The 72,089-nt window shown below is 35.3% G+C and overlaps 2 protein-coding genes across 2 annotated transcripts; both read right to left on the bottom strand.

Moving 5' to 3' along the window:
* Window positions 1-35,520: 35,520 nt before the first annotated feature.
* LOC114274220 (uncharacterized) lies at window positions 35,521-45,527 on the bottom strand. The gene is made up of 3 exons (XM_082879425.1): window positions 45,084-45,527; window positions 39,905-39,928; window positions 35,521-36,108 (listed from the first exon to the last, which is right to left on the bottom strand). Exons 1-3 carry the CDS (start codon window positions 45,295-45,297, stop codon window positions 35,762-35,764), a joined length of 585 nt encoding a protein of 194 aa, XP_082735551.1. The 5' UTR covers window positions 45,298-45,527; the 3' UTR covers window positions 35,521-35,761.
* A 4,826-nt stretch (window positions 45,528-50,353) lies between these two features.
* On the bottom strand, window positions 50,354-51,219 carry LOC145796116 (protein FAR1-RELATED SEQUENCE 5-like). Its single transcript, XM_082881129.1, has 2 exons — window positions 50,899-51,219; window positions 50,354-50,650 (listed from the first exon to the last, which is right to left on the bottom strand). The coding sequence occupies exons 1-2, from the start codon at window positions 51,217-51,219 to the stop codon at window positions 50,354-50,356; spliced, it is 618 nt and encodes a 205-aa protein (XP_082737255.1).
* Window positions 51,220-72,089: the final 20,870 nt, after the last annotated feature.

Here is a 72,089-nt window from a genome sequence, read left to right as displayed (position 1 = left end):
TCCAGATCTTACGCCGAAAGCGTATTTCTTTGGATTGAGCTTCATTTGATGCTTTCGTAGGGTGGTGAAGGTCTCTCGCAGGTCGGCCAGATGATCAATGGAGAGCTTTCTCTTGACTAGCATGTCGTCGACGTATACTTCCATGTTCCGGCCTATTTAGTGATAAAAACGACATTGACCAACCGTTGGTAAGTGGCTCCAGTATTTTTTAACCCAAATGGCATCACACGGTAATGGTAGGTGCCTCGGTCGGTGATGAAGGAGGTGTGTTCCTGGTCAGACGGGTGCATCAGAATTTGGTTGTATCCCGAGAAGGCATCCATGAAACTGAGCATTTGGTGGTTGGCCATGGCGTCAACCAGCAAATCTATACGAGGAAGAGGATAGCTGTCTTTGGGGCAAGCTCGGTTGAGGTCAGAGTAGTCGACATAGAGTCGCCATTTACCATTGTTTTTACGAACCAGAACCACATTCGACAGCCATCTGGGGTAGTCCACATTTGTGATAAACTGCGTCTCAAGCAGCTTATCTACTTCAGAAGTAATAAGGTTATTGCGTTCCGGGTGAAAAATGCGCTGCTTCTGGCCGATGGGTCGAAAATGGGATTCGATGCTGAGACGATGGGTGATGAAAGAGGGGTCAATACCCAGCATATCGGAGTGGGTCCAGGCAAATACATCGTTGTGCTCAATCAGGAGGGCAGTGGGGTCGGCCTTGGCCTGGAAGGATAGTTGGCTGCCGATCTTGGCAGTTTTTGCCGGTTGGTGGGATTGATGAGGACCTCGACAAGCTCTTCAACTAGTTCCCCCCTGACCAGCTCGTTCTCGTCTCTGATGTTGAGTCCTTCAATGATCATAGCTTCCTTGAGCTTGACTTCTTTAAGTGAGGCGACATAACATTCTCTAGCCACAGTCTGCTCTCCCCTCACCGTGCCGACCCCAAGATCAGTCGGAAACTTGATGGCAAGGTGGAAAGTGGATGTGATAGCTTGAAAGGCGTTTAGGGCGGTGCGGGCAAGGATGATGTTATAAGCAGAGGGGTAGTCGACAACAAGGAAGGTGAGCAACTTTGTGGTCTGCCGCGGGTATTCGCCGATTGTGATGGGAAGATTGATGGAGGTCACCTGGTCTCCAATAAAGCCGACTAATGGGGTTTGGAGAGGGGACAGACTTTATTTCCTGATTTTGAGCTAGCAGAAGCAATTTAGGAAAATGATGTCTGAAGAACTGCCGTTGTTGACGAGAACCCGTCTGACCTTGTAATTGAAGAGGAGGGTAGAAATGACGAGAGGGTCGTCATGGGGGTAACAGATGCCTGTGCAGTTGGCGTCCGTAAAGGTGATAGGCTCCGTCCACTGCTTGGGCTGTTTAGAGGGTCGGTCCAATGTGGCAATTCCTTTATCTGAGCCCTACTTGATTTTTCTGAGTTCTGCCCGCTGAGCCGAGCGGGATGGTCCTCCACAAGCAAGCCCGCCGGAAATAACTCTGATTTCTCCAACAGGTGGGGCGGGGTTACCTTATGCCCGAGGTTGCTATAGAGGGCAATCATGACCTTGGTTAGGTTGGGCTGGTTGTCGGGGAGGGGTGCGCCGACGGTTGTTCCTGGCGGGTTTAGTCCTCTGCCTCTGTTGAGGGCAGGTTTCCGTGAATCGGCTAAGACATCCCTGACATATCAAGCCCTCAACCTGATCTTTGAGGTTAACACACTCCTTGGTATTATGGTCGTGGTCCTAGTGAAAACGGCAGTATTTGGACTGGTCTCGCCGATTGGAAGGAGATCGTGATGGTTGGGGCCATTTGAGAGGGAAGCCTCATTAGATCTGATTGAGGACTTGTTCCATAGGGGAATTGAAGGGTGTGTACTGCTTGAACCGGCCAGGCGGTCGGGTTGGTGCCGACCGGTCGGCTCGGGGGGGTCGGTCGGTATACCGAGGTGTTTGGTTGTTGTACTGGGTGTTTCTGGTTTCTGAGTCCTTTCTCTTCTCTCTGGGGGTCGGGTTTTTGGCTGTAGGGTCTTGGCGAGCGGCTAGGGAATCTTCGGCGTTCATGTATGTTTGGGCTTTGGAGAGTAGGGTTGCCATGGAGGTCGAGGGGTTTTTAGAGAGGGAGAAGAGGAAGTCAGATGACCGTAGACCGACCATGTAAGCCGTAAGGATGACCTTGTCATCGTTTTTCGCTACCTGCAAGACTTCGGTGTTGAAGTGGGTAACGAAACTGCGCAGGGACTCTCCTTCGGTCTGGCGGATATTGAGGAGTTGGGTTGCCGGACGTCGCTGGCGCTGGGCTCCAATGAAATGGCTCAGGAAGGAGTCACTGAGGTGCTGAAAAATGGAGACAGAGTCTGCGGGTAGTTAACTAAACCAAAGTCAAGCCGACCCCTTAAGTGTGACGGGGAAAGCTTGACACATGATTTCATCAGGGAATATATGGAGGATCATGAGGATCCGGTAGGTCTCCAAGTGATCAACTGGGTCTGTTGTACCATCGAAAAAGTCGATGGTGGGCATTTTGAACTTAGGCGGTAGAGGTTTGTCACGAATGGAGGCAACGAATGGTGAGTTAGCTGTGGTGGATGGTTTATTTGGTATGTTCGGCATGACTCCTTGGAGCTGGAGCTTCATGGCTCGGAGTTCTGCATCCTAGAAAGGGACGTTGTCACCACCGGAAGGGAACGGGGGTTGGACGCTTCTAGCCACTCCCTCGGGGGCGGGTGCCTGGACCGATTGATGTGGGGCCCGGGGGGGTAGGTTCATATCTGGGGGAGGTGGTCGCAAACCCTCTAAGTTGGGCGGATGGGGCTGCTGGATAGTGTGGCTCGGGGCTCGTTCTTGGTTGGATGGGATATCTGGAGGTGGTGGAGGAGGCATAGGAAGGTTTCTTTGGAGTAGAGCATTAATCAGGGCTTGGTTTTGCTAGGCCAGGCGGTTAATGCTGTTGATGAGCTCGGTGAAATACTGTGGTGGGTTATTTGGATTGGTAGGGTCGGCTTGGTGGTCGGGAACATTGGGATGGGAAGCCATGGACCTAGTTGTGACCATCCACCTTCGCAGGTGGTAGGAAGGGGTTATTGGGAAAGGGCCTCCGGTGACAATGAGCACAACTAACGCGCGCAGTAAGAGAGTTCCCACAGACGGCACCAACTGATGATACAGTTTGTTCTAGGTGAAACGGGTCTGACTGATCCACACTTCCCAAACCGGTGTCCGAGTGACCAAGCCCACCAGAAGACCTGCACAAGAGTTCAACGGAGAACGGGGAGTCCCCCAGCGAACCCTCCGACGAGCAAGTTAGAGAGAGAAGTAGAATGTGGAAGTGAATTAGAGATAGAAAGCTTAACCTTCTTCTTGTCTTCGACGTTTGCTTATATTCTCTGGTAATCATTTCGTTGTCCCTTCCGACCTGTCACCTTGGCCGAAAGTCTGTGTTCTAGCTTACCTTGTTCATGGTGAAGACGTTCTGTCCCGACAGGGAGGGGTTATCGCAATAAATGCTGTAAGGGGCTTCATTAATGGCGATGTGGAGTGGCAATATCTTTGCAGATCTTTGTCTGCTTATGTGGCTTGCCCTTCTCTTGCCATGTGTCTTGATGTCATTGGTTCTTATTGCTACGTGGGGCTTCAGCAATGCTGGGCTTTAGTATTTGAGTTATGTATTGGGCCCTAAATGGTGGGTTATAATCTTTGTGGGCTTACCCATGTCAGATATAATGTGAGAGAATGAGAGAGGAGAGAGAAGAAAGAAAAAGTAATTGATTGATTTATTAATAATATAAAAATAAAAAAGAGGAAGAGAGGAGAGAAAAAAAAATTAAAGAATTTTAAAAATTATATCAAATATTTTTTAATTTTTAAATCTAATCATTAATTTAAAAATTAAACCAAACGATACCGTACTCTTTTAGTCAACAAAATAAGAGATTTGTGGGAATTTGGCTTATAATATTTAAATTGTTTTAAATTAGTTCTGAAACCTAATTTCATGTTCGACTGACTCTACTAAAAAAGTACTTTTTGCAACCGCTACAAGCTGTCGCAAATAATAAAAAGATAGTCGCAAAAGACCTTTTGTGACAGCAAATGGGAGTCTCGAATGTGGGGGTGGCAAATACTTTTTGTAACCACAAAACAACAGTCACAAACTATTTGCAACCGTTTAATCTACTTATGGCGACTAATGTTTTGCCATCGCAAAAAAATAAAATAAAAATGCCTACAATGTTTTAGCAACCTATATTCTCATATATATATATATATATATATTTGAATATATATATTCTCATATATATATTCAAATATTATATACAATTAATGTAAAGTGATATTTGCAAAAATTCTAATACTTATGTATTATTTTCCATCACTTCCCTTAACAGAATTATCTTTCTTAAAAAAAAAAAAAAAGTGTGCATACAAAATATAAACTTTTATACATGCAAAACAAATATCCATCAACCATCCTTAAAAGTATTTATACAAAACACTAATATATTCAAATACTCAAAAAAAAAAAAATCTTAGTTTAGCTCTCAATATCAGCCACTCAATCATATCAACTACTCCCACAACACTACCAGCAAAAATATACATCAATATATTAGTTGACTAACTTGGATGCCAAAACAAAAATGGATACAAAGAGCACATTAATTGACAAAATAATCAGCTCCAAGAATATGAAAAATTACTTGAACTCGATTATCTTCTAATTCAGCTGGACAAATCAGTGATGCTAGTTGTGTAAAGAACACCCTACAACAGAAATTTTAAGAATTTGAGTTAGGATCTCATGAACATGACAATAAAATAGTACACTTTGAAATTGGACAATAAAGTAAAAACCCAATAAAATTAGGTCCTAAAAATAGACAATGCAGGTAACTTGAATAAAAAAAAAAAAAAAAAAGCATACACAATTACAAATACATATAAAGCAGTACTTATACATAAATACTCTGATGAACATGTGTGTGTGGGCCAATAAACGTAGAAGGAAAAAAATCCAATTGAGAAAAAGCAATCTAGGATACTCAGGATCTCATGAATATGACAATAAAATAGTACAATTTGAAATTCGGCAAGAAAGTAAAAACCCAATAAAATTGGCTCATAAAAATTGGAAATGCAGGTAGGCAAGGATTCGCTTGAAATTGAATCTTAATGACAAACAAAGTATAATAATAAGGACCTACTTGTTGCCCACTAGATGCATCCAGCACCTACAATATGTTAGTATAATATGTTAATAATTTCCATATGCACATATATAAATTTGATAAAACATAAAATTCATCAATTTGTAACTATTGTACCTATCTTAAGCTCATACTTCTAGCCACACCCTGTGACTCTAAGAACAAAACATGTGCCGTCAAGTTCACGATCGTTGTAGTGAACCTAGACTCAACATCTTGTGTCACACGTCGTGTGATCTCATCTATAAAGAAGGGGTTGTTGATGATTGGGATGGGTCGCTGCCTCATGCATACATTGCACTCCAGGGCACTCCTCTCCCATAAGTCTTGCAATACCCATTTCCATCCTTCCAAACAATTTTATGGTAAATCCCATCGCAATACTCAATCGTATTTTGCTTCTTAGGAACTTTCCAAAGATGCGCATTGTATTCCTCCTACATTTTTAAAACATAAGGACAATGTTTGTAAAAAGAAAAATATGTGTAGAAACTTTTAAACCATAGACATACCACAATTGCCATCACATCGGGATCATTCAAGTCGTGTGCCCTCTTCCAAAGACTTATCTTATCTATCCACTCTCCTTTATGTGTCATCTGGAATTTTTTTCAAGTTAGGAGCTCAACTCTTCAAAACATAATAAGTCGTAAGTGCAGCACTAGATCAATACATTGAAACGAATATTTGAGAAAGATGCCCTTTCGGTTGTATGTGGAGGCCCACGAAATCCTCGATTAAAAGAATTCTTCTTAGCAATTGCCTATGACATTGGTTAGAACATCAAACATTAGTTATTTATTATTAAAACATTAATTAAAATTTTATAAAGAATACTTATACCTGTACTTTTTTACTGGCCCAATATTGCACAAGTTTCCTCCACTGGGTTGACACTATGTTAGTAGGTACTCTAGAAGCAATGTTTGGATCATTCTTGAATGAAACCCAATACTTGGACTTTGTCTTGCTTTGATGATTTTTCCACGATGTCCTACAAAGTCGCATACAAACCTCCTTGAATTCATTTAAACAATATACCAAGTTGTCCTAGAAAGCACAAATTAAAAAATTAAGCAATATAGATTGTAGAATAATATCCACAACTTAAAATTAGAGAAGGGGACATGTTGGAGGATCCATAGAAACCTAAGAAATGCCTGAAATTATAAGTTCCTAAAATTATAAAAGACATGCATGTTGGGGCTATCAATAAATTGAATTATTAGATATTTTAGAGTATCATACCTTTACCTCCTGCAAAATATTTTCCTTTATATCAACATGCATCACATTCCAACTGAGATATATAAGTGGGACTCTATGCCCGCTGTGCACGATCAACCCCAATTGTCACTTCAACTTTTTGACGTCATCCTTCACCGATTGAAACTCATCATCAAATTTCACTTGGATCTTAGTGCTTGTGCCCCATTCTTTTATCCCTTGGGCAAATCCTCGACCTTGTGGTGTACCTGAAAAATCTTAAACATAAATAAAAAAATACATTAATTAAAATAGAAAATAAAATGCAAACAAACCTAATGATGGTTGTGAGGAAGCTGCTGCAGAGGTAGCTAATCCTATATGTAGAGATGAAACGGATGAAGAAAATGCTCCATCCACAGTGCGAGTTAGCGAGGGACTTGCCCGCACACGTAAAGCCTCATCCATAGTGCAAGGGGCCTTAAAAGTCTTTTTCTTCCCCTTCTGAGTCATCCTAAAATGAAAGAAATATGAAAAAGTTAATACACAAGAAATATGGATATCAATTTACTTATAATATAACACAAGATATAAATATAAACAAATGATACAAATCAATTTCAGAACAAATAGAACTTTAGCAGTAAAGTTTACCTCGAGACATATGGAGAAGATGCTCCATCCATAATGTGAGGTAGCAAGGGACTTGCCCGCACACATAAAGCCTTATCCATAGTCTAAGTGGCTTTAAAGGTCTTTCTCTTCCTCTTATAAATTCTTCCTTTGGGTGATGTTGATTACTGTCAAGAGTGCAAGTTAAATTTAAAACAAATTTAATACACAAAAAATAGCATCAACTAAAAAGATAAATTCATAAAATACTCCTACAAATACTGACCTGAGAGGCAACATCAACTCCAATTTTGTCTAGGAACTGCCAAATAAATAAATAAACTACCAAAAGTCCTACCATGTCATGTGTACATTTTGAATGTGTAAAAATCTTCAGTAAATATTAAAGACCAATTTAAAGTCAAATTCCAACAACAAAAAAAGCCTAAACATACAAGCTTGTAATTGGACAAGTGTTGAAAAAATAAACCTGGTTGGTCAGCTCTTCAGTTTCCTCTTCAGTTTGCTTAACTGGGGACATTTGCTGCAAACAAGCTTGTAATTTTGCTATTTGTTGCCTATGCCTGATTAGTTGACATGCTGAAATTTTAGTTGTTGCTTGCAGAATGCAGATACAAATAAAAATAAGAAAATAAATCTAAATATAAAAATAAGAAAGAGAAATATGTCCCAGAATGTACCTCATTTCCTATTTTAGCAGTTCTCTTAGTCTTCGCAACAAGCTTCTTTTCCTATATCAACAAATAATTTATAATTAGATCAAACACTAAAAACTTGCAACATAAACATTACCTATAAACTCGTTAACATACTTCCAATTGCAAGGTGGTGATTTCCATCTCAATACCTGCAGCAAGATAAACGTCCAAACATTAATATGAATTCTTATGTATATAATAGTAATCAAATTAATTGATTCGAAGAGAAAAAAAAACTAATACAGGACATTAACATTTACCAATAGCGGCAGCTACATTTAATTACAAACAGATTAAAGAACGATACCTCTCACTGCATTGGTCATTTCACGCTTACTCTCTTAAAGCACCTTTGTAATCAAACAACACAGAAACTGAATAAATTTTTCTTAATTGAATTAATACATTCGCGTAATTGATATGAATTATAAATTAGGAAGAAGAAAACTAGGGCACAAACCTTTGGCTATGGGTTTCTTGGAAAAGATGTTCATGATTTCTAGAAAAAATGAAACAATTAGCAATCAAAAATAAAAATGAAGCAATGACAAACACACAAAGCAATGCACAATGACATATAATTGAATGGGAGTTCCATTTTTGTATATCCACATTCAAAAATACATATGATCATACTATAAATGACACACTCACACAATCATACTAAGTTGATGAACACTTGATAATAGAGCAACACAGAAACACATAAATTTCTCACAAATTTAGCAATTAGGCATGAAATAAACATGTGATTGTGCACCAAAAAAACCAAAGTTCAACCCTCTTCCTCAACATCAATTGTTGCTCCTTCTATTCCTTCTCTCACCCAACCAATTTCTTCATCACGAAGCACAGCGTTGTCTTCCAAATGTTGAGTCATATAGGGTTCAACTGGAGGGTCATCATTAGAATTCATATCAAAAAAACCTCTTTGAGACATCTTTACCACAACTTGCCAACCTAGTTCCAAGGGATCAGGAACATACCAAACTTGTTCGACTTGGGATGATAATATAAAAGGTTCATTGCTAACACAATCGGTTGGGTATAACAAACGATTGAAGTTGACTAATGTGAATTTGAAAGCATCTTCGATTTCCCCATAGTGTTATCAACCCAATCACACTTAAACAAAACATATGTAATATTGTCGGTGTATCAGATTTGAACAATATCTGTCAACTGTCCATAGTACTACACAGCACCGACGCGAGGTCTCTTGTCCTTCTGACTAGCATAACTCATTGTATCAACCTTTAAAGCTACACCACTATTTTGAGTCACCCGAATGTCATCCACAGCCTTCACACGAAAACGAAACCCATTGATAATGTAACCATTGAACTGCCTAGCCAAGGTATGAGGACCATCTACTAATCTATTGATTTCTTCAATAAATGTAACATTACTCATCCTTTGTAAGGTTTGAACCTATTAAAAGACAAATATAAATCAACTTCAACCTCAACTCAAAATTTATGTATATTTAGATATGTGAAATGAAATGTCTAAATACACACATGATCCTTAAACCAAGTATAAAATGTTTCGAAATGTTCAGATTGAATCTGATGATCGCTTGCATGAGGCATTTTTCTCTTAATGACTTCAAGGTATTTGCTGTGTAAATTAAAAGAGAATAGTAAATATCATACAAATTTCACTTTAGAATTTTACAATATTGGGGGAGTGATAAATTACTTTATGAATGGTGCAACTGAACTTGTGCTAAACAACATATACTGGTGACACTATTGTAATTCATTATCATTAAGATAAAATGTTGTACTTTCACCTACAGCTCGACCCATGTTGTCATCACTTTCATTGTTTCTCCTCGGTCGATTAGGTTTGGTTTCCACATCAAGGAGATATCGTGAACAAACGTTCATGCATTCTTCCATCAAATAACCCTTACCTATTGAGCCCTTCGGATGAGATCGACTACATACATATTGTTTCAATGAAAGAAGAAACCTCTTGATCGGGTACATCCATCGAAATTGTGTTGCTCCGGCGATCAATGCTTCATCAGCAAGATGTATAGGCAAGTGTTCCATTATGTTGAAGAAAATTGGTGGAAATTTTTTTTCAAGATGACAAAGAATTATAGCAATACGATCCTGAATATATTCCAAATCACTTGCACGATTTACTTTGGAGCACAATTGTCAAAAAAAAAGTGCTCAACTCAATTAATGGTTTAATCACATTTTTAGGCAAGGACCTGCGTATAGCTAAAGGAATAAGTTGTTGCATCAAAATATGACTATTATGGCTCTTAAGACCCTAAATACTTCTATCTTGTAAGCACACGTATTGGGAGATATTAGATGCATAAAGGTCTGGTATTCTTACTTGCTTGGGTATTTTGAGAAATATATCTTTTTCATCCTTACTCATTGTGAATTGTTCAGGAGGTACATAAACTTTATTGGACCCTCTTGACTGCAAGTGCAATGGTTTTCTAATATTCATTTCTTGTAGATCACGTTGAACATTCTCATTATCTTTGGATTTTCCTTCAACTCCTAGTATTGTCCACAATATATTATCGCAGATATTTTTCTCTATGTACATTACATCGAGATTGCGTCTTATTAAATTGTGCTCCCAATACGGCAATTCATAGAATATACTCTTGTTCTTCCAATTATGGCTTCTTGTTCCGTTATTTTCCCTCTCTTGTTGTCTCCTAAACATTTCCATAAAGCCATTCCTCTTGTACTGACTAAGGACACCTTTTGATTCCAACTGATGCAACGTCTCAGATCCAGATAACATTTGAGGTTTTAGTCTCCATTCTCAATTACCATCAAATGATACTTTATCCTTTTGAAATTTATGATTAACCAGTAAGAAACGACAATGACTCATGTATGAAAACTTCTTACAATGCTTCAACCAACATGATTGAGTTTGCACATTGCAACAAGGACAAGCATATTCACCTTTCGTACTCCATCCTGATAAGTTGGCATAGGCAGGAAAGTCACTGATTGTCCATAACAAAGCTGTATGCAATTGAAACATTTCATTGGTTGATGTATCAAATGTTTATTCACCTTCATCCCATAATTCTTTCAACTCCTCAATCAATGGTTGGAAATACACATCAATCTTATCGCCAGGTCCTTTTGGCCCATCAATCAACACAGATAAAATCAAATTTGGTTGTTTCATGCACATCCATGGTGGTGAATTATACGGAATCAACACAATTAACCAAGTGCTATGAACTATGTTCATCGATCTAAATGGGTTGAATCATTTGCAGCCAACCCAAGACGTACATTATGACTATTACTAGTGAAACACGTGTTTTGCCAATCAAAGTCCTTCTATGCAAGGGAGTCAGTAGGATGCCTTAACAAACCATCATCAACTCGTTCTTCTGCATGTCATCTCATGAGCTTTCCCGTTTTCAATGACATAAACAGCCTCTGCAACCTTCGCTTCAAAGGGAAAAATACCTCATTTGTTTTGCTGCTGCCCATTTACCAGATTCCCTTTCATCATTTCTAACACCATGTAGACACCCTATTTTTGACTACCCTTAAGACTTGGGCGCCACTGATTGATCACTCGATGATGAAAGTTGTGCTATGTAAATGTTCGATTTCTTCAGCAAAGAGAGCTCTAAATCCTAACCTTACACCCCATTTTGGACCAAAACTATTTTGACCAAAATTATTTTAGACCTTAAAACCCTCTCTTTCAAAATATTTTTGAAAATATTTCTACGATGTTCCGAAACTCGTATTTCGTTAAAAATTACGTTTTTCGGTAAACTGAGTAAGGACAAAATGGACATAAATGAAAGAGAGGTGAACTCTTAAAAAAATATTTTAAACATCTTATTTAGAGGTTTGAAGTTCAAGAAAATAAGAGTAGAGGGAAGAAACCTAGTTGGGGAAGAAGTTGGGCATGAACTGTTAAGAGAGAGTCGAGTAGCCCTCACTAAATCAGGACTATCCTTTTGTACACTTGGACTTTAGTTGTGAGGCTACCACCATTGGAAAGTAGACTTCTAGGGCTTCAATTTAGACTCAAGAATGACCTCAACCGAGTCCAGATGAGAGAGATATGCCTATTTGAAGTCGGGCCATCACTGATGACCGCAGGTGGCCGGCAGCCACCATTTGTGGCCGGCAAACCACCATTTCTTGCCTGATGGCCGGCCAGCCACCACTGCAAGCTTGCCGGCCATCAGTGCAAAAACTAGATATTTTTCCCCCAACTGTTCCACACTGCTCCAACTGTTCTTTTTTAGATATTTTCGACCAAAGCTCATATATTACTATATATAGAGGACCTCTCCTCTTGTTTTGAAGGTTGGAAAACATTTTAGAACGTTAGAATTTTTGGAACAAAATTCTCTCTCTCTCTACATTTCTCTCTCTCTCTCTCGAACTTTTGTGCATAAAAGTGTAGATACACTTCAAGTTTGCCTATCCACCCTTAACCAAAGTTGCTTATCTTTGGGCTGAGGTTACTTGGGACCCTATTTGAGCTTTAGAATGTGGTTGTGGCTTGCTTTGTTGCCTAATTTGTGCCTTGGCTTCAAGAAGTATAACTCTTGCTTTGTTATAGCTTGTTTTACATACTTGTTTTGCCATCTTTTTCTATTGTTTTTGGGTTGTTTTAGGCTATTTTTGAACTGCAAAAAGCTCTATTTTTGTGGCCTAAAGGTGGTGGTTTGAATCCATTTTCAATTAGGGGGTGGTTCACCCCCCTTACTTCTTTGTTTGTAAAGCTTTTGTACCTCTGTTCACCTCTTTCAAACCAACCTTTTTTGGGCCTTTTAACCACTGAATTTCAGAGGTTTTTTAGTGGCAAAAAACTCATTTTGAATTTCAAATTTGGAGGGGTTAGCCTCCCCTCCTTGTGTCTTGTTTGCATGCCTAGTTACCTTCATATGTTAGCGTATTTTTCTAGCTTAACTTAGTTTAAGTCCAGCATGTCTTAGCCTCTAAAATAGCCTGCTTTAGCTCTATTTTGGGATGGTTAGTTCATTTGAGTCTTGTTTTGCATGGTTGTAGTGTAATAATCCTCACAAGTTGGTGTTTTAGGGTCTTAGACACCTCTTGCTTAAGTTGATAGCATTTTTTAGTGTTGTTTTTCACTCCATTTTAGCACTATAAGCTCTGCAACCTCCCTCTTTGCTTCACTCTTTCATTTTCTTTTGAACGTTGTTTCAAGCTTGGGATCTTTAAGCTTGAGATTGAGGTCGTGCTTAATGGTTTAATCCTCTTTGAGGGTTCATTATCAACGGCATGATCTCTCTCTTGCCTTACGTTATCCCTTAGTTGACACTTCTTTCATCCTAGAGGACACTCACCAATGGACAAATTGATTAAAGAATGATTTGGTAACCAAAATGTGTAAACAAAATTGGCAAGTAAAAGTAGTAAGATAAGCATTTTTTTGTGTTGCATTGCATGTGTTCAAATCGGATGTAAATTTGAACACAAGGAAAATGGGACATTTCATACTCAAAAGTGATGAAATGTGCCACTTTCCTAGGTCTTTGTTGCCCTTAATCATACATGATATGGTGATGGCATTTGAGTCTTGTTTTGCATTCATTGAACTTGTACAAATTGGTCCCTTAGCCATCATGCATGGAAATTGCTTGATTGATGGTTTGAGAGCCAAATGTATCACTCCTTTGAGCTTGTGTTGATGATAAGGGGTGATACATGGTACAAACAACCTGTGAGACCACCCATTTCTTGCTCTATTTATTCCTCTGTTGTAACAAGGAAAGACTTGGCTTCAGTGGTCGGCAAACCCAGGCCGGCAGGCCACCTCTAATGGCCGGCAACCCCTCAGTGTTGGCCGACAAACCCTCATTTGTGGCCGGCCGGCCACCAGTGAAAAAATTCAGTATTGTGCTTTTGAAGCAGAGCAGTGTTGATCTGGAGGAGGAAAACAGTGTAAGTGCTGTGCAATAGAGGCAATTAGTGGCAAACATTGGATGTTCTTCAGATGAAAAAACCGAGCATGCATGCATCCTTCATTTCCCAAGGCCATTTAGTTAATTTGCTTAGTTAATTAGTTGTAGCTAATTCATGCAAATGTTGTAACTATTTAAGTAGATTAGTTAATTAATTCATGTTGTAATTAATTAGCTTAGTTGCTTTCTAATTAATTTGTTAAGTATTTAGCTAATTAGTTTGCCTTGTAATATTTAATTAACTTAGATAGTTAATTATTTAATTGTAATAATTAATTAGCTTAGAATAGTTAGTTAATTCATTTCAAGTGTTGTAATAATTAGTACGTAGTGTAGCTTAGCTAGTTTCATTCGGATCCTTCTTCGTGAGGGCGTAATGTTGTAATAAGTGTGCGTGTGTTCGTGCATGTCTTTGAACCCCACATTTTTCTCCCTTTTATTTACCCGCTTTTGATGGTTAGATTAAGGACATCATGTTTTAATTAGCATACCTTATGCTTGCATCCATTCATTTGTTTTGCATGCACCGAGGCTCGGCGCATCATTCGAACTGCATTGCCATTTCAATACTTCTTCGAATACGTGTTTAACCACATGTTATCAAATTGCGTCATTTGCCATAATTAGTAGCCGAGCCTATTAATTGCATATTGCATGCGTTGCATTAGGCATCTTGTATAGTTAGGAATCATGCATATTTTTCTAACTCATATCTTCCTAGCTTGGAGTACTAGATGAGTTTTTTATGCTTTAGCATACTTGCATGAGTGTGAGTGATTTCCATGTCTAGCATGCTTGCCATGAGGCTAAATGTTTATTTGATAAATTGCTTGAATGCTTGTGGATGAAGGCTTGTTGTTTGAATTGGAACGATTCAATGAATGTAAGTTTTAAGCCCACTTTGTTGAGTGGCAAATCATATTTTAAGCCCACTATGTTTGGTGGCAAATCCGCAAACTTTAAGCCCACTTGAGGTGGCAAATTCAAACCATTTTCACAAAAACAAACATGAGTTGAATTGTTCCAAATTGAGCAAACTAGTCTATACTTGCTTGTGTGCATCACATAGTAAAGCTAACTTAATAACCGGAACAAAAACGCATAATGTTGGTAAAAATCATATCATGATTAGTGGAGGCTGATCTTTGATCGGGTGAGCGAGGGTGCTCAATTCATGACCTTCCCCTCTCGTACCTAAGTTCCCGAGCCAAGGCAACTTTGGTGATGACGGACACCAAAAATCCAATTTTGTTTCCGAGTCGTGAGTTTCCTAAATTTTCCAAAAATAAAATATTTAGGTGGCGACTCTGTATCTGACAAAACAGTCCAATTTTGGCACTTTTGATTCAAAATCCAATTTCCAAAACGAATTGCCTGATTTGGACTCTTTGGTGTTTATCAGTTTCATGTTGCATTTGTGAGATTAGATTCAGAACCACGGGAGTACGAACTGTACGGCTTCTTTTTGAGCTTCCGAAAGGGGGGGGCAAAAAGGCGAGCTACACACCATTATTTTGTTTCTATCTATAACTACTGCATATAACACATTTATCAAGCTTTGCATCCTCTTTTCTGAACAACATACAACTATTGGGGCAAGCATCAAAAGTCTCATACGTGAAATCCAAATCTATAGTAACCTTCTGAGCTTGATAATATGAACTTGGAAGTTTTGTGCCTATAGGAAAAGCCTTATTCAAAAGCTCAAGTAACATGTCAACGGACTTGTCAGTCCATTGATTGAGCACCTTCATATGCAAAATTTGAATGATAAATGATAGTGAAGTAAATTTGTGACACCCCAGGTACAATTCAGTTTGTGCATCTTCCAAAAGTTTAAAATATTTCAAAGTTTTGCCATTTTCCCCTATTCGAATAGGATCATCTTCCTCTATATGGCTTGGATCACAAAGTTTCATCATTTTCCTCTATTCGAACAGGATCACTTGCAGTTGGTTCATCATTCTCAACACCCACATGTGGAATTCTCATGGCCTTTTGTACCATTCCAAACACATCATCTCTAGTCCCTAAATCCGCCATTAATGTTTGGTTTTCTTGGTTACCATGTAAATGAACATAGGATTTCCCATGATGAATCCAGTTTTTGTATTTCTTTTTACAAACCCATTGGAAATAAGATGCTCCCTTACAACCACTCATGAAAAATTGTATCGATTACTACAAAATTGACATAGACAACTAATAGATGAACTTCCATCTCTATTGTTGTATGCAAATCTTAGGAAGTTATCAATCACATTCACATAAACAACTAAGATCCGATTTGGAAAATCAATCCAATTCTTGTCCATCTTTCTATTTCTTTAACTACTTTTGTACACATCCATAAAAAGAATGGGTTTGCAAATTATCACAAATAACACAAAGGTAACACTTTTAAAAAAATATAACCCCGGGTGCAAATCAAGGTAAATATTAACAATATGCTTACTCAATTACTAGTCCTATCCTATCATTTTCACATTGCCCTACCACATTGATTTAGTATCTTATTGGAAATTTATTCAACTACTATGAGTAACAGATAAATATCATATACTTTACACCAATTTATGGAAGATAATCTCATGTTTAAATACAGATGATTGATCTAAAATCATTAACAGAAAAGCTTTGGGATCATTGCATTCAGAAATCATATGTTAGAATCAACATGACACAGTAAAAATAATTTGCACATCAATGAATGCAAAATGAAAGAAAATTCAAGGTTATGTTTTGTCTAGGTTCAGAGGTGAGCCTTAAAAGTGTACTTAATATGTCCATATGAATTTGAAGCAAACTTGTAGACGTAGACATATGAATCTAACATGGTGGGGTAATTGAGGTTTGTGTTGGTTGATTCCTAAACAAATAAAAAAAATTACATGTAACGAACGATCCACATCATTAAGGGTAAATTTTGGGGTAATGTTTTAGGAGTCCTAAAGAATTTTCCTTGTATATATTGGAATAAATTGGAGAATATTTTCAATAATTGGCAGCTGTTTTTGCTTGGAATATATACTAGAATTCTTAAAATCCATTGAGTGAGATGGTTTCCATTCTAATTTTTTTTTTCTTCTTCTTCTTTATGTTTTGGCTTGTTCTTGCTTGATAGCCTAGGGTATGCCCTAGATTTGTTTGTATTGTTTTGCTTGGTTCTATTTAAAAAATAAAATGGAGCCCTAATATTTAATATATATATATATATATATTTTATTATGGCTTGAATATAACGTACCTAAATTCGTTCCATTGATTATTAGAATAGGAATCATAATCTTCCCTAAATCAGTAACCACCTAATGTGCACATAAATAAGAGATATTCTATTCTGGCTTGATTATAACCAACCTAATTGGTTCCATCGATTATCAAAATGGGAATCATAGTCTTCTCTAAATCAGCAACTACCTAATGTGCACATGGATGAGATTCCTGAATCCTAACATATTTCCTAGGCATATTTGGGTCAACGGCCCCTATAAGTTTAGCAAAGTCAATATGACACAGTAATATTCAGCTAAACTAGTTTGCTTCAGATTCATATGTCTATGTATACACAATCAAAACAACCAAATATTCAGCTAAACTATTTGTTTAGGAATTAACCAACACAAACCTCAATTAATATCCAACTAAACTAGTTTGCTTCAATTAATATTCATATGTTAGAATCAACATGACACAATTAAGAATTGGAAGGTCAAGCGACAACAATCAAGAATGGAATGGTTCAACTTGCACAAACTAGTTTAGCATATGAGGAAGGATTGATTCAAACCAAAGCTTCGTCAAAAGGTGATGTATGGTTGTGATTAGAGAGAGAGAGAGAGATAAAGAGAATTAGATTGATGAAAAAGTGATCGAATTACAGTGAGAATGAATTACAGTAATCGAATTACTATGAGAAAGAGAGTTAGATTGAATGAATGATTCAAAGAGACTCACTGAGTCGAGAGAGGGAGAGAGAGAGAGAGAGAGAGTTCATACCGTTGGTGATCTATAGAGCGAATCGATCACAAGCAATCCCACAGTTCTTGAGAATCAATCACAACCAATTTATTCAGATGATCCAGCGAGCGAAATCAGATTTCACGATCGAGCGAAATTAGATTCTTTATCACGACCATGGTCTCTTCTTTAGACGATCGAGCGAGCGAAATCAGATTTGGGGGAAATCAATCAGGAGTGTGAGAGTGAAAAGGGTTAGGGCATAGGTATAAGAAAAGGGCAAAATAAATAAAAGAAAAAATGATCAAGGTTGTCATTACAAATATTATTTTTTGCGATGGTCAAATAATCAGTCGCAAAAAGCTACTTTTCTAGTAGTGTAAATCAATGATAAAGAATGGAAGCTATGTTTTAAATTAGTTTTGAAACCTGATTTCATTTCTCTTCAACTGAATCAATGATAAAGAATGGAAGCTATGAAGTAAGAGCATGGATACGAGTATTGTTACTGATACGATATGGGTATGTCAATACGGTAAAATCTAAAAAAAGTAGGGTACAGGTACGGCTTGGTACACTTATAAAAAAATATTTACTTTTAATTTAGAGGTAATGCAAAAATTAATTAAATATTTTAATTTGTTATGATCCAACCTATAATTAACATTTAATACCAAAAATAAAGGTATAAATCAAAATTAAATATCAATATATTAAACAACTTACAAACCATAGTTTAATTTTAAAATCATGCTAAGTATAAAACTAAAAATAAAAACGAAGCCTAGTGAAAGGAGTTTTATCTCTGAACTACAAGAAAATATTGTTTCAACTGAGGTACTAGGCACGTCTGGATACGCCAAAAATTAAGGGGAAAAAACTTGGGTACGTGTTTCGTGTACTCGGTACGTATGTAGAAGTACCATATAAGTTACCATACGTCGGTAAGTACCCAATACGGGTATGACATATTTTTTGAAGTACCCATGCTTCATAGAATGGAAGCAATAACATTAACAAAAAGTTTTAAAAAATACGTAAATTTGTTTTTAAGAAACATTTCAATAATTTAGTAGGAGTATATGGGGTGTTTGGTGGAGATTATTTTAAATTAAAAGCTGACAATCAGGAAACAGAAGTTAAAAATACCCTTCATCCAGCTTTTGAAAAATTAATTTTTTTCAACTTATTTAAGCTATTTTTGCCTAATAAGTTATAAACAAAAATTACACCAAACAGTCTAGCACAAACTTCCATATTAGAATAAGCTATAAGTTGCTTCCATAATCTCCACCAAACATCCCCTTATATGTATTAGGGGGACTAATGTATATGTCCTAATAGGTGCACTTATTGTTTAATAGATCTTATGATAATTAATGTCATTTTTCATCAAACACTATTAAAAAAAAGTCATTACTATTAATTCTCAGCGATAGTTTAAAAATTGTCAAAAAAAATGTCATTAATTATAGTTTTAGCGACAGTTTAAAAAAATCGTCACCAAAAAAGTCACTAATTTTTAAGTTTTAGCAACAATTTAAAAAATTCATTACAGAAAAACGTCATTAATTGTAAATTTTAGCAATAATTTATAAAAACCGTGACAAAAAAAGTCACGAATTGTTAATTTTTAGCGACATAAGTAAAAAATATTACAAAAAATTATTTTTAGCGACGATTTTGTTAGGACTTATTTATAATAAGACTAATGAAAATTAAGTCCAATTATTAGGACCTATTAGTAATTTACTCTATAAATTATTTATATATCAAATATACTAGACAATGTACGATAAATAAAATTTTAAAAAAAATTTCCATTTTGGCCACAAAAAGAAAAATTTATACAATGAAGATCTCATTCATTGGAAAAAATTTTGGGTGACAAATTTTTTTTTTTTTTTGTCGGAAAAATCACGTTTTCTTGTAATAGTGAGAATTTTTTGATGAGTTGTATTTATTTTTTTCCCTTAAACTTTACTCCTGGTTCAGATAAAAATGAAGATGAAATTAGGTTGGGTACCAAAGAAGATGAAATTTGTAATAGATTGAATGTATTTTTTTTTTCCCCTTAAACTTCACAATTACCCTTAACGGCATCCACAAGGTTGACGAATCAAACCGAAACATATTTTATGCATTAGAAATACAATTGATACAATTTAAACATTCACAATCATAATGACACAAACTCTATAGTTTAGAGACTAAATTGTAATTATTCAAAAAAAAAAAAAAATTGTAAATGAGTAAAGTATTTTGAGATCTATTCAAGCAAATTTATCAACAAGTTGAATTCAAGCTCAAATTATCTTGCATATCAAATATATATATATATATATATATGTTAATAAAATTTATTAATTAATTGTAGAATGAATATAGTTGATAAAGAGATACATAGGAATTTGTAGGGTAGTCCCACATTGCCATAGTTGTACACAATAATGTCACAATCGTAAGATGATGTTTTGTTCTCGTATGAAAAGTTGAAGAAAAATGCTTGAGACCCCCACAACTCCCTTTACATATGAACTATTGATGTATGTGTGGGACCCACTCATATATGTGTGGAGCTCACACCATTAATGGTGGAGATCCAAAGGGGATTATGAGAATCTTTGAAAAATGGAAGTCTCAATCATTGTTGAAAGTTGAAACGGTGATGTGGGGAAGAAATTACTATTAAATATTTTTGGATAATGTGTGTGTGTGTGTGTGTGTGTGTGTGTGTGTTTTTTTTTTTTTTTTCTCCTATTAATTAATTGACATTTGTATAGGGAATTTATTAGGAAATCGTTTTTCAAGTACTTGTATTCTAATTAGTTCATTACATATTCTTCTATTATTTGAACATTTGATTCATCAAATCTTAATTCTTATATTTAAAGTGTTTTATGGATAATTTTACCCTTATAAATATTTTTTGAAGAATATTTTATGGATAATTTTATGGAACATTCATACTGTTAATATGAATATTATTATTAAGAATATTTTAGTAACTATGTCATTTATAGGACTTTTTGAAACATTGTAGATGAAAATAGATTTATGAATAAATGTCTTTTTTGTATATTATCTTCTAAATTTAGGGGAATTTTTTTGAAAGTCCTTGATATTAAGATTTTATAGCATAAAGGACATTCAATATTTTTATAGTGTTTGGGGTCCCTCTATATTTTTCCAGAGAAATTTTGACTTAGAGAAATTTTGATTCAAAGAAATTTCAAAGTGCAGAGAAAAATTTCTCTGGTTTGCTCAACTTTGATTTACTATGTTTTGAAATTTCTTTGGATTGACTTTTCTCTGATTTGCTCACAAATTTCTTTGTGTATTTGACTAATTTTCTCTGATTTGCTCATAATTTTCTTGCGTTTTAACGAAATCAAAGAAAATTGTGTCTTTTCACAGAGAAATTTCAAGCAACCTTCAACAAACACATACACAAAAAGAGATTGAGGATTGAAGATGCGCTTACTCAAATTTATGCTTGAATCTGAGTTTATCCACTGGAGTTGTCAAATTGAGTATAATAACAAACTCATATGAACAAATATACATATATGACATAACTTTGGCAGGTGTGTGTGTGCGTGTGAAATTTTTTCTAATATTTGAAATTTCTCTGACCACATTAGACTTCTAGATTTGTGTACGATAGCCAGAGAAATTTGTAAAAATGAAACTATAGTTACAAGTACATAACTAAGCAAAGAAAATCAAAGAAGCAACATAAATTAATGTCGGCAGGTAAAATTAAACATATCAAAAAAAATTACACATGACAGAGAAAATTAAACATGGTAGAGAAAATTATACACATGAGAGTGTTAAGTGGTTTTTAACAAAATAAATCAAACATGGCAGAGAAAATTACACATGCTAGAGAAAAGTAATGTGGCTAGAGAAAGTTATACATGCTAGAGAAAATTACACACACACACACACACAAGATAGTACTAAGTGTTTTTTAACCAAGTAAATCAATCTAGCCACAAAATTTTCATTCCTAGAGAAATTTTCAATAATTGAGAAAATTAAACATACAATTACACAACTAACTAGAGAAAATCTACAAAGCAACATAAATTAACGTGGTTAAAGAAAATTAAGCCATGTCCAAAGGAGGAACAACCAGCTTATATTTTTAATATCTTGTTGTGTTTTGGGTAACATGGATATTTTGACAACTTTAATATTTGTTGGAATGGACTGCACAATGGGCCCATAGGATTTATTAAGTGATTTTTAACAAAACAAATCAAACATGGTAGAGAAAATTAAACATGCCAAAAAAATTACATATATGAGAGAAAAGTAATGTGGCTAAGGAAAATTATAAATGTTAGAGAAAATTACAGACACATAAGAGAGTACTAAGGCCTCGTTTGGGAACCCTCCTTTTTAGCCAAAAAGCCAAAAAGTAAAGTGTTTTTTAACCAAATAAATCAATCTAACCACAGAAAATTTCCATTCTCAGAGAAATTATTAATAACTGAGAAAATTAAACATATGAATACACAACTGACCAGAGAAAACCAAAAAAGCAACATAAATTAAACATGTTAGAGAAAATTACACAATAGAAAATTTTGAATGAAATTGAAGGAAAATTACTAATTTTTCTGTGTTTTGAAATTTCTCTGGGTTGAAAATTTTCTAATTTGCTTACAAATTTCTCTGTATTTTGACTAATTTTCTCTGCGTTTTAACCAAACCACGGAGAAAATTGAACTACAAAATTAAATAGAGATAAACTCATAGAGAAATCATATTCATATATATATATATATATATATATGTACCTATACAATCCCATCTACCATATCAAAACTCAAAAACTCCATCCACCTTAAACTGGTTCCAAAGCATTGTTTACTCAATTCTAAAAGCTTCTTCATGTCCATAAACTTGGGAAAATCTAATTGAAATATGAATCTCCAATCCTATCTTGTCTAGTAAATAGATTTTTCGAGCAATCTATCTACTAGACAAGACTAGTGGCAAGCCTTTTCTAATTCTGGGAATCTTATAACAACCTTCAAGTAATTATGCCAAAATCATACCTAATCCAAAAGCTTGAATGTAAATATTTTTTTTTAAGCAACAAAATAATTTGTACATGGACCAAATGGGTTATAAAATTTTCTAGGAAATTGAGAAAACAATATATAGACAAAATGATGAGGGAAAAAAAAAAGCTATTCCAGACAAACTACACAAACCCAAAAATCCCCAACAATTTAATTAATTACCAAACACAAAATCTACATAAAGATTATACAATGTTTATGTACATAAATACACACAAATTGAACTAAGCATATTGAATGGAACTCAAAATGATTGAGCAACACATACCCATTTTGATAGACATCTCCTTGAACAGGAAAAACCAAGGAGGATCCAAAATGGTTGGGCGATTGGGTCTGCCTCGTCATGTTACTTTGAAGGTATTTGGTAGTTGAGAAACAAACTTGAAACGTTGCAGTCAAGAACAAAGCACAGAAAATCACCCCTATTGATTGTGTTTCTTTCTTTCTCTTACCCATCTTGATTGATTAATGGTATGGGTGATCAGATTCAGAAACCCAAAGAGGCCTTAAAAAGTTTTGATCAGTAAATGCTCATAAAGACATTGCTCAGTTGTCTTCGTCTTCGTCTCTTTGATTTAGAAATTGTAGGAGCTTAACCTTTTAGATAGAGCTCAATCTATGTACATTACAATCCTCCAATAAACTTGGAACCAAAGATATTGCTCACTGGTTTAGAAACCCTAGTAGAGTTCGCTCTGTCTCAAGTCTTTTTTGTTAAACGAGTCTTCAAATGTGATGAAGCATTTGGAGGAGGAGAGAGGAAAGAGTGGGTGTGATATATGGGTGTGGGTGATGGACCTTAGGCTACAAAAAAATATATATATATTGTGAATCTCTCCTATTATTAAAAGTTAGAGAGTGATGCTAGACTAAATTTTCCCTACATTAATAACAATTAATTTGGAGTATCACAAAACTTGTTTTAAGATACTGAATAGTTTCTAGATAACCGAGGTACACCATAAAAAAAAAAAAAAAAAATGAGATTGACCAATAAGTCCTATATTTTGGACTTGTAATCTATATAGTCCCATATTTTTTCTTGTGATCCATTTAGTCCTTTTGGATGTATAATGGCTCATTTACCCGCTACATTGGCGTGTCACATTTGAAAAAAGTACACTACAGAGTTTTCTTAGTGTCACATCATACATGTCACGTTAAAGTATCATATTTGGAAAAAGTATATAGAGTTTTTAATTTTTTTAGAGTGTCACATCATACCCATCACGTTAGAGTATCACATGTCACGTTTGGGAAAAGTACACTAAGGAGTTTTTATTTTTTTTTGAAGTGTCACATAATACCTGCTACGTTGTCAAGTTTGAAAAAAGTAGAATGACACATCATATCTGTCGCGTTGTCACGTTTGAGAAAAGTACACTAATGAGTTTTTATTTTTTTTGAAGTGTCACATTATACCTATCATGTTGTCACATTTGAAAAAAGTACACTAAGGAGTTATTATTTTTTTTTTGAAGTGTCACATCATACATGCCACGTTGTCACATTTGAAAAAAGTATACTAAGGAGTTATTATTTTTTTTGGAGTGTCACATCATATCCGTCATGTTGTTTCATTTAGAAAAATTACACTGATGAGTTTCTAATTTTTTTGGAGTGTCACATTGTTAGAGTGTCATATTAATACCTGTTACATTGGAATATCACATCATACCTGTCACATTATATAGCGATCCCGATATTCCCTGTTGTTATTGAACCGTAATCCGGACTCGGTTCCGTAGATTTGTTGTTGTTGTCTCATTCTCTTTTCTGTCCCTTACTCTTTATCTTAGAGTTTTGGGTTGTGTTGGACTTGTTGGGTGATGTTGGTTGTGTTTTAAAACCTAGAATCTCTGCCCAGTTTTTGACCTCTCCGCTCGAGCGGGGGTTTCGGCACTCGAGCGGGAAAATCACCTTCCCAGTATTTCCTCTGTAGTGTTGGACGCTCGAGCGTGAGGTTTGACGCTCGAGCGGAAGTTTGTGTGAGACGCTCGAGCGGGGAGTTGGACGCTCGAGTAGGGGCCTGTTCTGCAAAACTTCAGGATGGTTGTATCCGCCGCTCGAGCGGGGTTTTTGGCGCTCGAGCGGGAGTCTGTGAGTGAGGCTCGAGCGGGGGTTTCCACGCTCAAGCGAGGCGACCTGTATAACACACCGAGATTCAGCTTTTTGAATCACTTTTTGATTTCCTTTCTCTCTCTTACTTTTCCGAAAAAGCCATTGGAGAGCACCTCACTCTAAAACCTAACTTCTCTCTTAGGATTGATCTAGCTAGAGTGTTTTCCTCACCTTGGGTCTTTGTAAGAAGTGTGTTGATCGTCGAGGGCTTCATTGTGATCCAAGAAATTTGGGATTTGGAGCACTTTGATTTCGGGTCATCTTCTCCATTTGAGTTCTCCATTTGAGGTAGGGATTCTCCTTGTTCTTTTTCAATACTCCGTCTATAGATAGACGTGTGGTAGTTTTGTATTGCATGAAAACCATACCTATGTTGGGTTTGTTTGAAAATCATGAGGGAACCTAGAGTTGGTTGATTAAAAATGGATTTATTGTCTTTGGGTGTTCATTGGACTATTTGTGGCGTGAAATAGCATGTTGTTGTTGAAATATAGAAAAGCCCTAATTTATATGTGTCATGATGAATTAAAAAAGGGAGGAAAAACCCTAACTTAATGTTTATGATTTAATTTGCATAATTAGTTTGGAAGGTTATGGAAGGAATGGAATTGATTTTGGGAAAATGAGAAAAGTGTTTTTGGAATAAGTGGTGGAACATATTGATTTGGAAAATTATGAAAGTTGATTCTGAAAGTGAAGAATGAAACTTTAACTCTATGTGAGTCGTAGAAAATAAATATGGGAATTGGATTGTTGTATCATGCGTGTCGAGTGTACACATTTGGGGGAATAAATTGTAACTACCATGCTTGGGTTGTTGATGGGTTTGTGATCTCATGATAATTGAGTCTGTTAATAGATGTACAATATATTTGCATCTAGAGGTTTTGTCCTTGGTCTTCGGTGGAGGATGACATGGTTGTGTTGAATTGTCGTGTATGCATTATACCATTGTTAATGGAACATCGTATGTGATGAATTATTGAGATACATTATATATGTATGTTTGCTTGGGAAGAGGTAGTTATGTGTTCATATATTTTAACACATTGTTTGTATCCGGATGGTTTATGTATATGTATTATACATGTTGGTTGTGCCTTGTTGCATTTGGTTGGTGGTGTTACACCCTGCGCTAATAATCAGAGGTACCGTGACCTTCCAGCTAGCGCTTGGAGAATTGTCTGCGCTAATAATCGAAGGTACCATACCCCTCCAGCTAGCACCTGGTAAACTGGCTTGTTGTAAAAGGTGTATTGTTGGCTTACTACGCACATAGCTAGTAGAACGAAGTTGGTTGTAGTTATTTCCGTATATTGTTGGCTTACTACACACATAGCCAGTAGAGCAAAGTGGGATTGTTGTTGTTTCGTTGTAACTGAAAATATCATGGATTTTGATTGGTTACAATTCGGAGGACCGAGTTACTCTATTGGTTGATTGTATACATGTTGGTGGGTTGTAAATTTATATTTTTACAATGATATGCATGTATAGTTATGATAGTATTGGAAACGAACCAAAATGTCTTTTTGTCTTTTGGAAAGAGTGGAGGAGAACGTATGTTTTAAAGATAAACATGTTTGAAAAGGTACATCTGAGTATGTATAGGAAATAGAAGAGAGTATCGGGCTTAGTGTGATTACTTCTTAAGTATTTGTTAATGTTATGACAGATTGGGAACGGGGGTTAATGAAAGGAAAAAGGAAAGACAAACCACTTGTAGCGTTGAATGAAACGGTTGTTTTCGAGAAAAGTTCATACATATATATTTTGTATAAACTGTCACATTACTATTCTAGTATGAGAATGAGTGTTCATGACCATAGCTATCTGTAAGTTGTTATTGTTGAGGATCATGTTGAGTTCCCTACTGGACTATATGTTCATCCCACGTTGTTGAATCTTTTTCAGGTATTAAGCAGGTTGAGCTGCAAGTTTGGGATCTACTTGTTTACTGGCCACGGGGCCTCAGTTATGTTGGCGGAATGCCATTGTTGTAAAAGGGTTACACCCTTCTTCTTGTACCTTAAGTGATGTAAGCCCAAGGGCAATTTATTAAGTATGTTCATGTAATATTTACTTTGCATACGAATGAGAGTATCGTTAATCACTTCTACGAATTGAATATATGAGTTCATTTCCGCATGTTATCCTTGTAATTGAATTAAGCTAATGAATTTGGTAATGACTTCGAGTAATAAAAAGTGGGGCGTTACACATTAATAAAAGGGACAACTGTCTACGAAAATAAAAAAAAATAGGACCATACGGAAAGAAACTGTTCACTAATAGAACTTAACATATCAATTGAAAAAATTGAGACTAATTGAAATAATTGTTTGTGAGATGGGATTTATTGATAAATATCCCTAAAAATAGTAATAATAATAATAAATAAATAAATAAAAAACCTCTTTTATCTAGAAAATGAGGTATGGGCACGAAAATTTGTAAACAATAATTTACGGTGATTATGCGACTCCGATTCGTAGCTCGAATTCGGAGGCTTGAATTTGGCTCGAATTCGGTGAAGAAGAAGAAGGAGGAGGAAGGAGGAAGAAGAAGGAGAACTGGAGGGGAGGGGGCCATCAAAATCGGGCTGGAGGAGGCGGGGCCGGAGGCGGGGCTGCGACGATCGGAGCTGCTGCAACGATCGGAGATGCTGCGACGATCGGCGGCGGCGGAGGCACAGGAGGGGCCCTTTTCTCCTCTCCTCTCTCTTTCTCCCTCTCTCCTCCTCTTCCCCTCTGTTCTTCTCCTGTGTTCAACGATGAAGCAGAAGAAAAGAAAGAAACAAAAGGAAAAAAAAAAAAATCGCAAAACGACGTCGTTTTGCGATTCGAGCCAAAATCGGGCCACTTTTTTCGAGCTACCAGTCATTTTCCGTGATTATGTTATTTCATTTATGGGACGTCGTTTTGCGATTCGAGCCAAAATCGGGCCACTTTTTTCGAGCTACCAGTCATTTTCCGTGATTATGTTATTTCATTTATGGGTTTGACTAATAATCAGACAACGTAAAAAAAAAAATTAAAAATTCATACACATTTTGTATAGGGTCTTATTAGCAAGTACTCGTAATACACAAGTAAAAAGCAAAATAATTGAAAAATACAAAACATTTTTTATTAAATTCAATACATTTGTTAAAATTTTCGAAAAAATTTGATATACTCTTTCTTTCACGTATTCCACCATATAAAAATTTGTAAACTTTTATAAAATCTTTTAAAACCTCATGTGAATCATTCCTCTACACAAAACTAACAAATCAAATCATATCATGCTGTATGTTTCAGTTCTTCAACTAACAAAATCGAAAGGTTTGATTTTAGTCTTAAATTTTTCTTCAATCTCTACTGAACTGATCAGTTTAATTTTGTAATTAATCACTGTCCAACATTTCTTTTTTTCCTTAGTGGTTTAATTATCAGTCTACTTAAACTCTTGCCTAAGATCCACAACCAAAAAAAAAAAAATGCTTGGATAAATTACAGATCAATTTTATATAATGGATTTAAATATTTATAAGTTCTATAACGCCCTCAAAATAAGACATAGTCCAACATTCAAATAGTCTATAAAACATAATAAAAGGATTACATATTACATTCATCAGAGTATTCTTTACAAAAAAATGTTAAACAAATAAATGTCCTACGGCCTTACAGCTTTCCAAGTCATCACTTGGTTATAACAAAAGAAGAATTCTGACTCTATACATGAAAGCCCTCGGCTTGGATTTACATTTAATCATCAAAACAAATAACAAAAGGGAGTTTTCAACTCCTAAGCCTCCCAAGCTAAGATCTCGGGGGCGGCATATCACCTGTACCTAAAAAATGGTGTTCCCAAAGTAGGGTGAGCTAATGTCCAGTAGAGATATGCTAAACAACATATGAGAAATAACTAAAACATTATCATTCGATAAATGTTTACCACTTATAAACCAACTTACTCCATTTCCATAACCAAGCACATTTACACCATAATAGATCCACTTCTCTTTAAGTATCCAAATCATTTCATTGACATGGTTCAATATTATCCAAACAGTTCAGATGAGATTACAACTCACATTATCAACACTTCATATATACACTTCAAACATACACTTCCATTATCTTGCCATTTTATGGAACTACGTCCGAGGGAACCAGCACCCAAAACATAAATAAGATTTCGGGACTTTCACCCTGGACACTCCGGTCAACTTAATTATCCATGGAGTTCATCCCCTATCTCCTCCCAAATAATGAAGTATATCCCCTTTCTTCTCCCAAATAAGATACATATGCAATGTATTTAAACATGTTGTCATATACAATGACTAATTCAATAACATATACAATGTTTGTATCCAACCGTCATATTCAATGACATATTCCAATTGATTAGTTTCAATTTACCTAATCATCATACAGTTTCTACAACAATCATGGCTATCCTCCACCGATAGCCCAAAACAGATATATCTAAGCAGATAAATAAATTTTATCAACAGATAAATTGTCACATTTTTCATAGGTGAGTGATTTATCGATCCAACTACACCATTTAATCACAATTCCCTTCAATTTCATGATTTTCAAACCAATCTCATATTTCCACATCAAGTTCATAATTACACTAATTTATTTCCTTAATTCAATTAAGGCATTTTTCTCCCTTTTCTCATATAGTGCGCCCAAAGCCAAATTTCACCCATTATACACAACTAACCCCTTTGCAAGGGCTTACATACCCAAATGGAGCTCAAATAAGAAAATCCCTCTTTCACAATTTCAAACTCAAACCCTAGCTTTCCTCAAACCAACCATTTATACAAAATGACCAATAATTATGTCAAAGCTCATAGAAATTAGTAGAATATCCTTACCTTAAGAAGAGAAGACGAACCAAGCAAGAGACAAACTCCAAGGATGACAAAATCAACTTCTACTCGGATGAAAATGGAGATCTTGAGAAGCTCCAACTTTTTAATGAAGGAAGGAGGGTGAGAAGATCACTAGATCTAGGTCAAAATGTAAAGAGAGAGGGTATTTTAGAGAGAGAAGCTCTCAACTTAGGGTTTTTGGAAAGTATGAGAGAGAAAGAAAGTCGAAAAAATGATTTAAAAGTCACTTTTGGGATCTGATATACGTACAGTCCGCTCGAGCGGAGAATTTGACGCTCAAGCGTCAGATACAAAAATTAGACCCGCTTGAGCGCAACATGGGCTGCTCGAGTGCCAAGACACAACAGCAAGGCATTATCTGCTCGAGCGCAAAGAGACCTGCTCGAGCGTAGAATACACTCGTCCAGTATTTTACAGATTTCAGACCGCCGCTCGAGCGTCAAAAGGGCCGTTACAGCTCAAACCCGTTCGAGCGTAAGACACTCTGCTCGAGCGTGGAAAACACTTCTGCAGTATATCTTGCAGACGCACAAAGTACTGAGTGATTGCAAACCCCGCTCGAGCGGAAAACCAAAATTCTGGGCCATAAGGTTCTAAACTAACAACCAACCAACCTGTTTTGATCACACCCAAGACATTCCAAAACTCAAATTCAAAGACTAAGAGGAGAAAGAGACATAACCAACAACATTAAACTACAAGACTCGAGTCCGAAACACCATAAAGTTCGAATAAGAAACCGGGATCGCTATAAGTTCGGTACATCTTTTTAATACACCAATAAATTTTAAAATACTTATTTTGTTCCAAATTTTTTTTAAAATATTAATAGGTAAAAAAAATAAACATACTTTTTAAATAAATAAATACTAGCATATGAACCGTGCAATGCATGGGTTAAATAAATAATTCAAAATAATTTTAAAATTAAGTAATAACATAAAATTTATTTAGAAATATAGAAAAATAATTTAAAATGAATTAAATTTTAACCATTTTATTAGAATATATATATATATATATACATTGCAGTTATTATGTCATTAATTATATATTTTAAGTTCACAATAAGAAATGAATGCCATAATTTAATTGGTAAAGATGAAAAAAAAAAGAATAAAAATATATTTTATTTTATAAATTTTTTAGTTTTAGTTTATTCTATGTTAAAGTTTGTCATAAAACTTAAACATACCTTTCAGAAATAAAACAATATATATAAAAATCAGTCAAAAGACCTACAAACTTACATAAAAATTAACTCATTAAAATTTTCAATTTTATTTTATAATTTAAACGGTTTGTAACTGAAATATACATAACACTACAATATTAAATGCGAACATATGTTTACTTTACATAACTAAAACAACTCATTTTTTTATTCTTTTCTTGATGTGAGATTGTGTAAAATAAAATTAACAATTGTTCATATGGGAAGTTTATTTTGAATCAAACAGTATCAATCATTTAATATTTAATTAGGTCAATCTTTAATTTATTTCGAATCAAATAAATCTAACCAATATATTTTAATAAAACCGCTAAGATCACCTTTAAATCAGCGAATCAGTCAAATCGAAAACGGTTCAGCCTAATTGGTGCATAAAATTTATTTTATATAAGTGAAACAACTCACTTTTTTCTTTTTTTCTCAATGTGAGATTGTAAAATAATAGTTGACAATTGTTTGGGCGGAAAGTTTATTTCTAATCAAGCAATCAATTGTTTAATATTTAATTAGGTCAATCTTTAGTTTATTTTGAATCAAACAAATCGAACAAATATATTTTTTTAGTTTATGTTGAATCAAACAAATCTAACCAACATATGTTGATAAAACCGAAAATGATTCAAGCTAATCGGCTATCGGCTAGGTCAAAAGACCAACCAACTTACACAAAAATTAATTAATTAATTAAAACTTTCAAATTTCATTTGAAAATTTAAACTGTCTTGAACTAAACTATGCACAATACTACAATATTAAATAGGAGTATAAGATTCATTTTATATTAGTGAAACAACTCACTTTTTCCTTCTTCTCCCCATGTGGGATTATAAAATAAATCATATCATATACTAGTTTTTATTTTAAAATTTAAACTGTCTTAAACTGAACTATGCACAGCACTACAATATTAAATGAGAGTATAAGATTTATTTTATATAAGTAAAACAACTTACTTTTTTCTTCTTCTCCCGATGTGAGATTATAAAATAAATCATAAACTAATTACATTTTTATTTTTATATGGTTAAATAGAAGCTAGCCAATATAAATTTTTTTAATTGTTTAAAATTTAGAAAATCAGTATGAGAAATCACGGTTAAATCGGCTAATCACTAAAACCGAAAACGGTTCAGTCTAATCGGTTAGGTCAAATGACTAACCAACTTATACAAAAATTAATTAATTAAAACTTTTAAATGTTTTTTTAATTTTAAAATTTAAAATATCTTGAATTGAAGCATGCACATCATTACAATATAAATGTTCATTTTATATAAGTGAAACAATTTATTTTTTTCTTATTTTTTTGATGTGTAATTATAAAATAAAAGTTAATAATTATTTGGGCGAAAATTTATTTCTAATCAAACAATCTCAATCATTCAATCTTTAATCAGATCAATCTTTAACTTATTTCGAATCGAACAAATCTAATTAATATATATTGATAAAATTGCTAAAATTGTGATTAAACTAACGAATCAATCAAATCAAAAAAGATTCAACCTAATCGGTTAGGTTAAAGGACCAATCAACTTACACAAATATTAATTAATTAAAACTTTTTAATTTTATTTTAAAATTTAAATTATATTAAATTGAAATATGCACAATTACAATATTAAATGAGAGTATAAGATTCACTTTATATGAATAAAACAACTCAATTTTTTTTCTTCTGATGTGGGATTATCAAATAAATCATAAACTAATTAGAATTTTATTTTTATATGGTTAAATGAAAGTTAATCAATACAAATTTTTTTAATTGTTTAAAATTACGAAAATCAAAAAAATTAGTATGAAATATTAAAACTCTTATAAAATTTCTCATTAAAAATCTCATTTGTAAAAATTAAAAAAAATTAATATTAACTATTAAAACTCTCATAAAATTTCTCAGTAAGAATCTCATTTTATTTATATAGATAGATAGATGGTCAGTAAAACCTAACACATAAGGATCTAATAATTCTTATTGCCAAAGGTTTAACTTTTAAAAAATTTAACTAAATAAAATTTTATTTTAATATTTAATTTAAAATCTCCAAAAATGTGCAGTAACTATTGTCTAAGAGGCAATATCGACCGACAAGGCCCAGGACCATGCCAGCCCATTATCTAGCCTACTCAATTTTGAGCCACAAAAATGCTGAACCATTATTGGAGTGACTGACTGCTCACTGATGATTGATGAGAGAGAGAGAACTCCCACTGCAATCTTCAGAGGAATGTAAATTTGGCATGGCTCGGTATATGTCAGGTTTTGCGGATTCTTACTAAAATTTAGGTCAGGCCGGACTGGTTTACGGGTTAAGAAATTAGATCTAAACTTAAAAATATTCAAGTCTTGGGTAGGCCATTGGGCCGGTGGGTCTGGGTTTAGATGAGCTTAAATAAATTTTTTTATTTTTTAAAATTTTTTTTATTAAAATTTTATTATTTTTTATAAAAAAAAAATATTGGGCCTTAAGTGGATTGGTTCTTAAGCGGACCGATAGGTTAGGCCATAAGCTAGGCCAGTCGGGTTAGGCCGAATTTCAAAATAATGGCCCAGACTCTAACCCAAGATCTCAGGCTAGGTTTAGACTCGGACTTAAACGGAACAGACCCACCCAAACCGTAGGCGGATTTTAGATCGCCCACAAGTTACAAGCCATTTTTACGCTCTTAAACATAATTATTATATCTCTTTTGAACCAGACCCCATTTGATTTGCTTGGATTTGCTTGAAATCTTGGGTGCGATAGGATTAGATATATTATTATTAAAGCCTAAATTATTCGCACCAAATTGAAATGGGTCCCACGTCACAACTCTTTGTGATTAATACGCATCTGCCAACAGCGGGACCAAGAATGCAGATACAAACAAGCATTAAACGCTATAATTTTAATTAATTCGGTTTTGATCATAAATTTATAAAATTATCTTAATTTAATTTAATTGAGTGCAATTGCGAGCATTTCTGACTAAAAGAATACACATATAATTGATGTGTCGTAATTTTAAAAACAAAATTATAAATATAAAAATTTGATCAAAATCCTTTCATAATAAAATTTTAATACATTAAGGACAAACATAAAAGTTTTTTTTAAAAAGTCTAACACATGTCATTATTATCAAAATATTGAACTTTAACATAATATAACTTTTGATGTAGATGTCGGTTTTTAATAAAATTAGTATTTGTAAAATTCTCTTATCAAAATCTATCAAATAAGATCCATATTGACTACGAAATTCTTAAAAATATATATTTATTACAGTTGAAATTGATGTTAAAAATATCATTTATTATATTTTGAAATTCACTAAGAGCATTTTTTAATCCAAATGGCATGACATTCCATTCATAGTGACCAAAAGGGGTAGTAAAAACAGTTTTAGAACTTTTCTTAAGTGTGCAACTTACACCTTACACTTACGCCTTTCTGTTTGCTGTCCTGTTTTATGTTTACACCTTCCACTTACACCTTTTGTGTTGGTTGCATATGATGTGCAACCTTAAGGGGTTGCACACCATAACAGCACCCATAATTTTTATAGTCTTTAGGATGAATTTGTATTTACCAAAAAATACTTTTTAAAACAAATTTATTAAAAATAACAGCTTGACTAAGTTTTTTAATCAAATCTTTTTTATTAGGAATAAAATATTTAATCCATTCTAAAACTTTATTTAATGGTTTGTATTTAATGTACATTTTACTACCATTAGCAGAAGTTAATTTTTCACGATATTTTTCATAATATTTAGTAGGGAGTAATCATTCTTAAATGCAATTAAGATCAGCACCAGTATCAATGAGAGCAATAATATTTAATTCAAAATCGCTTAATCTGTCTCACAGTAACATGTTACACTATTTAACAGTTACTCTGTTTGATAGTAACATGTTACTCTGGTTCACAATAACATATTACTCTGACAATATTGTCTAAAAAATATATAGGGCAAATTACATATACCTCCCTCGAGATTTGACTAAATTACAGATACCCCCTGAGGTTTCGGAAATTACATCCCGCCCCCTGAAGTTTGTATTTTCATAACAATTTGCCCCATGAGGTTTATATTTCATAACAAATTACCCCCTAATTTGTTATGCAAATATAGCATTCAGGGAGAAATTTGTAATTTCTCAAACCTCAGGAGGTATTTGTAATTTAGCCAAACCTCAAGAGGATATATGTAATTTGCCCAAATATATATATATATATATATATATTTTACTTTGTTTTTACTCAATTATGTGTTTTCTCCTTAAAAGATTTATAAAGCAAAATAAATTGAACTGTCATTTTCACCAAACAATGGTCTAATAGCGGGATTTTGGCTAAATTTCCCTTATTTACTCAACTCAGTGAGTCAATCTCATTTAATTCAGTGATTATTTTCCATCAAAAATTCTAATGACATTATCAATTAGACCAAATTGACACAATTAAAATTAAAAATCAAAATTGAATCAATTGAAAATATAATGACCAAAATAAGACGGGGCAAAATGTAAACCAGAAGACAAAAAATTGCTGCAGAACTGTTGCTGACATAATTCCAGATGCACAATCCTTGCTTCCAAGGTTTTTACGTTACAAGTGGAACAACTTCCATAATGAACAATTGGGAGGAGGTCTGTGCTCTTTTGCACAGATACAATGTGTCGTAACACCACATAACAAACAACTTACGATGTTAAGAGCTATATCAGATGGTAACCTAGTCGATCAAATTCATAAACATCATATGTTTTATGCAGCTTGATGATTTCCCTGAGACTGAGTCTGAGACTTGGCAACCCCTTCTTTCCATCCTCTCCGACGAGCCCTTGATTCCCACATCGCAGTCAGTCTCTTTTGTGCCAACAAAACTGCTTCTGCTTTTTCCCTTGCCTCTTCACAAGTTTCCATCCCTGAATTGCACTTGTCTGCCTCCTTTTGATATTGGGATGTAATCTTCTTGGCCTCGAGCAGTGCCATGTCGGCACGCTGCTGACTTTCCAAAGCTTCAGTTTCCCGTAGCTTCAGCTCCTCGGACAAAAGCTCTGCAAAGTTCTTTTCCGTGTCTTCACTCACTTCAGGATCATGCTTCGCACAATCTGCATGAAAATGTGCCCAACATAACAAAGAAATGATGAAATTCTTAAAACACACCTGTATTACACTGCACTTTTGTTTCATATACAGATTCATGATAGTTGGGAGTCCTAGATCTCGGAACAAGCAGAGGTTGGAAAATTGGGCAGAGATGTAACTCAAAAAATTGATACGATCTAGGATTACTCACATCAAATTGTAGAAGCATAACATAATGTAAACCTCGTAAGAGCTAGATATATATGCATACTTGTATGTTTCTGGTCAAAAGACAAAAAAAAAAAAAAAACTACAGACCCAAATGATGAAGAAACCACTCTTAAATAGGGAAAGCCATGAACCTTGCTTATTCCCAAATGTCCCCAACTTTTTGCACATTGTTTGCCAGTTAAAAACTTTAACCAAAATAATTAGGTCCTGGCTTCAATTGCCAACATGCTATGAGTTATGACTGAAAAGAAGCTCAAATGATTATGGACCGTATCACTTCATCATCTGATTTTACTCGAGGAACATTTTTGGAAACAACACTATCCCAAGTTCCTAACCAAAGAGGCTGTGTCAGACTGTCAGTTCCATTACACAAAGCTCATTAACCCATTTTTAAGGCATATGACCAATAGAGGCATGTACCATCTGGCATCAAAAGTAAAGGGAGGCACAATGTATGTGGAAGAGAAAGTAGGATTTATATTCAATTAAAAACACAATATCCAAATTTTCTTGCAGTTAAATCATAAATTTTAGTTACATGGTATGCAACGACTTCCTTATTATTTGTTCCAGTTGTCTTCTAATCAAGGTTGTTAAATTGGGATCCTAGGTGAGATCGTTGGGAAGGATTTGTGGATCAGATCGTAGAATCGGATCGAGGATCGTAAGATTCTACCTTTAATATAAAATAAAATAATAAATTACCTATAATGATAATGTATGTTAAATAATTGTAAAATCGTTAAAGAAAAATGCTTAATTTGATATATTGCATCTTTTATGTTATCATAAATTAGAAGAGAGGTTTGTAGAAAGAATTTATAGTCGAATTTCTTATATAAATATATGCATATACATACGTATATAAGAAATAAATAATAATAATAATATATATTTTTTTATAGGATCGGGATCGTAGTAGAATCGAGATCCTAATGCGATTCTACATGATTTTATGACCAGGATCGTAATCATTTTAAGATCCTACTAAATTTAAGATCCTAATGTGATCTGAATCGTTTGGACCAATTAGAGTCGTAAGATCTTAAGATTCTACGATCCAGATCAGGATTCTGATAACCATGCTTCTAATGTTGTCTTTTGCCAACGTGTTATAATTAATCATGAGAAGCGACAATCAATACATATGAAATCATTGGGCATTTTCGTGTTAACAAAAATTATTGCATGTTGTTCTTGTCATATGCATACCTGTAAACTTATAACATTTTGTAGAAACCAATTAACCTTCCTAAATCAGGAAAAGCAGAAATGGAACGTTTGGGCCACATATTTATGGGATGGGACAGTTTTGAACAATTTTGCTTTACATAGATTATGAAAATTCGAATCCATAGGTTTTTCTAGGGTGTGTCTCATTCGATTCCGTGGTTGGAGAGCAGGCTTCTTATTATGTTGCATAATTTGGTTACAGTTTCAGTTGATCCAAATGTCTTGGCTTTTGTAGAATGTAGATGATTTCATTAGTTAGTTTTTGATCCCTATGTGGGTTTGTCATTTTGTATTCTTTGCATTGCCTTGATGTGCGCTTCTAATAAAGTGTGATTATTTATCAAAAAAAATTGAACCCGTAGGTTGAAGTGGATTCCTCACCACTCGAAAATTAGATTAGAATCCTAGTAAAAACACAAGTCATCAGTAAAATAATGACGGAGAAGATAATTTTCTTGAAATCCTAATCTTACAATTTGTGATTTGTGCATAAATCAATATGAATCTATGGGTTAAATCTATTTTGGGAAAGAATCTAGAGTGAATTGCACAATTCATAATCGATTCACGATCTGATTCACTTTTCACGATTAATGCTTTCCCGAAACTATCATATCCAACAAATTCTGACCATTTTTTTACCTCTGTTTTAGTGAAAATGACAAAATATAACTTCTAAAGACTATTTAGTACGAAAATAACCAAACCCATGCATGATTTGTTGTTGTTCTGGTGATCAGAGAGTTTTTAAAAGGATTCAATCAGATCTAGTAGACCCAACATATTCTTAACATATTTTCCATTTTTTTTTCCCTTAAGGCAGTGTTTGGTTAAGAAATTTGGGAAGAAATTTGAAAGGGAAAGAGAAAATGTAAGTGAAATGTGAATAAAATATACCTACATTTCACCTAATTTCACACTTTTTCTCTTTCCCTTCCAAATCTCTCCCCAAATCGCCCAACCAAATACAACCTAAAACAAAAATATCATGATATATGGATATTTAAGGATAAAGTAACTTGCTTGCACGTATTATCTATTGCTATTTTATTGAAACAAATATAGTTCAAATTCAATAGTACATGGGTCGAGTTAGTTAAAATCAATTGTTCCACAACCATTTATTTTTATTTTTTTTATTTTTTTTGAACAATAAACATACACAACTTTCAAAGTGTTTTAAGTTTTAAATTAAAAGATTTTACTTTTGTCTTAAAGTAAAAGGATTCTACTTAATTTTTTCTAATTATTATACTTCATATAAGGTTGATTGGTCCATTTTTTGAATGTCAAGAAAAATTATAAAATAATATTTGAATACTTTTATAATTGGTGAGATTTGGACCCGTATTTCCCAATTAGACAGTGTAATCATGTCCTTATATAAGAATTATTTTATAACATGTGCCAAAATCAATTTATTTAATTTTTTTCATATATACGATTGTTTAATATCATTTTTATAGTTTGTACTTTTTTTATTTTTTTTATTATATAAATATATAGTTTGTACTGAATCGTAACGATTCTCGATTCGATTTGAATCACAATTTGCAAAATTAGGATTTCGATTCATGATACAATTCATGATTTGACAACTATTTTTTTTGAACAATAAACACACAACTTTCAAAGTGTTTTTAAGTTTTAAATTAAAAGATTTTACTTTTGTTTTAAAGTAAAAGGATTCTATTTAATTTTTTCTTATTATTATACTTCATATAAGGTTGATTGGTCCATTTTTTGAATGTCAAGAAAAATTATAATATAATATTTGAATACTTTTATAATTGGTGAGATTTGGACCCGTATTTCCCAATTAGACAGTGTAATCATGTTCTTATATAAGAATTATTTTTATAACATGTGCCAAAATCAATTTATTTAATTTTTTTCATATATACGATTGTTTAATATCATTTTTATAGTTTGTACTTTTTTATTTTTTTTATTATATAAACATATAGTTTGTACTGAATCTTAACGATTCTCGATTCAATTTGAGTCACAATTCGCAAAATTAGGATTTCGATTCATGATACGATTCATGATTTGACAACTATGATTACAGGTTGACCAAATTCCTCTTCAATAATTCCTACCACATATTTAAAACTGGGAGAGTAGAACAGAAACATAAACTGAGAATAAAAAGGGGCAGAGAGGCACTAATTTCGAAGGGCCCTTTATATCAGGATAATTTTAACTGAACTTGATGGTCCAGTAGAAATGAAACAAAAGATGCGTGTGGAACCAAGTGGGGGAGAAATATGTTAATTTTCTTTCAATAAAACCAAACCAAAACAATTTGCATCCTCTTTCTCTATTATAAATTAATAATAAAAAACTCACCTGCAAATGACGCATTGGTCAGTCCTGCAAGAAAGATAGCCAAAGGATCAAAATCAATACATGTTTAAGAAAATTTAAATAATGGCAGAAAAGGCTATAGTACTATTCAGTTCAATTAATGCCAACATGCAAACCCTGACAACCTTGGGTTCTATATCAAAAACAAGAAGTTCTAAATGCAAAAGAATGCCCATCAAAATTCTAGCCAAGTATAGAAAAAGTATATTCAACAGGAAGACATGGCATTCAATAGTGATTAAACAATGGTTTAGTACATTAATCATAAAAAAATGTCATCATTAGATTAATCTTACAAACATACTTTTTTATGAGTAATATATTAAAGAAAAGTGACAGAAGGGGGCGCAAAACCTATACACACGGTGCATATAACTAAACCAAAAAGCTCATGAATCCGAAACCTCATTGAAGATGGACAAATCCCCCAAAAACCTCATATAGAAAGACTATATCATAACGCTGCAAAAGTTAGGTATGATACTTCACACAAAATGTCACATGTCTTGGTCAATCTGGCCTTTTTGTAGATCTCTCACTTTCTAAAGACTGATCAAGGTGCAAGTCCCCTTGAGGAAAGGGGTAGCTAACAAGGCATCTTAATGAACTCTCAAGTCTAGCCACAGATCCTCTTATGATCTCGAGAAGGGGTTCCTAGGCCCTGTTCCCAGCCTAGGTAAACATGACAACATTAGGGTGCTCTTCTGGAGACTGTTGATACTAGACAGGAGATCTACTTAGTGTAAGTTGCTTGATAGTGGCTGTTGGTGCTGAAGGTTTAAACTGACCAAGCACAATGGGAAGGCAGGTTTGGCCAGAGAATGAACATGCATTGGTCTTGAGATGATGAGGGTAAGTGAAGACACACTCAGATGATGATTCATCCGATCGAGCTAGAGCTTCTCTGAGTAAAATACATCCACGACCAGCGAAGGAAACCACTGAAGGTTTAATTATATTTACGAAGCAAAGAAGATACTCCAAAAAAATATTGACAATTTCCAATCATTAAGCTCCCTCCTCAAGAAGATACTCCAAAAAAATATCGACACCATCTGAAGTGAGGTAATCTCTAACAATAACATCCCTGTTAAATGCAATACAAGCCAGGTTTGGGTAACCATCCTCCAAACTATCATCACCACATCATCTTATGTCTCCAGAATTTCACCCGATCCCCATTCCCAACACTAAAGTAAATATGGCTATAAAAAGAATCTCAACCCTTTCAGATGTCTTTCTATAAAGCTGAAGGGTGGATTGCTCTTGAGCTATGAAGCACAGACACGGACACGGACACGCATACGGACACAGACACGGACATGGGACACGGCAATTCTAAAAAATGGGGATACGGACACGGCAGGAGATACGGCAAATTTTTTAACATTTTTAAAAATATTTTTATTTTAATACACATTAATTATTTTATTTATTTATTATATTTTTTTAAATCATGTGTTCCAATTAATTTTTTTATTTTATTTTACATACATGTGCTTAATTATTTACTTATTAATAAGTATATATTATCTTATAAAATGTATTATATATTATCTTATAAGTACATTTATGTTATAATATAAAAATTATATATTATATAACTAATATAATATATAATAATAGTTATTATATAAATTATATAATATATAACTATTATAACATATAATAATAATAGTTATTATAATAATAGTTACATATATTATTCTCCTATATGAATCAAGGATAAAGACGGGAGACAGAAGAGACAGAGAGAGACAGAAGCAAAAGCAAGAGAGAGGGAGAGAAGTGATCGCGATCAACGAGAGAGAGGGAGACAGAAGCGATCGCGAGGGAGAGAGAAGGCGAGAGAGAGAGCTCTGCAAATGCGAAGTTGAAGGCGAGAGAGAAAGCTTTGAGTTGAAGTGGACTGGATCGTCGAAATGGACTGGATGGAGGTCGATTGGCTCGAGATCGAAGTCTGAGAAGTCGCTGGCCAGGTTTGTACTCCTTTTCTCTTTCGTTTACTCTTCTCCCGTGTCCCATGGCGTGTCTAGATTTGGACACGTTTGTACCCGCCGTGTCTCCGCCGTGTCCCTCGCAAAAAAATTAATTAAATTAAGGGGACACACCAGATGTCGTGTCCCGTACGTGTCCCCGGCGTGTCCCCGTATCCGACACCGCCACGGCTTCCATTTTGGCATGTCCATGCTTCATAGCTGTTGAGTGAAGTTCAATAACAACAAGGGAAAGGAAAGTCTCCAAAATAGTTTTTAAAAAAAAAATTAAGCAACAATGGTTAAGCCCAATAAAATGCATAATAGAAAAATTAAAAATGAAGGTTGTCTTACTTCTATGCATTTAGTCGTAAATATGAAGTTGTAGCGCAACATGTTCTTTGAAGCACACAGGTTCACCTAAATGAAACATCAAAGTAATGTGCACTTGAGAATCCAAGATGGCCAATTCACATGGCATGAGTTTCACTTTTCTTCCTAGCAGAATCATCAATAAGATAAAGGCAGTCAAGGAAACGCACCTCAACAAATTTCAATTGTCAAGATGCAATCTACGCAAACCTCGATGCATCCCAAAATATATGTCTTAATTGCTTCTCTCATGCAAACTCGTAGATTAAAACGAAATCAAATTCCTGAGGTCATCCCTAAAGATGCTCTATATACTAAACCATATCAAGTCTTAAGTCCCATTAAATGGGGTCGGCTACATGAATATTTTTTCTTCACTCGACTCTTATCAACGGCCATTTGATTAGTCAAATTAAAGAGATTCATATCTCTATTAACTCTACTAGCTCACGTCAATCTAGGTCTGCTCCTTCCCCTGACACTTCCATCTACCGTCACTGTATCGTATCTCTTCACTACTGTCTCTGTTGGTTTTCGTTGTATATAACCAAACTATCTCAATTTATTCTTTCTTAACTTTTCTATCAGTATTACTCATATCCATTCATGAATATACTCATTCCTAACTCTGTCTTTTCTAATCATGCCACACATCCACCTTAGCATCCTCATCTCATCAACATTCATCTTATCTACATATTTTTTAGTTGCCCAACATTTCGTCCCATACAAAATCACTGATCTAATAGTCGTTCTATAGAACTTTCCTTTTAGTCTAGTGTGTACTTGTTTATCACATAGTATTCCAGACCTCCATTTAAGCAACCTTACCTTAATTTTATGGACCACATCCACTCCAATCTCCCTAGCCATTGTGATAATTGATCCTAAATAATGAAAATATTCACTCTTAGGTAGTTATTGGTTCTCAATCTTCACTTCTCCTCTACTTCCATTGTTACTTTTACTAAAATTACATTTCATATACTCTGTCTTAGTTCTGCTTATCCTAAATCCATTAGATTGAAGTACTTCTCTTCAAGTGTTTAACTCCTTTTCTAATCTCATCCACTAACGCGATATCATTTGCAAAAAACATATACCATGGCACATTATTCTCAATATTTCTTGTCAACTCATCCATAACTAAAGAAAAAAGATAAAGACTTAAGGTTAATTCTTGGTGTAACCCCACAGTAATTAGAAATTCACTTGTCTCTCTAACAGGCGATTTAATAGTGGTGACCACACTTTCATACACGTCCCTAATCATATAAATGTAACCTCCCTAAAGATTCTCTATCCTCAATTAATTAGATAACTCCCATTGAAGTTCACCTTATCAGGTTAGAAGGCAGCCAGAACAAGAAAATCATCCTTTCTAACCCCGAACACAAGTACATAGAAGAGTAGCCTCTAAGGAGAAGCATCAATTGAACACTATTGAACTGTCTACCCATCAATGTCTACAGAGTAGCCAATAACCAAATTCTTATCTGTAAAACATCCACACATCTAATTTCAATTATATTGCACTTCTCCTTCTTTTTCTTCCATCCATTGAATCTAAGATTTTTATGTAATTTTTTATGCTCATTTTTGTTTTGTTCCTTCGTTAAGCTCATCATTTGTGACAACTTCACAATCATGCACTTCTTCACATATGCTTTTTGATTACTTGCAAAGACTCTCTAGTCTCTATTGAACCGTAAGGCACAACTTCTTTCAAATTATATGTACATTTGCATGTATGTAGCTTAGTTGCAAGAACCTTGTACTTGAGTGACGTTTCTTACAAAGAAACGTGATTTTGTGCTCCCAAGTGAGAAAACTTGTAAGAAACTTGCTCCCAATTAAGCCAGAAACCTCTCAAACATATAAACCTCATAGAAACAAAAGGAAAACAACTCAAACTTTTTCTAATAGTTTCTATTTATATAATATTTATTTATACTTAATAAAGACAATTTGCAGTTCACATGAATCTCTAATATTTATTCATATTTTAATACATATATTACAACTACATCGTAAAAAATAATTACATACACGCTCCCAACCTAAGAAACTTCTATATGCCCTCGCTCCTCCACTTCTGTTCCCGCTCCCGTTTTGTGCAACTAAGGTATGTAGGTCTGTATGTAAGCATGTAAGTGGTACATATTGGAGCCTTAACATGGTTTCAAAGCAAAGCATACAGTCTCTGATATAGCCTTTAACATGTTTAGGTCACGAACGTTTTTTTGGGTGGGTAAGTCATAAATTAAGGAAAAAGAATGTACACGTAATACAATAAATCCAATACTGCCCCCCTAATGGGGGGTGAGTAATAACAAACAACTAGCTAGAAGCAAAACCCCCGCAATTATGGGGTAACCAACGAAAACCAGTACATCCTTTTTATCCCCAAGTTACCCCTACCATCAGAGATACTAGATGGAAACTTGGGGGAGATATATGGGCAAGTAATACAAATGTTAGCAAGCTTAAACAAGCATAGACATCTAGTTAGGACATGAGAAGGACAAGACCCAAATATTCGTAATTAACTAGCTGTGACAGAACCGAAGTCATCGATTGAAGTAGTATGCCTCACAACAATGAACCACACTCACTATTTGAGTAAAATGATCACTAAGAATCCAAACGCAATAAATCATGATATTATCTACCAGCTAAATTACTTTCAACCCTAAGTCTAGCAATCATATTTAAAGAAATGCAGAATCTTTATAATTGAAGAGGTAAATTGAAATGAAAGAAAATGAACAGATCTAAGAGATATTGAAAGAGGGGTTTTGATGGGAGGGTACCTTGGGGAATGGTGAGGACAGGTTGAGAAGGGCAATCGCAGAGGCAAGGAGGGCAGGAGGAGGCGGAGGAAGAGCGGCTCACGGCGGCTAAACCTTCCATGAAGTGCCAGTAGAGAGGCGGACCCACTATGTACCCTGCCAAGCACAACGCCATCACCACCAAGCCCGCCTTCAACACTGCCGGACTGCACGATCCAGGCCCATTCATTGCCATTTCTCTATCCCTCTCTCTGTGTGTGTGCGCGCGTCTACAAGTGAGTGATTTTGAAGATTTTCTTTATCAGAAGACTGGGTATGGTATGGATGGAGTAAGCGAGAGAGCTTGATTATGAAGAAAATGAGAGAGAGAGAGAGAGAGAGAGAGAGAGAGAGAGAGGAGTCAAAAGGGAAGATGGGAACTGGTGATGACAAGGTAAACGATGATTGATTGAACAATTGTCGGCAAAAGAGCAACCTGTTGTGTGCCCTTCTTTATACGTGGACCGTGTCACAACGGTGGATTATTTTTTTTATTAAATTTAAATAAAAAATTCATTTAATATCAAATATTCAAATTTAAATTTGATAAAAATGATGAGGGATATTGTTATCACACGAGTCCAGATTCTCGGCTGCACCTTTTCTGTCGCCCTCCAAAACGACGTCATTTTGAAATATATATATATATATATATATTTTTTCCCTTTCTTATTTTGATTTTCCATTTTCTTATTTTGAACCCTAGCCTCTGCGACTGAAGAGGCATGATCTGGACGAGAGAGAGAGGGGCGATGAACGGAGGCGATGGATGCAGAAGCAAGGCGAGGCAAGGGTGGCGGAGGCGACAAATGGAGAGGCTACGAAGGCAATGCGAGGTGAGGAGAGGCGATGGTGAGGCAATTGAGGCTACGAGAGACGAACAGAGAGGGCGACGACGAGATCCATTTCTAGTATCCTACGAACCTTCTAGCTGCACGATGAATTTTGAAGCTTTATTTTCGAGTTGGATACAGATGTTTGGTGTATCAAACTTGAACCATGGGTCATTTACAAGAACCCTACCCATTTCTCTACCTCTACTTTGATTATTTTAAAAAAAAAAATTATGACATTCACACTCGAAAGAGATTGATGCATTTTGAATATCTGAACAAGAGATTGATGCATTTTGCATTCTATGATTGACAATGTAGGTGAATAAGATCAATAATTGCACAATTGTAAGAAAACAGTAAAGTTTGTCATATAGAACAATAAGAACAGATTTTAGAGTGAAGGACCATAATCACTCCAAATATATATATATATATATTGCTTGAATTAATTCCATTAATAGTTTGAAGTACACATTTGTTATTATAGGTGATGTTAATTTGAAATCTGGAATTGATGAATTTTATTATTATTCTTTTCTTTGGATTTAACTTGAAATCTGGAATTTAAATTTCTATTAAAAGTTTACAGCAACCTCTTTAAACTCACCACATTGATGATGTTAATTTCTATAATATTTATTTGTAATCTTCAATGATCAGATATATCTTTTCTGTATCAAAAAAAAATGATCAGATATATCTTTAATCTTCTCTTTACTCATTTCTGTATTGTCTTTAATCTTCAAGGGGTTTACATGAACCCTTTAATGGAATCCAAGGGTTTTGTTTCATAAAACAAGGGGGTCTTGGTGTGCTTAACCCTTGTTTTAGTAATTGATGAGAACAGATCTCCATGTACCTAATCTTAAGTTGATAATGTCATTTGAGTATGATAGCAGGAACAGTTTCTAGATCTATTGATGATGGTTTCTTTGATGAGCATGGTGGTAGTAAGGATGCACATAGTTTTTTATGCATTTCAGTGGCAATATATGTATAAATTTATATATTTTTAAAATTAAATAAAATTGGTATGGCATCCTCTCCATCATCAATTGAAAGTCATAACCTTTTGTTGAGATTTAGTGTGAACATAAGTTTTAACTCTAGGAAAAAACAACTGGACTCAAATGTTATGAATGAGAAAATGCTTTGTTGTGAATTCTAAGTAGAATGAAATCGAACCGTTAAAAAATTTGGATAGCTTGACACATTTATATAATACAAAAGTTACGTAGTTATATCACTATTATCTTGAAAATGTTGATTTGGAACTTGAGCTCAGTAATGTTGTAGAATTGTGTCATCAATGGTTTTCCCTAAAGTTTGTTAATTCAATTCATATAGTTCAATGGAAGATCATTTATTTAAATCAATAATGGTTGAAATTTGTGAACAAAAAGGTCGGTGATATTGTGATCCATCACATTGACAAAACATTGATTTGTGAAGTCCAATGAAATGAGAGAATATGATCTCTTGTTATTTAACTATGTACTTTTGCTTGACTGTTATGTCTACAAGCTATCTATAAATAGAATAAGCCTTTCACCTATGAATTGTGTATATAATTGTGCAGATGTCAACTTCAAGTGTTAACGGCAATATCTCAAATCAATTGACGTATTGCAACAAAAATTGTCCTAAATGTCATAAAAAAAGCAACTATTCGAATTTCCAAGACGGAGCGAAGCAAAAACAAATTATTTTATTGTTGTCATGATTGCGGTGGTTTTATTGGATAGTGTTTGCCTACAAATTCACAATGTAGAGGTGAAGGAGAAGTGCAAATGGAAAATATGCCAACTGTTACCGAACAATTTCGATTTATGAGCAAACAACTTCGATTTCAAAGCAAAGAACTTCAATTTCAGAGGGCGAAGATGCTTAAGTTGGAAACAGGCATAAATTGAAGTTCGTGTTGTATTTATGGGTTGTTCATTTTGCTTGTAATTGGTATCGTGTTAGTTATAAAGGTGTAATAGTTTTGTAAACTTTATTTTTGTATGGTTATCTGGACTTGGTGGTAGCACTTTGTATGGTTATGTGGTTATTTTTGTGAACTTTTTTTTTTTTTTATATGGTTATCTGGACTTGTTATGTGGTTATTTGTAATAGTTATGTGAACTTTATACAAGCTCAATGATAATATAATTTGATATGTTTGGGGTCTAAACATCACACTACTTAAAGTGCATAAGTGTATAACTTGGCTCAAGTGTATAAACATTTCATCCATTCAGGTCCTCAATTTGTCTAGCAACAGGTTCACCAAATAGCCAATGTAGATCAATGACATTTTGTAGAATAAATCATGACATTTTCATATATTAGGAGCTCCATTCCAAACTACATTCTCATGGTCATAAACATGATAACATGAACAAACAAGCAGCCACTGTAGATCAATGCTCCAAAAATATGAACCTCCCCCAACAGAGTAATATAATTTGTCCATTACAGGGGGTAATCAAAACACAATATCAGTGAGATTAATCTGTTCATTACCAAGTATATATATGCATGCATTCTGCTCCCAATAGTTAAACTTGTAAATCTCTATCTCAATCATACAGCGAACAACCAACATAATAAAATTTGAATATTCTTCTCATTCATAGCATAAGAATCAAAAAATCACATCATAAAAATATAAGATGCATCAAACATTGTTCCCATTGTTCCCAAACATATCATTTCCAAACATTGTTCCCATTGCAAAAAATAACATCAATAATGACCCAAATCTGAACAACATAAAAAAAATACACCCAAATCTAAAAAATATAATAACATCATCGTTCGTTCAGGGATATCCATGTACATGACTATCAGCAGGACTATGTGAGGCTTACGACATTTGGACTGCAAAGTGTTGAACAGTAGTACCTCGAAGCAACTCCTGAAACGATGTCTGAGTGGGATAGACTAAAGGCATTGACTGAGGCATGTTACTTCCCTGCAATAGTGCTACATTTATTAAAATATTGATACAATGTATACTACCATTTGAATGTAAAGTATGTAAGAATTATAACTCGATCATATGTAGGATACATGACATGATAAACACTTTGTACGACCCATGACAAAGAGAGGTTGAGATTGAGATACATGCTAAGATTGAGAAATATAGATACCATAACCATGACCCTAAACTAAACCAACATAAAGCAAATAATATATGAAATGAAAAAAAATTACTAAGGTATTTTTATTTTTAAAAAACACACAATATGAATTATTACCTCAACATAATTACTACCCATGATGAAAGGAGGTTGAGATTGACCTTGGGGAGTATAAACAGTAACACCCTATACAACCAATGCAAGAAAAAAAAAAATCACATGACTGCATTGCAAGAAGAACCAATGAAGATATGTAGGAATCTTAGTTATCCAACAACATTAATAAAGTAAAACAATGGTTCCGTATGAGGTTCAATTTCTCTAAGGTCTATGCATGTCAAAGATTGCATACAATATTAAATATTACCTGTATTGAATGATTACCAATGGCCAAAGGAGGTTGAGATTGACCTTGGGAAGCACAAAAAGAACCATCCTACATGCAAAAAAAAAAAAAAATACCAAAATAATAAATATCACTCTACTAGATTACAAGAATAACCAATCCAACAAAATTAATACAAGGTTGTACACAATAGTAAATATTACCTGAATAGAATTATTACCCATAGCGGCAGGAGGCTCAGATTGACCTTCGGGAGTACAAAAAGCATCACCCTAAAAATGACCAATTTCTTTAATTCATTACTTTTCCAATACACATAATATCACATAACACATAACACAAAACAAAATATCATTTAATCATATGCAACAATTTTGTGTAATTACCTACTTCGATTGCATTCTTTTCTTCTTTGCAATAGATTTTTACATCCCGTCCTTGATCCTTTTTCTTCCCTTACTAGTTGCTTGTCTTTTCTTGAGTTCCTTAGCTTAGATTGGACAATCTACTCCATCACTCTGTGGGCATGTGTTAGTTGAGGAATTTCTCAATTCAGTGACCTCCACTTGACTACAAGTGTGCACATTTAATTTGTCTTCAACCATTACACTCAATTCTTCACCTTTTCCCAGTGACAAATGATAAATTTCTTCACTTTCAGCAGCTCTACTTGCTATTGCTCTAAACATATTCATCAATGACCTATATCGGTCGCTTTGATGTAATTTCACATCAGCCTTGACGTCATACCCACAGCTATCTTTCGCACTTTCAGCCCTTGTTTTTTTAGTCCATCGTTTCAGTATGTATTGTGCAAGAAGGTCCGCTGCATTGAATATATCTCTAAGCACTTTCAGACAATGTCGACACACTATGCCCTTCACTTCAAACTTCTTGCAACTACAACTCAACGAACCATCTCTATACATTGTCACATTCTTATCTTTTTTTTCTATCTACCACCGTTCGAATTGTGAATATGGTACTCTCACCATCATCAATAGTGCCCACAATGGATGCTTCAATGGACTGCACGTCCTCATTTTGGAATTCCTCAAAAATTATTTTGGTGAAAATATCTGCCATTTGCTTTAACATCAAAGTTGGAATAGAAACCCTTGGCAATTTTTGGGACAAATTATACTCGGCTTCCAATTCTTTATGCCTCTTGTCATAGAGCACCCTTTCAAAATGCATGAAAAATTCCATCAAGTTATGATCACAATTGAGATAATCCTTCAAAAATGCATTGAATGATTCACTTAGTTGAGTAGTACTCATTCCAGTTGCTTAAGAATTCATAATATATGGCCATCCGCATTTCTCCTTCACACCAGAAGTTTGCTCCAACCAATAATTGTTGCGTGCATCATACCTATCAAGCATTTGGTCCCATTGCATTCTGAATTCTTCTTCATCATCAATTCATGCATAAATTTTGAAAACACACCCTTCACCCCTACATCTCCAAAAAAAGAACTTACATGCTTCACAGCATTTTGCATCAAATGCCATGTGCGAAGTCGGTGGTTTGTATTAGGCATGACAATTGGAATGGCCTTAGCCATCGCAACATCTTGATCTGTGAAAATAGTTTTTGGTGCTTTGTTTGACATTGCCTTCAAAAAAATCTGAAACAACCATGTGAATGATTCGGCAGTCTCATCATACATCAACACTGCACCGAATATAACTGTTTCTTGATGATGATTAAATCCAACAAAGGTTCCAAAAGGTCTATGCTCGTTATTTAATTTGTAAGTAGTGTCAAAGGTCACTACATCACCAAATTGAGCATAGTCCATTATAATTTGAGCATCGGCCCAAAATATATTACTTATCTGCTCTTCATAATCTAATTGGACTGCATAATAAAATGATGGATTTTCCACTGTTTTCTTACGAAAGTACTGCAACACATTACCCGCTTCTCCATATCCCAAATCTTTTTGTCTCTTCGATCTCTAGTAATTTTTTTGGTCCAATTTGGTGAAGCCAAGTAATGCTCTTCCACCAGATTCCCTACTAAATAGCTCATAAGTAGACCTAAAAGGAATTCCATATTTTGAAGCCAATTCTACTTCAATTGCTTGGGTGGTAGATATTTTTCTTTGGGATGGCAACATATGAATGCACTCTTGAGGAACAAGGTCATGACTATGATGTTCAACAAAATCAATTGCAACATATTTTCCTAAATTTCTATGTAACTTGATACTCAATTGGGCACCACAATTACATCTCACCCCTTGTCTCGAAAATTTTACTAGTGGATATCGCTTGTCAATACCTTGAGTTCCCTCTTTGTAACATACAAAAGTCCATGAAGTTATTTCCTTAGTTTGTTTGTTCTTGTGTGCATATGCCTTCCTATTACTAAAGCCCACCTTTCCGCCATAGTTATTATAAAAGTCATACGCAGCTAGTTCAGAGTCAAATGACATGCTATGCCCAATTTTGGCTTCCAACCACAACTAGCCAACTCATCAACAACATTATTTTCTTTTATTACCTACAAATTAGTACCATACAAATAAAAAAAAAATAAAAATAACATAAACACCAATTGAATAATGTAATCAAAGTAAGTAGGCTTGGGATATAAAGTTTTTCTTTGGGAAATAGGACAACAATATCCCAACTGCCAAGAAAATAAAAAAAAAAAGGCTACACACTTTGCAACGCATTGTTTTTCAAAGCAGACTACTAAACATACTAATGATCAAACTCAGCAATACAAGTTGTGTGCGTGTGTGTTTTTATGTGATCCGAAGACATTAAAATGAGAGCTTATTATACAGTAAAATGAAAAGCTTTGGTTGTTTCAAGAGAGACAAACTTAACAATGTATACATTGAAACCAAAAAAATCAAAGACACAAAACAAACTGATGGATAGGATTTTTAAGAAGTGGGTCAACAAATAAATTTTATAAAATTTTATCCGTTCATGTGCTTTCTGTCCTAGTAGTGTTTGGTTTCTGTGTTTGTAGCATTGTTGATATTAAACACATGCCTTCTCAGCCAACAGAAGGAAATTTAGAGCAATGATCATCACAAATTAAGCTAATTCCCATCAATCGCCAAAGTTTCCAAAGATATAAAAAGAAATATAAGAAATAAGCTGATAAGAAAGCAATTAACACTCTTTCAAAAGAGCTAAAAATAAGAAATCAAAAAAATTAGAATCATCATTTAAACACACCCTCTACCAACACAGACACAAACTCAAAAACCCCAAGAGAAAGAAGGAACAACAACCAAAAAAAGCACAAAAGCAAAACCCCAAAAGAGGTTAGCATGGCACGCATTGATTTCCAGAATTGACACTCAACCCACAAAAAATAGATGATAAAGAATAACAATTTTGATCTAGAAATGGAAAACCCACTATCCAGATGTGTAGATCTGACTAAAATCAAGCAGTACCCAGTCATGAATCGTGAATGCAGATTACAAAGAACATAAAAATGCACACATGCCTTCTCAGCCAACAGAAGGAAATTTAGAGCAATAATCATCACAAATTAAGCTAATTCCCATCAATCGCCAAAGTTTCCAAAGATATAAAAAGAAATATAAGAAATAAGCTGATAAGAAAGCAATTAACACTCTTTCAAAAGAGCTAAAAATAAGAAATCAAAAAAATTAGAATCATCATTTAAACACACCCTCTACCAACACAGACACAAACTCAAAAACCCCAAGAGAAAGAAGGAACAACAACCAAAAAAAGCACAAAAGCAAAACCCCAAAAGAGGTTAGCATGGCACGCATTGATTTCCAGAATTGACACTCAACCCACAAAAAATAGATGATAAAGAATAACAATTTTGATCTAGAAATGGAAAACCCACTATCCAGATGTGTAGATCTGACTAAAATCAAGCAGTACCCAGTCATGAATCGTGAATGCAGATTACAAAGAACATAAAAATGCACACATAGCTTGTCAATTTAGGAAAATTGTATACAAGCATATAAAGAGAGAGAGACCTTGTGATACATGGTGCCATCAGGTTCGACAGTCACCGAACACACTGATAACTATTTTTCTACCAATTTTGGGTGTCATCTCTTAATTGTTTTACCTTTAATTGGTTTTCAAAGCAGACTACTAAACATACTAATGATCAGTCCTTTAATTCTTGAGATCAAACATACTAAACCACAAATACAATTATAACAAAAATTTCAAAGCAGACAACACAGACCTTTTAGTCATTTTTGAAATTTTTGAAATTTCAGATACAAAAATTAGGAATTTCACAATAGATAGACCTAGTTATATACGTATATATGTATATATTAGCAAGAAAAATATGAAATGATGAAATGGACCTCGTCATGGCCGCAATCTCGCCTTGCCGTCGCGTCGCATCCTTCGGCCATCGCGGCACATCCCTCCGCCATCCTCCGTCCTTCGCCATCACTGTCTTCTCCCTCTACCATCCTTCATCCTTCGCCGTCGCTGTCATGCCCCTCCACCATCGTTCTCAGTTCGTTGCTCTATGCCTCTCTCTCTCTCTCCCTTCGTCTACCGTCTTTCTCTCTCATCTCTGTCTACCTGTTAGGGCTAAACAGAACATATGAGCTACTGATAGAAGAAGATGAAAGTGAAAGAAGCGGGAAACTCAAATTTTGGGGGAGAAAAAAAAAAACCAAAACAACATCGTCGTTTTGGCTAGGGGTATGGAGGGCGGCAGGAAAAGACAGCCGAGGATCCTGATTCGTTATCACACTGGTTAACCTCTGGGTCCCCTTTTTCATTGACTTTGACACCGTTATTAGTGGCAGATTTGGAGCTCTTATCCTCTGTGCTAGGATTGTGCAAAATACCATACAATCTGTTAAAATCGTATCGATTCACATCAATTCATGCCGCTCTAATCGCTAACCGTGGTTTAAACTTTAAAATTTATAATCTGCTAACCGAACCGCTCTGCTATAGTTAATACATATATATATATATATATATATATATTAACTTCTAATGAAACATCAATGTAAAAATGAGTGTGATAGAGATTTAAGATATGAAATTTATTACAAATTAGTGGTTATATATATGAAACATATTATGTAAAATTACTTTGTGCTATATATCTAAAAAATGTTTTACAAATTAGTGTTATATATTATGCAAATGTATGATAATTAGTTAGAATATTCTTCAATTCGCCAATCCGTTAAAAACCGCCCAAACCGTAATTTGTCAATCCGCTAACCCGCCATTCAATTTGTAATTTTACTCTCAAACCGCCCGAACCGCATCGCGCACACCCCTACTCTGCGCTACTATGCATCGTAATGCTTAAACATTTCCAATCCTGGACCTTTTATTGGTATCAAATTTAAATTTGAGTAATGATCAATAAAAAAAAGAGTAAAAACTATCAAAATCCATTAACTGAGGCCTATTTTGGTAATAAAAAAAAATTAATTTACTAACTTGTTTGAATCACATCATATCTCTATTTTTTTTACACATTTAAAAAAAATTTTAAAAAAAGCTAATAAACTAGCTTTTTTTCTTACTTCCAAAAACAAACCTTAATTTAAACTGTCATGCCCCGACATTTTAATTAATCGGAAACATTACCAAAGCTTGTAATTTAGGTCCATTTTTTTTTCAAAATATCTATTACCCTTGGGTGATAGAAACATAATAATACATGTTTTCTCTCTCATTGAAAACAACAATGTAATAATACATGCCATGCTTCTGCTGCGAAGCTACAAATGAATAATTACAAAACACAAGATACATTTTTCATTCCTTTAACATCTATGATAAAATTATACATAAAAGGTACATGGAATCCATACTCTTCAACTAATGAATCCGAAATTCTCTTCCTGAAAAAGGATAAAACAACGAGGGGTGAGCACTAATGCCCAGTATAGTTCTACAACAATAACTAACACATAGATAGAAATGATCATGCATGCAGAGTGATACCATATAGTAAGGTGACATTTTATAAGTTTAAAATATTATATGAAAAGTATCTTTTCTTAAAATTTCACTTGAACCTTTAAGAAAACTCCTTGCTATAAATGTAGTCTCTTATCATTAGGAAGCCATAAATTCTCTTTGAAAACAAGTACACTTAAGGAAGAATATCATCTTAAATTTATTAACCCGATTCCAAATTATTCCTCATTTCGTTTTCATTTTAATATTCCACATTTCATTTCCATTTCCAATTACCATACTCCATAACATCAAACTCCAAAGGATTAGAGTTCAAACATAACACAAGAATCACAAACCCTTTTTAATTCAATTTCCCAATTACTTACAAAACAAAGCTCATAATCTTCCCTTTTGTCAGCAATCCATTGAGTTCATCATCACTAGCCCCTAATCCAATTTCTCACATGATGCCAATTTCAATCCTTAATCCATTTTCCTTCAGTTTATTTATTCTTCTCAATTGATGAGTCAATTTCATTATTTCACAACAACCGAAATGAGACTACAACTCAATTATTTTCAATTTATATAACATATATACATAAACACTTCAAACTTCCATTTCATGGATATTTCGTCCGCGGGCTAGGCACCCATGTATAATTTCGGGACTTTCACCCAAGACACTCCGACCAACATAATTATAGTGGAGTCCAACCCCTTTCTCCTTCCAAACAATGTCCATACATATGCAATGCATTTAAAAGATAATCAAATATGAAGCACATCCCCTTTCTACTTCCAAACAAACATACATATACAATGTATATAACCACGGTCATATTCAATGACAACCATCAAAGATTTAGTTTCAATTTGCCTAATCCACATGCAATTTCTACAACAATCAAAGCTATTTTCTACCAATAGCCCAATACAGTTATCTCTAATCAGATATTCAATCTCAACATATAGTTTATTCAAAACTTCCAAAAGAATAAGTTAACACATAACCAATTCTACCATTCATATCAATACCCCCTCAATTTCACATTTCCAATGCCAATTCCAATTTTTGTACAAAATAGTAGTTTGACCCAATTAGGGCAATTTCCCCAAATATTACTCAAGTGACAAAATCATCAAATTAGACATAGTTCATCATCATTTTCAAACCCCACAAACATCAATTTCATCTACACCCAAAACCCCTCTTTGTATTATATGCTCCAAACCCTAGGTTTGTTTAAAACATTTCCAAATCCCACCATTGTTACACAAAGGACAATAACTAAGCTAAATATCATATAAAAGTGTAGAAAGATCCCTACCATTAACAATTCATTTACTCAAATTTAGTTTCATATAATAACATAATTAAAAGATTAACAATAAGAGTTCAATCACAACTTTTACATAAATTTCCAACCACTTCCAAAATGCAATTAAACTTGTATATGTACAATTTAACATCCCAATTTCATAATACCACTTTCAATTTAAGCAAAACCTGCTTCTATCTTCATGATCCAAACTAGGGTTTTAAGAGAAATTAAGCTGTTCATCCAAACACTTTTTATTCTAACTCTTTTATTAATTATACACCCAATTTCATAAGCTCATAATCATAACCCAACAATTTAAACCCCAATATTTCAAACCCTAAACCCCTAAATCTCATAATTTACCACAACATGCTCAAAAATATAAATTTTGCATTTATATAAAGAGAATAGCACAAATTTATCTATAAATGAGAGTATTGAAGAAGAACTAGAAACCCCTACCTCAAGGACCAAGCAAAGAAGCTTGATCAAGAGCATCCTTTCAAAAATCCAAAATCCAATCGATTAAAAATGTTGAGCTTCATGTATCCTTCACTTTTTGATAAGAGATCTTGGCCAAATCTTTGAGAAATGGAAGGCATTTGGGTCAAAAATCTAGGGTCTTTCGGACTTAGGATGAAAGGAAGGAAGAGAGAAAAGAAAAGTGGAGAGAATGATCTAGAAAATCACTTTTTAAGTTGTTGAATTCGCGCAGTCCGCTCGAGCGTCGCTTTTCCCACTCGAGCGTACCTGCTTCCAACATAGATACTAAAACTTCAAACGGATATAACTCTTCCATCCGGACTCCATTTTAGGTCGTTCTTGTGTCCAAATCGAAGCCCTGGAAACAAGCTTTCCAATAGTTCTAGCCTCACACCCAAATTCAAAGTGTGGAAAAAGAAAAGGGCAAAAGAGTGATGGTTATTCGTAGGAAGATTATCCGAATTAAATTTTTTGGTCCAATCTTACTTTATCATCATGTTACCACTTCGATCAATGTCCCAAAATAAAACAAGGAGACTCCAAATACACTAATAAAAATGTCAAGGGAAATCTCACTTTTTATGCTTGAGCAGTACTTTCTGCACTTGAGCGGCCTGCCTGCAAACACACGAGATACTGGGAGCAACAATTCTACGCTCGAACGCCACTTCTTGCGCTCGAGCGGTCACCTGGACAGACTGTTACAATCTATCAAATGAAGTTGGAAAATTTTAACGGTGTAGATGCCAATTAGTGTACTATCTAATGTACCAACTAGTATAATGACATTATTACTGGCCTCACTTATTATACAAATTATAAATATCCAAAACTTCTAAAATGATACTACATCATTGGTTAGTACACTAGTTAGTATACTAATTAGTGCATATAGCATTATCAAATTTTAATATACATACCCCTTAAAAAGAGTGTATCATATGCACTTTTAATTATGTCGTTTTCTACTTTAGTTATGATTAATTTTTTTTAGTTATGACAATATTTTAATTATGACGTATGAGATCTTTGATTATGCCCATATGGTGTTTGATTATAATCTTCTTCTTTTTTTAGTTATGACTCAAGAAATATGAAATTATGTTATTTTCTTATTTAATTATAACGTGCATATAGAATACACTATTTGAGATGTGTACCATAGTCTTTCCCAATAAATTTTTTTTTTTTCAAAATCGAAGAACATTTAAATATTTATATTAATTTTTTAAGATTATTTTTATACAATAATATTACAAAGTCACCCTTATTAATTCATAAATTATCTAGAATTTTCATCTTGTGATTCAGATTCATTCTACACATAGATCTTACACTACACAAATTAATTTCCACCATCCAATCACCCACCTAAAACTTTCTAGGTGAATTAATTTGGGTCCGTAGGGTATCTATTTTAAATTTTAACTCTATCATTTATAAAAATAAAAATAAAAATAAAAAGTACTTATATTGAAGTTTGATTTTATCAATTTAAGTGCATCATGTCAAATAGAAATTTAGGGCACTTACCGCTAGGTTCTATATACAAAGTTTAAAATCCATTTAATTTCAAAACAAAATACTTGCACCAATTAGTTATACATATTTTTAATTGTTATCAAAAAATTCTTTTTTTTAAAAAAATAAATAAATTTAAAGACGACACTACATCCTATCACCATTGGACTTCTCTTAGACAATCACCAAAGGCTCGCCAAAATATTCAACATCACTGGAAAGTTGCTAGAGTATTGTTGAAAATTCGCTGTGGTGTTCTAAACATCATTGGAAGTCATTGGAATATCCAGAACATTCGTTGGACGTCAAGAATATCATTGGAGGCTTATCGAAATGTTTAGAATATTACCTAAAAAAAAGAATAAATGGAAAAATTAGAATGAAAAAATATAGCAAAATGTGCTAAACATTGATAAACTGAAAGAAAAAAAAAACGTAGCAACAACAAATTAACAACAATAATAGGAAAAAACATATGTTATTTTTCAATTTTTGTCGAGTTTAAGTAAATAATCTCCAATATTGATCAAACTAAAAAGTAAGTTTTGAAACTGTAAAATTGTTACAGTTTCAAAACATGATTTTATTAAGCATTTATTCTTATTAATCAAACTAAAAAACATGTCATGAGACTGCAAAATTTTACAGTAAAAGCATGTCATGAAACTGTAAAATTTTATAATTTTTAAAGCATGTTATGAAACAGCAAAATTTTGTACTTTTAAAGCATGATTCATTTCAGCATAAAAAAAAATGAAACTAGAAAGTTTTACAATTTCACTATCTGTAACTAAAATTCAAAAACAATTTGTTCAAATTTTGAAATTTTTCTACATTAAAACAAGGAAAGAGAAGTGTATATAACAGAGAAAAAGTAGAAAAAATGAGATCGAAAGAGAGAGACAAATATAGAGAGAAGATTGTAATTCGGTAACTATTTTTGGTTTAGATCTAGTCAAATCTGATATAGATCCACTCAGATTTGATGTAGAACTACATCAGATTTGAGTAGATCTACGTCAGATTTGGGTACAACTACTCATTTTCTTCGCTGAAAACTCGTCTCTTTCGTTGCTGGTGAGGGCGAATCAAGGAATTAGTGGTCGGTGGTTGTTGATGAACCCCAATCGATAATGGTTACCAATCGTCGATGTTGTATATTAGAAAGAGAAAGAAAATAAGGAAGGCATGGTCACCAGTCACCGAATATCAAAAGAGAGATAGAAAGAAGGAAGGTGCACATGACCTTTAGATCTACTCAAAAAAATTTGGGATTAAATAGAGTACACTTCTTTCAAAGAGGATTTGCGGGTAATTTATCCTAAAAATTTTATTCAAAATTTTAAAAGCAAGGGATGACCTCACAAATTAAAGGCTAGAGTTAATTTGTTTTAATATAATCAAAATTTTTATATCAAATTAAATTTATCACATAATAATGTTCAAGAGCCAATATCGGTCAGGTTGTTTTAAAAAATGTAGCCTAAGCTTGTGGATCAAACCTGTCCTTTTATTTTTATTTTTAACAAGCATAGATTGATTTGAGGTAACCTGTTGGTCAAAAACTTAGGCACAGGTCCTGTCCATGGAAGCAGATTGCTTTTTACAAGCCAACAACTCAAGATTTAAGACAATGTTTTCATTAGTTTTTCAAATTTTATTTTTTATTTTTCAAAATTTCTAAAGAGCTTACAACTCGATTTAGCCCAACTTCATTTCAGACTAGTCTAGCCCAACCGAGCCTAGAACATGCCACAGGCCTTCAGCACAAAAGTAAGATATTTTTGGGGGTGTTTGGGAAGAAGGATTTTTGACTTTTTAGGCTAAAATAATACTATACACAAAATAGTTTAGCATAGCTAATAAAACAAATGTTATATCAAACTCATAATCATTTCACTTTTTCTCTCACAAACATCATATCCAATTACAAAAAAAATTCAATTCTCTTCCGAAACACAATGTAGACGTCCCCGAACGCCCTAGGAGGATGAGTCTCGTTCTGTTCATTTGGGGTCACTACAGCTCAGGACTCTAAAATTTGTCACGGTTCTAAGTCTGAACCAAAGAGTCCAAATCCGGCAAATCATTTTGAGAAAACAGATTTTGAAAGAAGTGCCAAACATGGACTGCTTTGCCAGATACAGAGTCGCCACCTAAATGTTTTTTTGTGGGAAATTTAGGAAACCCTGACTCGGTGCCAAAGGCCACGTGTCCGTCATCACCAAAGTTGCCTCGGCTCGAGAACTTGGGTACGATTGGGGAAGGTCACTTCGTGAGCACCCCCACTCGCCCGATCAAAGATTGGCCTCTTGTAACAACCCTCATACTGTTTACCGATTACTGACTGATTGATTACCGATTACCGTTAAACTGAATTGATTATGACTGATAATTGGACTGATTAGAGTACTGAACTGACTGATTGAAATTGGAAACCGAATTGATTGAGTATATGTTAGTTAAATTGCATTTTATCTGTTTGACCGTATGATTATCTGTTCACGCTTATATGTTTAAACTGCTAATTGAAGGCCATATCGGCGACCGAATTAGAAATTGATTGATGTTTTATGATCCACATAATTAATGTAATTTTATGGTATAATTATCTGAAATTTGATTAGGTATGATTAAATTAGATTAAATAATGAGTTAATTGCAGAGTTGACTTATTTACCGTTTCGCCACTTAGTGGCCACCACTTCACACCTCTTGAGCCTTATTACACTCCACGTGCTTGATCAAAACAAACTTTTCTTCTCTCATTCTTGCACTCAACCGACCCAAGAGGAGAGTTAGAGAGAGAGAGAGAGAATTGTTCTAGAGAATTGGCTTGAAAGGCTTGAAGAGATCATAGGAGATTTGCCTAATTGGACTCCTAAACCTTGAATACAAGCTCTAGGTAAGGATTTTATCTTCTCATTCTTGTGTTTGAACTGGTTCTTGTATGGTTCATGTCTAGTTGTAGAGCTAAGTCATGAATTGGTCCATTAATGGTGAATTGAAGCTCAATCTTTGCATGCATGTTTGTATTGTAGATGTTTGAGTTGTTTTCATGGCAAAAGGTTACATGCATGTTCATAATCATGTTTAAGTCCATGATTTCACCATGTTTTGAAAAAGAATTGGCTCCTGAGAGCATCAATTGAAGCTTAAGTGTTGCATGCATGTACATATATTGAAGTTTTGAGGTGGTAGTTCACCATACCTCACATGCATGTCCATCTTTTGGTCATACTCCATGAGTTCATCTTATCTTTGAAGGTTTGAGCTCTTTTGAAACAGCATTAAAGCTTTGAAAACGATTTAAGATCATGCATGTCATGTTTGAAGATTGTTCTTGAAAATGATTTGAAATTGGGTTTGAATTAAACACCCTTGGGCTTTGATTTCTTAAAAAATTGAGCTTTGAAACATGATATCCTATGTATTTTTAAGTGTTTTCCAGAAAATGGGCCCAAGAGGATTGGTTTTGATGCTTTTGAGCTTGGTTTTAGACCTGGAGATCGAATCTGGGATTTCCAGATTTCAGTTGTCCGCTCGAGCGGGGGAAGTGCCGCTCGAGCGGGAAAATCGAGCTTCCAGCATCTTGCACTGTTTTACAGTCCGCTCGAGCGTAGGATTGGGCGCTCGAGCGAAGTCATGTCTCAAGCTCGAGCGGGCGTCGAGCGGAGATTTCACCCGTCCAGTACTTTCACAGTACGCTCGAGCGGGAAAGTTTACGCTCGAGCGTGTACCTTTGTTGCATGTCCGCTCGAGCGGGTAAACCTGAGCTCGAGCGGGACTCTGTTTTTCTGAAAATGCTTTTAAATGTACATCTTTGCATCCTCATCCCATTCTAGGCGTTCTTAGGCCTAGTTTAAGACATCTTGTTGAGGATATAGACGTAGAACACACCGAGGCATTAGGGATTAAGTTATTATATTTTCCCAACTGTGTAGCTTAGTGTGTTCAACTTCTGAACTGTGTAGGGTTGGCGACTGGGGAGACACGCTCTAGCATACTGTAGCCCAAACTCTGTGAGTAACAATTGTGTAAAGATATGTTCAACTGATTATCTTTTGAATACTGAACTGAACTGTTTACTGAACTGGTATTACTGAATGAATGTATGTCCTTTATTTCTGAACTATACTGTGGCATCCTTAGTACCTACGGTTTACTGTACTGTTACTGTTACAGAGATCTCTGTCGGTTCCCTCGTGGAGCCACTACTGTTTACTGACTGATGGCCATCATTACTGTTCGGTCTTTTAAGACCTACTGTTACTGTTATTCTAATGGATGTACCACATATGACTGTTTACTGTACTGAACAACTGGAATACTGATTGAATTGAACTGTTTTCATTACTGTAAGGACATTCATTCTAAACCCCTTTACGCATTATGTTATTCACTGGGCTTTAGCTCACTGCTTATATATATATGTAGGTGTACAGGCACCAGATCGGAGCTAGGAGCGTCAGGGTAACTCCAGTTTTGTCAAGCCAGCCTTCGTGCCTCACTGCGAGGTTCCGAGCCTATCTGCTAAGGCTTAGGGGCGTTTTAAGAATTCCCCCTTCCATACTGTTTCACTGTTTTGTATAGACTGACTGTTCACTGTACCGCTATCTAGGGTTGAGTCCCTAGTTTGAATGAATGTAAATATTGTGCATACTGTTCTGTACTGTTTATGTATGAATGCATGAAAAATCTTTTTGGCATACAGACTGTCTCAGCTCATTGGACATTGTTTAATTACTGTATTGGCTTCCGCCAGGCCCTGTACTCTGTTTTACTGTATTACTGTTCTGCAGGCCTTCGGTAATCTCAGATTACTGGCCGGTTACGGTGCTAAACCCATAGGGCCGGGTTTGGGTCGTGACAGAGTGGTATCAGAGCGATACTTAACCACGAGTTATACCGCACACACGTGTCCAAATGAGCTATAGGGTGTCCTAGAAAAGTGATTAGGGCATTTCATGAACTTGAAAAGTGTGTGGTTATGTTATGACTGAATATCTGCTAATGTGTTAAACTGGTAAACAAATGACCGCTTATGTTTAAAACTGTTATAACTGCTTATAGTGAAATGGATAATGCAAATGAACCTGAGTCCTCATCTACTGAGGCAAGAATGGAAAGAATGGAAAGAATGATAGAACTGATAACTGCTAGACTTGAACAACAGAACCAACAGCCTCCTCCTCCTCCGGTACAGCCGGAACTTAATGCGAATGTGAATGATGGGGACATAATTGCTTTGACCCAGAAGTTCAGCAAAATGAAACCGCCATCCTTTCAGGGAGGCCTTGAACCGTTAAAAGCTGAAGCTTGGGTTCTGGAAACAGAGAAATTATTTGAAGTGTTTCCGTGCTCGGAAGCGAACAAGGTATTGTTAGCTACCTTCACCCTTCAAGAAGAAGCTAGAAGGTGGTGGATGTTGATTCGTGATACAAATGCTGTTATGACTTGGGCTCAGTTCAAGGAGTCCTTTTTTGAAAAGTACTTCCCACAGTGTGTCAGGGATAGGAAAGTGACTGAATTTGAGCAACTGAAACAGGGCACCACGTCGGTTGCCGAATATGAAACAAAATTTACTGAACTTGCCCGTTATGCACCGCATATGGTGGATACTGAGTATAAGAAGGCCAGGAAATTTGAAGGTGGCCTTAATGTTGCAATTCTGGATCGAATAAATGTTTTGAAACTACCGACTTTTGTGGGTGTTCTCGACCGGGCATTGATGGCCGAGTCGAACATTGCAGCAGTGAAACAATCTGAAACGCCAACAACTGAATGGCATGGTAAAAGGCAGGGTTTCAAATTCAAGAAAGGCAAGCACAACCCAGCCAACAAGAAACAGAATACGGGGTCGACAACTAGCCCCAGCCAAGGGAGTGGTTTCATACCACCCTGTTCTGAGTGTGGCAAGAAGCACAAAGGGGTTTGCTACAGAATATCTGGAGCCTGCTACAGGTGTGGCAAGGTGGGCCACATGGTTAAAGACTGCCCCTCTGCTCCACAAGCCAGTAGTAAAACTGCACCAAGCGCAGCAGCATCAACTGTAGCACCAAAGCCTAACCCCAGAGCTACCGGGAAAGAGCCTGTGAGGCAAGGCCGAGTGTTCGCACTAGTACCGGGAGATGTGCAGAATACCGAGACCGTTGTGTCAGGTATTCTCTCTATTTGTACACAAAATGCATATGTATTGATTGATTCGGGGTCTACACATTCTTATGTATCGCATGCTTTCTCACGGAAATTGAATAGACCCTTAGAACCTATGAACTATCTGCTAGCCGTATCATCACCCGTAGGGGGATCCATGACATGTGCTTATATGTACCCCGCATGTGAAATTATTGTTGGGGATGTGCATCTGTTTATTGATTTACTGTCATTGAACATTGATCATTTTGATGTAATATTGGGGATGGATTGGTTACAAAAATATCATGCCACTATAGACTGTGTAACGAAACAAGTAGTTTTCCGTCCACCTGGTCTACCTGAATTTGTGTTTAATGGGGTTGGAGTAGTACCTCCCCCGTATCTGATTTCATCTGTGAAAGCTGTTAAACTGATTAGAAAGGGGTGTAAAGGGTATTTGTGTTCTGTATTGACTGTGTCTACTGATGATAGTGTTAAGACTGATGTGAACTATATTCCTATAGTCAGAGAATTCCCAGATGTTTTTCCAGATAATCTTCCAGGGGATTTGACTGACAGGGAGATTGAATTTACTGTTGATGTGATTCCCGGAACACAGCCGGTTTCTAAAGCTCCTTACAGAATGGCCCCAACTGAACTGAAAGAATTGAAAGTGCAACTGCAGGAACTGCTGGATAAGAAGTTTATCAGGCCCAGTACTTCACCCTGGGGTGCACCGGTTTTGTTTGTAAAGAAGAAAGATGGCTCACTGAGACTGTGCATTGACTACCGTGAACTGAATAAGGTAACTGTAAAGAATAAATACCCATTACCGCGCATTGATGACCTTTTTGACCAGTTACAGGGTGCACAAGTGTTTTCTAAGATTGATCTTAGATCGGGATATCATCAACTGAAGGTTAAACCGGAAGACATTGATAAAACTGCTTTTAGAACGAGGTATGGACATTACGAATTTTTAGTTATGCCATTCGGAGTCACGAATGCACCAGCTGCATTTATGGACCTCATGAACAGAATTTTCAAACCATACCTTGATGACTTTATTGTTGTATTTATTGATGACATATTGATTTACTCCAAAAGTATAGAAGAACACGAACAACATCTGAGACTTGCCCTACAAACCTTAAGAGAACAGAAACTATATGCTAAACTGTCTAAATGTGAATTTTGGCTTGATCATGTTATGTTTTTGGGGCATGTTGTTAGCAAAGATGGAATTTCTGTTGATCCGCAGAAAATTGAAGCTGTAGTGAACTGGCCTAGACCAACAAATGTGACTGAAGTTCGAAGCTTTTTGGGATTGGCTGGATATTACAGAAGATTTGTCAAAGATTTCTCCAAGATTGCCCTACCATTGACTCAGTTAACTCAGAAGGGGGCATCATTTGACTGGACTGACCAAAGGGAATCAGCATTCCAAGAGTTGAAAACTCGACTTGTGACTGCACCAGTTTTGACCTTACCTTCAGGTACGGATGGTTATACTGTATTTAGTGATGCTTCTCATAAGGGTTTGGGATGTGTTTTAATGCAGAATGGGAAAGTTATTGCTTATGCTTCCCGACAGTTGAGACCACATGAAAAGAACTACCCGACCCATGACCTGGAACTTGCTGCAGTGGTGTTTGCACTGAAAATCTGGCGTCACTACCTGTACGGGGTGACATGTGAAGTATACACCGACCACAAGAGTTTGAAATATTTCTTCACACAGAAAGAACTGAACATGAGACAGCGGAGATGGCTAGAACTGATCAAAGATTATGACCTACAGATATTGTACCATCCGGGAAAGGCCAATACCGTTGCCGATGCATTGAGCCGGAAATCGATTGGGAACTTAGCATGTTTGCTCACAGGACAGAAAGAGTTGCTTTGTGACCTTGAAAAATCTGAAATTGAAATTGTTTTGAGAGAACAAGGTGGAACCTTAGCTGCTATTTCTGCTCAACCGGCACTGATTGAAGAGATTAAAGAAAAACAGCAACTGGATGACTTCTTGAAGAAGATCATCGAAGAAAGAGAATCTAAACCGAGACCGGAATTCAAATTTGAGAATAATGTACTGAAATTTCAAGAAAGACTGTGTGTACCAAATGATACTGAACTGAAAAGAAGAGTTCTGCAAGAAGGCCACAATTCGAAATTGTCTATCCATCCGGGGAACACGAAAATGTACCAAGATCTGAAACAGAATTTCTGGTGGCCGGGAATGAAGAAAGAAATTGCCGACTTTGTGTCCAAATGTCTTCATTGCCAACAGGTCAAAGCTGAACACCAACGACCTGCCGGACTATTGCAACCCCTACCCATACCAGAGTGGAAATGGGAGCATATCACGATGGATTTTATCGTCGGATTGCCTCGCTCCAGAAAAGGTATGGATTCAATTTGGGTTATTGTTGATAGACTAACCAAATCTGCTCACTTCTTACCTGTCAAGACGATTTATAATGCGGACAAATTGGCTGTTATCTATATTGATGAGATTGTAAGACTGCATGGAGTGCCTGTGTCTATTGTTTCTGACAAGGATTCGAAGTTTACATCGAGGTTTTGGCAAAGCCTACAGACTGCACTGGGTACCGAACTGAGGCTGAGTAGTGCCTATCATCCTCAGACAGATGGACAATCAGAAAGGACTATCCAAACTCTGGAGGATTTACTGAGATTGTGTGTCCTTGATTTTCAGGGAGATTGGGAAAGTCATCTGCCATTAGTTGAATTCGCCTACAACAACAGTTACCATTCGAGTATTGGTATGGCGCCTTTCGAGGCATTGTATGGTAGGAAATGTAGATCTCCAATTTGCTGGGCAGAAGTTGGAGATGGGCCTTTGCTTGGGCCCGAGATTATTTACGAAACAACTGAGAAAGTGAAACTGATACAGCAAAGACTGAAAACTGCACAGAGTAGACAGAAAAGTTATGCAGATGTCAGAAGACGGGACAGAGAATATGAAGTGGGTGATCACGTTTTTGTGAAAGTGACACCGATGAAAGGCCAGACTCGTTTTGGAGTCAAAGGCAAGTTAGCGCCGAGATATGTCGGACCGTATGAGATTATTGAGAAAATCAATCCGGTGGCGTATCAAGTTGCGCTTCCTCCTGAAATGGAACACATGCATAATGTTTTCCACATTTCTATGTTAAGAGATTATCTCCGGGATCCCTTTCATGTAATAGAGCCTACCCACGTAGTGTTGAGTGATGACTACACTTACGAGGAACGGCCTATACAGATTGTAAACAGACGAATCAAGAAACTGAGGAACAAAGAGATCTCGCTGGTAAAAGTTGACTGGCAAAACCATGGTGGCATGTATGCCACTTGGGAAAGGGAAGATGACATGGCCAAAAGATATCCTGAACTGTTTCCACTGAATCCTGTTTTCTTCCAGAATGAAGGTAACTCGAGTTTAGAGGACTAAACTCTTTATAAGGAGGGGAGACTGTAACAACCCTCATACTGTTTACCGATTACTGACTGATTGATTACCGATTACCGTTAAACTGAATTGATTATGACTGATAATTGGACTGATTAGAGTACTGAACTGACTGATTGAAATTGGAAACCGAATTGATTGAGTATATGTTAGTTAAATTGCATTTTATCTGTTTGACCGTATGATTATCTGTTCACGCTTATATGTTTAAACTGCTAATTGAAGGCCATATCGGCGGCCGAATTAGAAATTGATTGATGTTTTATGATCCACATAATTAATGTAATTTTATGGTATAATTATCTGAAATTTGATTAGGTATGATTAAATTAGATTAAATAATGAGTTAATTGCAGAGTTGACTTATTTACCGTTTCGCCACTTAGTGGCCACCACTTCACACCTCTTGAGCCTTATTACACTCCACGTGCTTGATCAAAACAAACTTTTCTTCTCCCATTCTTGCACTCAACCGACCCAAGAGGAGAGTTAGAGAGAGAGAGAGAGAATTGTTCTAGAGAATTGGCTTGAAAGGCTTGAAGAGATCATAGGAGATTTGCCTAATTGGACTCCTAAACCTTGAATACAAGCTCTAGGTAAGGATTTTATCTTCTCATTCTTGTGTTTGAACTGGTTCTTGTATGGTTCATGTCTAGTTGTAGAGCTAAGTCATGAATTGGTCCATTAATGGTGAATTGAAGCTCAATCTTTGCATGCATGTTTGTATTGTAGATGTTTGAGTTGTTTTCATGGCAAAAGGTTACATGCATGTTCATAATCATGTTTAAGTCCATGATTTCACCATGTTTTGAAAAAGAATTGGCTCCTGAGAGCATCAATTGAAGCTTAAGTGTTGCATGCATGTACATATATTGAAGTTTTGAGGTGGTAGTTCACCATACCTCACATGCATGTCCATCTTTTGGTCATACTCCATGAGTTCATCTTATCTTTGAAGGTTTGAGCTCTTTTGAAACAACATTAAAGCTTTGAAAACGATTTAAGATCATGCATGTCATGTTTGAAGATTGTTCTTGAAAATGATTTGAAATTGGGTTTGAATTAAACACCCTTGGGCTTTGATTTCTTAAAAAATTGAGCTTTGAAACATGATATCCTATGTATTTTTAAGTGTTTTCCAGAAAATGGGCCCAAGAGGATTGGTTTTGATGCTTTTGAGCTTGGTTTTAGACCTGGAGATCGAATCTGGGATTTCCAGATTTCAGTTGTCCGCTCGAGCGGGGGAAGTGCCGCTCGAGCGGGAAAATCGAGCTTCCAGCATCTTGCACTGTTTTACAGTCCGCTCGAGCGTAGGATTGGGCGCTCGAGCGAAGTCATGTCTCAAGCTCGAGCGGGCGTTGAGCGGAGATTTCACCCGTCCAGTACTTTCACAGTACGCTCGAGCGGGAAAGTTTACGCTCGAGCGTGTACCTTTGTTGCATGTCCGCTCGAGCGGGTAAACCTGAGCTCGAGCGGGACTCTGTTTTTCTGAAAATGCTTTTAAATGTACATCTTTGCATCCTCATCCCATTCTAGGCGTTCTTAGGCCTAGTTTAAGACATCTTGTTGAGGATATAGACGTAGAACACACCGAGGCATTAGGGATTAAGTTATTATATTTTCCCAACTGTGTAGCTTAGTGTGTTCAACTTCTGAACTGTGTAGGGTTGGCGACTGGGGAGACACGCTCTAGCATACTGTAGCCCAAACTCTGTGAGTAACAATTGTGTAAAGATATGTTCAACTGATTATCTTTTGAATACTGAACTGAACTGTTTACTGAACTGGTATTACTGAATGAATGTATGTCCTTTATTTCTGAACTATACTGTGGCATCCTTAGTACCTACGGTTTACTGTACTGTTACTGTTACAGAGATCTCTGTCGGTTCCCTCGTGGAGCCACTACTGTTTACTGACTGATGGCCATCATTACTGTTCGGTCTTTTAAGACCTACTGTTACTGTTATTCTAATGGATGTACCACATATGACTGTTTACTGTACTGAACAACTGGAATACTGATTGAATTGAACTGTTTTCATTACTGTAAGGACATTCATTCTAAACCCCTTTACGCATTATGTTATTCACTGGGCTTTAGCTCACTGCTTATATATATATGTAGGTGTACAGGCACCAGATCGGAGCTAGGAGCGTCAGGGTAACTCCAGTTTTGTCAAGCCAGCCTTCGTGCCTCACTGCGAGGTTCCGAGCCTATCTGCTAAGGCTTAGGGGCGTTTTAAGAATTCCCCCTTCCGTACTGTTTCACTGTTTTGTATAGACTGACTGTTCACTGTACCGCTATCTAGGGTTGAGTCCCTAGTTTGAATGAATGTAAATATTGTGCATACTGTTCTGTACTGTTTATGTATGAATGCATGAAAAATCTTTTTGGCATACAGACTGTCTCAGCTCATTGGACATTGTTTAATTACTGTATTGGCTTCCGCCAGGCCCTGTACTCTGTTTTACTGTATTACTGTTCTGCAGGCCTTCGGTAATCTCAGATTACTGGCCGGTTACGGTGCTAAACCCATAGGGCCGGGTTTGGGTCGTGACACCTCTACTAACCATGATATCTGTTTTTGAAAACTTTGTGCGTTCTTATTCCGGTTATTAGCCTAGGTTACTATGTGATGCGCACAGCATACAAGTATAGACTGGATCGCCTGAATTGGAACAAAACATTTCATGTTTCTTTATTTGAAAATGGTTTGATGGTGCTACTCGCAAGTAGGCTAAGACGTGGATTTGCTACCCTCGGGTGGGCTTAGAAAAACATGATTTTGCCACTATCTAGTGGGCTTAAAACATACATTTGATGAATTATTCCAAATTCAGATAACCCAACCTTCACCCACAGGCATTCAGGCAGATATATCACATAAGCAATTAGCCTCATGGTAAGCATGCTATTCATGGCAGTCACTCACACGCATGCAAGGATGCTAAAGCATAAAACTTACCGAGTACTCCTAGCCAAAACAGAAACTACATTAGAAATCATATGCATGAATCCTAAGTATACAGAAATGCCTAATGCAACACATGCAAAATGCAACTATAGCAGGCTCGGCTATTCTAAACATGACATATGAGATGCAACAGCTAACATATATTCAATTTGGAATTGAAAGTACAATGCAGTTAGTATGATGCGCCGAGCCCGGTGCATGCAAAATAGATGAATGATGCAAACATGCTGTCATACTGTATGCTAATTGAAATATGCCCTAATCTAACCATCATAAGCTGGTAAATAAAAGGGAGAAAGACGTGGGGTTGGAAGACATACAACACACACACGCACACTTATTACAGTTATGCCCTCGCGCAGAGGGTCCGAATAAATATACAGTCCCGAATAAAAGAATATTACAATCCAAATATTACAGTCCAAATAATATATAAATTCCTAATTAATTTACAAATTAACTAAGAAAGCTGTAAACTGGCGTGCAAGCCAGGGGCTGCCTTGCTCCTGATGAATGATGCATGTCTGGGCTGCCTTGCGCGGAAATCCACTGGGATGCCCCAATTAGCCTCTGTTTACACCTTTTCTTGAAATGCGCGCCAAACTCCAAAAAGTTGCTGATTCTTCATTTTGCTGCAACAGAGAGCAGGAAAGGAGCATGGCAATGTATTTTCACAGATATATGCATGCCTCGATCCTCGTGCCACCAATCACGTATATCGATGCATGATGGCTGAGGAGTCGAATTGCACAATTTAATATGGGATGAATGCACATGAAAACACAACAAGACCTAACTCCATCATGGATGATCTGGAGTGTCGGTGATTGGGAATT

The sequence above is a fragment of the Camellia sinensis genome, chromosome 7, assembly GCF_055761805.1.
Source record: "Camellia sinensis isolate YWXY chromosome 7, ASM5576180v1, whole genome shotgun sequence".
NCBI classification, from domain to species: domain Eukaryota; kingdom Viridiplantae; phylum Streptophyta; class Magnoliopsida; order Ericales; family Theaceae; genus Camellia; species Camellia sinensis.
This window is presented reverse-complemented; position numbering and strand designations above follow the sequence as displayed.

Coding starts and splice junctions, on each gene's coding strand:
- LOC145796116 (XM_082881129.1), bottom strand. CDS start 51,219: ATGGACTATGCTCAATTTGGTGATGTAGTGACCTTTGACACTACTTAC. Junction 50,651..50,898: donor TGCAAAATGCTGTGAAGCAT/GTAAGTTCTTTT, acceptor GCATTTTTGAAG/GATTATCTCAATTGTGATCA.
- LOC114274220 (XM_082879425.1), bottom strand. CDS start 45,297: ATGGCAATGAATGGGCCTGGATCGTGCAGTCCGGCAGTGTTGAAGGCG. Junction 39,929..45,083: donor TGTCCTCACCATTCCCCAAG/GTACCCTCCCAT, acceptor TCTTTCTTGCAG/GACTGACCAATGCGTCATTT. Junction 36,109..39,904: donor GACCAATGCGTCATTTGCAG/GTGAGTTTTTTA, acceptor ATTTTCATGCAG/ATTGTGCGAAGCATGATCCT.